Source organism: Gobio gobio, assembly GCF_949357685.1.
Source record: "Gobio gobio genome assembly, chromosome: 1".
Taxonomy (NCBI): Eukaryota; Metazoa; Chordata; class Actinopteri; order Cypriniformes; family Gobionidae; genus Gobio; species Gobio gobio.
The window spans coordinates 68,525,231-68,597,319 of record NC_137097.1 but is presented as its reverse complement, the minus strand read 5'-3'; the positions used below and the strand labels follow the sequence as shown (position 1 = coordinate 68,597,319).

The window sequence follows — 72,089 nt, the reverse complement described above, 5'->3', positions numbered from 1 at the left end:
TCTGAGGATCAACAAGCTAATCTAGACGACACGACACACAACAAAGAAGCATCTGTGCTAAATGTGAACGTGTGAGTGTAAACACAACAGTCAGCAAGATGGTAACACTCTACAATAAGCTCCCATTATTAACTAACAAGAAGCAACTCAGTATTTGTTTATCTTTGTTAACATTAATTATTAAAATACTACTATTAGTTCATGTTGGCTCATGTTAGCTGAATAATATCAACAGATACTACTTTTGACTTTAAAGGTGTTAGCAATAAGAAATGTAGAAATCATCATTAAGATTAATAAAAGCTTTAGAAGTACTTAATTCCCATTATTAGTTCATTTTAACTAACGGAGAGTTCACACAGCACGATTTAAAGGGTTAGTTCACCCAAAAATGAAAATTCTGTCATTAATTCCTCACCCTCATGTCGTTCGACACCCGTCAGACCTCCGTTCATCTTCAGAACACAAATGAAGATATTTTAGTTGAAATCTGATGGCTCTGAAAGGCCTCCATTGGCACAATGGCACAGTTCACTCTCAAGACCCTTAAAAGGTACTAAAGACGTCGTTACAAAGTCCATCTCACTACAGTGGTTCTAAAATAACTTTATGAATCGGCGAGAATAGCTTTTGTGCGCAAAAAAACCCTAAATAACGACTTATATAGTGATGACGATTTCAAAACACAGCATCATGAAGCTTCGAAGCGTTATGAATCAGCGAGTCGAATCATGATTCGGATCGCGTGTCAAACTGCTGAAATTTGGCGATTCAAACCGCTGAATCAACTCACTGATTCATAACGCTTCGAAGCTTCATGAGGCCGTGTTTTGAAATCGTCATCACTATATAAGTCGTTATTTAGGGTTTTTTTGCGCACAAAAACTATTCTCGTCGCTTCATTAAGTTATTGTAGAACCACTGTAGTGAGATGGACTTTGTAACGACGTCTTTAGTGCCTTTTAAGGGTCTTGAGAGTGAACCGTGCATTGAGCCAATGGAGGCCTTTCAGAGACATCAGATTTCAACTAAAATATCTTCATTTGTGTTCTGAAGATGAACGGAGGTCTGACGGGTGTCGAACGACATGAGGGTAAGTCATTAATGACAGAATTTTCATTTTTGGGTGAACTAACCCTTTAAGGCCAGATTTTCACTCGCCCACAGGTTTCGCGAAATCGAAAAGTATCGATACTCAAATAATCTTTTTAAACAAAAAAACCCCTTAATATCGATATTTTTATTTATTGCATACAATACGAATAACCTATGTTTCCGATTAGTTGTGTAGTATAGAACTATTTTCCTGCTCATCTGAACCATGATATGAATGGACGCAAATGCTGCAAGACAGAACCAGTCAATCACAGAGTATACAAACAGAGCTGTGTTTCCCAAAACTATCATAAGAAACCATTGATGCTTTTGGAAACGCAGCCATGAACAATGCTCATCAGAAGACAAAACACAGTTATTTCACAATAAACAAATAGAAATTGTAGCCTACATAGTGCATTAGACTCTTTAAATGTAATGTTAAAAGCTGATATTGATCATGTTCGATTATAAAAAAATAATAAAAAAGGTTGTATTTTATGGGTGCAACGTCCTGTCACTGGCAGTCCCTTATGAAAATGAACCATGGTTTATTTTTTACTACAGTCACCGTAGTTCAACTATTTGTACATTTCCACGGTTAACACTGCGAGTAAACATATTTTAACCATGTGTAAACAAAAATGAGATCTAATAAGTTGCAATTAAGGCATATTGAATGTTAAAATACATTTAATGTTACATTTTACTCTTAGTAATTTCAATAATTTAATAATTAAAAAGTTCCGTTTAGAAGTATCGTTTCGGTATCGATATCGGTGATACTGGCCTTGAAAGTATCGGTATCGTATCGAAAACAAAATAAGTGATATCGCCCATCCCTACCGCAAACTACGTTTCTCAACCAAACACACGCGAGAAGTGAGAAGGAAACAACGCGAGATCACGTGTGCGTCAGACTGGAATTGTTATTAAAAATATAGATTGCAGTGCAGAAACTTGCGATCCAAATTGTCTGTGCGCTGATTTGCCGCGAAAAGGAAAAAAATAAAAAAGATTATGGCGGAGGAAATGTTTGGGGAGACACAGGGAGCAAGGGTTGTGTTCTGCAAAAAGAGTTTGAGGTAAATAAATAATTTTGCAATGAGCTACTTCTGCGGCTGGTCAAGCAAATGTTTGTTCTTTATTTACGTTTGTTATAATTGTAAATAAATCTATTAAAATACTGATATTCTGGTCTTTAACTCCTCCCCAAACCTTCCGCTGTCCTCTATCTTGCTCTCTCATTTGCTGTCGGTCATCGCTGATGTCATTTTCAGGCAGAACACATTTCACACAGCAGGATTTTGAATCGCAGACAGGTCCAGATATTTAGCACGCCAAATATCTCACGGGCGTCGGCGACTCATCTGTGATTCTCTCTGATCGCGTCTTTGATCATTCACACTGCGTGATTGTCACTCACGTGCACAAGCACCAATTTGCCTATGATTTCGGACATTTGTCTGCGATTTCGCAAAACCTGTTGGCGAGTCAACATCGGGGCTAAAATCGGGCAGTCTGAACTCGGCATTAGCTGGATAACAGAGTGGATTTCTGTTTCCCGCTAAATATTTAAATGAGGTCTGTAAAAGGCCTTTATCACAGAGTTTAAAACAACTTTCGCTCTATTAATAGGCAGTGCCCATATAGCACGGGATTTGTGTGATTTATTCATACATGTACATCTCAAATAGGGCACTTAATCTACCAGTTTAAGTCAAGACGACGTGAAAGGGATCTCCTTTCATTACTCGTGCGCTGAGAGGAAAGTTTTGTGAAAGTTGTGTCTCAGATATCGCGCAAATACTAAACAGAACTCTTTTTCACGTCTTGCACTTGAGCGGACAAATTCACACAATTATGTAAAAAATAGCGAGTATCCTAGTAAACGTAGTCGGTTAAGTGAACGTACAGTAAATGTTTGAGAAAATAAACGTGTGTGTATTAGTATATTGGATCTGTGCATTCTCTCTTAAAGTGACAGCAGCCTAATATTGCTGCTGCCATCTGTGTTTTTAATGTTAATCAGCAAAGGACAAAAAAAAACACCCACTGCTCTTGACTGAATAACTTTTGTAACTTTAATAAGGATTAATCACGGTTTAATTTATACTATGTTTTTTTTACATTTGCTTGCTTAAATAAATGTCTCTACCTGAAAACTACAATTAGACACCTGAAAAACTGTTCATTTGTACATTTACATGCTTCTGCTTGTAATTTGATTATTTGTTCTTATTTTTATTACTGACTGTTTACATTTATATTAGTTAGGCCATAGGAGTTTTAGCAATGGAAATTGGAATAGAAAACTGTGAATTTTCACGGGTAACTAAAATGTTGATGTCATGGCCGGTAAAAAATATTTATAGCCGGTAAATTCTCTTAAAGGTGCACTATGTAACTCTTTCGTCCGCTAGAGGTCACCTATTCAAAACAAAGGCGTATGGATGTGTTCATGGATGTGATTATTAACGTTACTGTAGTGAAGCAGAGCAGGACCTAGTGTTGTGGAGCTGAGGAACCGCTGGAGCGATTGATAATGAGATTTATTAATGAGACAGGACTTTTATTATGCCACAGTTGTCGGCGCCATTTCCGCTTCTCCGGTCATGAGTATGAGGTAACGCAGCTCTGTTTATCATATTAGACACATCTGAGTGTGTTGATGATGTTATGACGTTACTCTGTGTGTTCTCTCGGCCGCTGCTATGACACTTGTTCACACTGCAGTGAGAGTAAAGCGTTTCTGCAAAATACAACCAGAAACCGAGGATAACGCAGATATGACGCCATGGACAGGCGACTCCCTCACACGTCCCGGTTCATTGGGTAAAAGAGCAATTTCTCACGATTTACAAATAGTTGGAAACATTTGGGATATTGTAAGTACTCAACTGAACAAAATATATAAAACTGGCCTAGTGGTGTTTGGATATTTTACTGAAAAAATGTTACATACTGCAGCTTTAAGTCACTGGCCATTGGCAGGCGTGGCAATAGGTTAGTTTCAGGCGCTGGTTGTAGTAGTAGTAGTAATTAAGTCTATTGCCATATCAGCATCAGTGGCTATTACATGGCAGATACATATTAAACATTCAACAACATACTTTCATAAATACAACAAAAATAACAATACAATTTTATAAAATTTTAAAAAACAAACAAACTAAAATTAGTACATGTACAAAATTAGTACAATTTTATAAAAGATTCTTTAAATGTAAATTTTTTTAAAAGATTTTCTGGATCCATAAATAAATCATTAAAAGTTTGTCCTGATAAAAAGCGCCGTTTCATTACATTAAAAATTGGGCAGTCCAAAAGTATAACTTTTACAGTCAAGTTAGTCCTCCAGTATTGACATTTTTAGGCCCTGATTGCACACGACAGCAAACACACAGTCAGTGTGACCAATGTTGCTCAAGAACAAATAACTTAAGAACTGTTATTTTAAATGAAACGCTCACAAATCAGGTCAAAATGATCGGGTCAACTGACTCACTGAATCAGAGCCTCTAGTGCATTAACCTGTGACTCACTCGTTTATCATCCACATAAACCTCTACTTATAGCTCTGCGATTTCAGATAAATTATGCATTTGCCTGAAACTTCCTCTTCTCAGCCATCCCACAAAATGTCAAAATGTTAAAATCAAAGATTTTGAATCAAAGACATTACGTGAGCGCTGCTGCAGACTCTTTTAAACCAGTATGTTCAGTCAGTTGTGAATATTACACAGCACTTTCACAGCATTAAAGCTGTTCATTTTACAGTCAGAGGTAGTTGAGGCATCAGATTATGGACCTCCTCCATGACTCACGTTATCAGGACACAGACCAGAGAAACGTATATATTAAGTGACTCACCAACTGCAGGACTTTATGATAGCTCATAAACACAAGCCCCAAGAGAATTCAAGGGTCGGACAGAAGCTATTTATGCCAGAAAACCTGTCATTAAGGGTTTTGGTGTGGTCACAGTGCTATTCATTCACAAAACTCCAGAGATGCTTTGCATTTCAACTGTAAACTCATTATAGAGACGAAAGAGCAGTGATTCTCAAACGCTTTTGGATCAATGAACTTCCATGAATTTTCTAGTCATGCATGATTTCCAGATAGATGAGATGCAATTTCTAGGCGACAACAGGGAATTCACTTTTTTTTTTTTTTTTTTTTTTTTTTTTTTTTAAGTGTATATTAGTTTTGACTGTTAAAGCTTTCATGACAGAAAATTAATCGAAAAATATTTGAACTCAAAAGGAGCAATATCTATTGGATACTTTTTTTTAAAAATTAGCATTGAAAAACAGGTAGACTATAGATATTTGTATATATTTCAAGTTGCCCAGGCCTTGAAATCACAACTTTACACAAAATTATCACAAAATTAAAGCCATTTCCAGTTTTTGCATGACTGTGTAAAACACCCTAAAAGTGGAGACAATTTATTTCATAATCTTGCTGTATATATATTTTTTGTAATTTTTTAACAGTATTAATAAAATTAAAAAATATTAATAAAAATCTCTGTTGTTTCCAGGTTTGTGTTTGTGTGAGAGAAAAAATAAATAAATAATTAAAAATAATAAATAAATAAAATATATATATATATATATTAGGGCTGTCAAAAGTTTAATCGCGATTAATCTCATCCAAAATAAAAGTTTGTGTTTACATAATATATGTGTGTGTACTCTGTTAATTATTATTTATATATAAATACACACACATTCAAGTATATATTTAAGAAATATTTGCATGTATATACATTTATATAATCTATAATATATATAAATATAAATGTTTTATATATAAAAATAATATTTTTTTCTTAAATATATACATGCTTGTGTGTCTATTTATATATAAATAAAAATTAACAGAGTACACACACACATATATTATGTAAACACAAACTTTTATTTTGGATGCGATTAATCGCGATTAATCTTTTGACAGCCCTAATTTATATATAATATAAATGTATATACAGTATATACATGCAAATATTTCTTAAATATATACATGAATGTGTTTGTATTTATATATACATAATAATTATACAGAGTACACACAAATATATTATGTAAACACAAACTTTTATTTTGGATGTGATTAATCGCGATTAATCTTTTGACAGCCCTATATATATATATATAAAAAGAAAAAGAAAAGAAAATATTTAAAAAATGTAAAATAAAACAAAATAAATTACATTTCCATATAGGTTTTCCAATTTATTTCATAACCTTGCTGTATATATCTTTTCCTTTTGTCCTTTTTTAACAGCAAAAAAATATTACTAATAAAAATCTGTTATTTCCAGGTTTTCCATGTTGTCAATTTGTTGCATATATATGGCTGTAAAACAAAACAAAAAATAATAAAAGAAAAAGAAAAGAAAATAATAATTAAAAAAAAAATTAAGAAAATAATAATAAATTATATTTTCATATAGGTTTTCCAATTTATTGCATAAGTTTGATGCATATATTGGGAAGGAGATTAGACAATAACACCAGCCAAACTTGTATCTGAGCAGATCCTCTTGGCCACAGCTCTGATGAGTTTTGATGAATACACTTCCATACTTTTGAGCTGAAGCTGAAGCTCTTACCGGTTCCGATGCAGCTTCCCAGGCTCCGCCGGACGTCCTCTGTGATTTGCCGCACCACACTGGCGTTGGCGGGCACGTAGGCCAGCTGCAGTTTCTGGTAGCACAGTATGGGTGGCAGGTCGCTCAACGGGAAGTTGGGGTAGCGTGTTGCATTAGGGTAGTTAGTGACTGACACGTTCTGCCTCAGGATGATCAGGGTGGCTGAGAAGAGCAGCGGCAGTGCGATCTCCAGCAGCATGACCAGGATCTGCCGCTTCTGGAGATGGAGAGAAAGAGGAAGTCAATGAGCAGAACAGAAGATGGGTGGATGGATGGTTAGTCAGTTACATAGGCAGATTGCTGATTGCTTTTAGAGTGAAGAGCTGCCCATAACTGCAGGTCTAGGATCAGTTTTTCCCATAATAATAGCATTTTGGTGACACAAATTTGGAGTATAATGCTCAAAAGAGCGTCAAAGGTTTCTGTTTACAACATGTTTTTGCAGCGTTGAGCAATGCAGCCAATCACAAACACATCTGTTGATTTCTTGACCGCAACGGCCAATCAGAGGGGTTTACGTTAGCGATCAACAAAAACTGACGTTTTGAGCATTACGTAAATAAGAGATGCATTGTGCGGCGAGCTTCATTTAGTATAACAGAACTTTGTGAGATTGCGATGAAGATAACAGCTTTTTAGTGATTATAGATGGAGCGCTCTCTGCACACTTTCTGCCAAGATAAATCCCGTATACACTAGCCTATGCTTGCTTTAATAGTGATTTGTGAACGTAGATGCTTTAATAACAAATGATTTATCAGGAGCATTTATGCTGGGCTGTGTAGGTTGTGCAACGACACGTAAATGTAAACTATTACAAGGAAATGTGTTTTTTAAGGGGAAGCATATCTCCTAATGCTGCGTTCACACCGAACGCGAATAGAGCGTCTGGCGTGAGTGATTTCCATGTTAAGTCAATGGAAAGGCGCGTTGATGCGCGTCTGGAGGTCCTGCGGCACGATATACATGTTTCGCACGGCGCGATGGACACAAATTGGTGCGAATTGAGCGTCTTGCGCGATACGCACGTAATGCGCGAGTGGTGCTTTTTGTGCATTCAAGCGTTTGAAGCGAATTCGCGTCTGACGCCAGAGTTGAAAAATCTGAACTTTGGCGTCAATTTGCGCCGCGTTAACCAATCAGGAGCCTGCTTGCTGCTGTCACGTGGTAAAGTGACGTGATGAGAAACCCTGCATAATTAAAAAATACTACTATTGGGTCACAAAATGTAGTTTTAAGACTTTTTCAGGTGGGAATGTAGTTGTTTAAAGCTCAAATCTGTGGTTTATTTATAAATAGAGCACCTACTTAAAAAAATTATCTTGTGTTTTTGGAGTTGTGAGATCCAGGTGATCACCGGGCACTCAGCGCTCATTAACCCCGGTGAGAGCAGCCTTTCCTCGGCCAGTCCTTCTGGCGTTTTCCGCTGGCTCTGATGTCCTGTAGTGGTTCATCTTGTGTGGATCTAACGGGCGATCTTTGTTGTCATGAATCTATAATTTGTTGTCTGCCAAATCGTTTTGACTGAGGGCAAAGAGAAGTTTCATAACTTTATTTTTTAAGGATATTTATACATGCAGTGAAGATAATGTAGGAGTTGCCTGGACCACATTTGTGTGGCTATTAATGTTTAATATATATTTTTAATGAAAATGAAAAGAGGCAGAGTGGTGTTTTATGACATATTTCTCCTGGAGCGCCTTGAACGTGCGTCTATTTCGCTTCAAACACTCGATTTCTACGCACGTCCAATTCGCCGTGGACGCGCGAATGGATTCAAAATATTCACGCGTCAAACTAGACGTGATTTTGACGCTCTATTCGCGTTCGGTGTGAATGCAGCATTAGCCTTTCCTTGGAGTTAGTTCACTCTCCGCCTATGGTTAGTTAAAGGTGCAGTGTGTAGTATTTATGAGGATCTATTGACAGAAATGCAATATAATATACATAACTATGTTTTCAGTGGAGTATAAAGACCTTAAATAATGAACCGGTATGTTTTTATTACCTTAGAATGAGCAATTTCTATCTCCATACACCACGGGTCCCCTTACAATGAAGTCGCCATTTTGCACCGCCATGTTTCTACAGTGGCCCTAAACGGACAAACTTCTCTACAGAGCGCTAGTCTCTCTCTGATCTCTCAGACAACGACATTTTTGCATTTTTGTCCTGTGTCAGCCACTGTAGCTTCTCTATATGCTTTGAAAGGGCACTAGATGCTGCTACAATTCACACACTGCACCTTTAATTAGTTAGATATGCATGTATATGGATCATGGAAGAATGCAATAATAGTTATGTAGATATGGGCGGATGGATGGGTGAATGGAAATAAAATAAGAAGTCATTTTATAGCCAGTATGGACAGAGGTTGGAAAGAAAAGGCCACTAGGACACAGATGGGTTTGTTTGATTATTATGAATACCCTTCTATACTTTAGACTGATTTAAAAAATAAAAACAAAGCAGAATTGATGCTTTTACGGTCGTGATACTTAGATAAAAATGTTTAAAACTGTAACAAATATTATATATCAGCTGCAAGCTTCCCGTTTGTGTTAACTTACAGATGAATTGGTCATGTTCGTGTTGTGGATCTAGTGTTTAGAGTATGTCAATGCGTCATGTGCAAGTAAGCAGGAGCCCACACAGCACCTGAGGCTTGATCTAGATCGATAAAGGACTTTAGACCCGTGATGTGGGGCAGGAAGGCAGCGCGGCTCACTGCCATAATGAGGCATGAAGGGGCCAGTGTTTACTGCCTCGGCTGGCTTGGGTTTCCTAGCAACAGCTGGAGCCCAATCGTGTGCAAAAAGCCCTCTATCAGGAGGGAATTGGGACACTTCGTGCAGCACTTTGATCAAGCTCAATTGATTGCTCAGAAAGTTCATTTCTGATAGACTTCACACCTGCACATGATCTTACACAAGGCAGCAAATCAGCACAAGTGTGCAGAGCAAAGGAGAGCGAAAAATACATACACCAACACTCACGCAACCCTCCAAGCCATGCGTCCACGGCAAACAGAGCTGTTAAGAAACTCTCAAATCTAATCTATAAGGCCAAATATGGAAAGGAACAGTAAAGTTATTCAATAGAGCAAAAGAGTTAAATCATTATAGCAAATGCAGTGAACAGGGGTAATGATTACGCCTGAACACCAAGTCTTTGTTGTGCTTTTTACACGCCGCAAACTAGTTGAAACATGTCCTTGTTCCTTCAAAAATAGATCTTGCTGTAACATCTCGACTAAAATATCTGGTTTCTGATTTATTCTGACCATTTTCAGACCAAATTCACACTTTAAACAATTAACCTAGGGTCATTTTTAACCCTTGGTTAACATAATCAGGGGTTATCTTGTTGCATGTTTCACACTAGCCAAGTTTCCGTGAATATGCGTTAAAAAAGATTGCAAAATTTGCTGTCTCCAGCCTGTTTCCATTCAATTGGCATTGTACCGATAAAATGGTGTGTAATGACGTCATTCCTAAAAAAACGCATTGTTGCATAAGTCTGCCCTTGAGTCGTTACATACATAATTTCGTGTATATCGCAAATGATATCTTCCGCATACCAAATGTTTGTAAAATGCAGAGTGATGAGACAACTGAAATACACCAGTTTACTGCTGACTATTTTCACAAATAATATTTTTAAATGTAAAATATACAAATGAATATTTTTCCGATTAACTTTTATTAGATTAAAACATACAAAATTACAAAAATAAGGATGATGTTTGAGAGGTAACATCTTATTTTTACCAATAGTAATAAAACAATTTAATATACAATTTAATAATATGAATATAATAGATACAGAGAAAAGGTGCTTTAATGGGAGCAATGCCACAAACGTGGACGCTGCATAGGCTTATTTTGTCATGTGACACCACATTTATTTGCGTTAAAGGCCTTTTTCTCGACAAGTATCGACATAATCTTTTTCTGTTTAACTTTAGCATATAAATTCTGTGTCATCGACATTTGCAAAAAATTATCGATAATTGCCATTTCCATCAGCTATATCGCTAAACAAATCCTTGGATGGAAACCTGGCTACTGTCATACTTCACCCTGAAGGATTCATTTCATGTAGTTGGGCGATTTCACAATGCAAATTTGTACAGCACATTTGTTACATTCTTATTTGCATATTTACAAGATTAATTCAAATCAATTGGATGACCAGAACGGTCAAGTCAAGTCAACTTTATTTATATAGCGCTTTTTACAATGTAGATTGTTTCAAAGCAGCTTTACAGTGTTAAACAGGAAAATAATGCAGCATAATATTATTCAGTCGTACAGCCGTTCCGGAGAAAACGCTGATGTTATCAGCTCATTTCTATTATCATACAGTGACAATGTGGGCCTTAGATTAGTAATTAGATCAGTAATTTAGTTTATATGGTTAATATAGTTTAGTAATTAGATTTATTTGGATATTTAGTTGAAAAATGTATTGCAACCTATTTAACTAGCGGTCCATCCGTCAAAATGCTCTGGGGCCTCATTTATAAACGTTGCGTACGCACAAAAGAAGGCGTACGCCGCTCTCTACGCAATAATTAGTATTTATAAAAAGCAAACTTGACGGGAAAATGTGCGGTCCTTCACGCAAGCTCTGACCCAGAAAAACGCACAAAAACGGGTGAAATGAGAAATGGCGACACCGTCGGCAGACGGAAGAAACACGTGAAAGTGTGTGAAACTGTAGACCGTTGTGTAAAAGAAATGGCTTTACTGCCTCTCATAAATAACATGAAGACTTCACAAAGCAAGTCTTACAATTAACAGCCTACACAAACACCCGTTTGATCGATCTGCAGTGTAAAACAAACGAAAATTACAACAGAAATGCAAATTAACACATATTTGCAAAAAGAAAAGTGAAATATGTTCTGCAATAATATTGCCATGTTATGCAATTCATCCTCATAAATAATATGGTAAACAGAACGAAATAGCTAATGTACAAAACTGATATTCTCGTCAATGTGTCCGTCTGGCTGGCGGACGGACGGACGGACGGACGGACGGACGGACGGACGGACGGACGGACGGACGGACGGACGGACGGACGGACGGACGGACGGACGGACGGACGGACGGACGGACGGACGGACGGACGGACGGACGGACGGACGGACGGACGGACGGACGGACGGACGGACGGACGGACGGACGGACGGACGGACGGACGGACGGACGGACGGACGGACAGACAGACAGACAGACAGACAGACAGACAGATAGATAGATAGATAGATAGATAGATAGATAGATAGATAGATAGATAGATAGATAGATAGATAGATGTATTAATTGTCCACTGGGGAAAGTTGTTTTCATAGCAAAAATTTCTTCATCAGCTACGGAATCATGGTATTCATGTGCCTTTAGTTTGTTTTATTTTTGATGAAATAACGTATGGCGTATGTCTCAACCATTCAGAAAACTGCAAGACATTACATTTGCACTGAACTATTTCCCATTTCCACGTAGATTATAACAGACATCTATAGCTTGTCAGATTCAATTAAATGGATGGAAATAAAATGCCCAATCACAATGCGTAATGACGCACAATGGCTGATCTTGCGCTCTAGAAGATGTGGCAAATGGAAGGATTCGGAGTGAACGCATCTTCAGACAGCAAGAGGACACACTCTGGCGATGGAGCGCTAGACGCTTTTTTGCCTCGACTTTGATGTCCGACCATTTCTTTTTTATTTCGGCCACGACCCGAGGTTGTGAGGCTACAGCATTTACTTCGTCTGCAACCTTTTGCCACTCAAGTGCCTTTTTGGCATTAGTAATGCCCACACTGTGCCCTCCAAACAAAATTTTTCTCCTCTTTTCCACCTCACCAATGATAACTTCTACTTCACATTGAGTGAAGCTAAAAAAAATTTATTTCCTCTCTGTATTTGCCATGATTTCGCAATCGATGAATATTAACTTGTGGGCGTTTCACGGACTATTTATGGGCAACTATGGGCGTGACATGAAGCCGCAAAAGCTGCGCTACATTTAGAATGGATTGTGATTTATTAAGGGAAAACTGCGTAGGATGTGCGTGCGCACGGTTTTATAAATCCGAATATTTCTGTGCATACGCACGTCCTATGTTTCATACGTACGCCACTTCTGACGCAAATCCTACGCAAAGTTTTATAAATGAGGCCCCAGGTTGTTTGAACTCTTCTAAAACATGCTAGGAATGCTGAATCATAACACTGTGAACGTTTGAGATGGTGTCAAACACGTGAGTATTTAAAGGAACAATATGTGCGAATTGGCCGTGTCTGTCATTTGTAAAGTAACAATTCCCCCGCAAATGACCAACCATATTTCGCCGAACACAGACGTCCTGTGATAATATTAGTCCCGTGCGAATCGGCATCTCTGTGATTTGGAGGGTCGTATACAATTTTTGCAAGGTTTTTGTTTCTTGCGCGCATGTTTATCCATATTTCGCAAAGAATGGAGGCTGCATTCATTATAAATGCCTGTGCACATTACACTTTCACTTTAGAATTAGAGCCAATTTGGGAGCGAATTGCTTGAAAGGTGTGTTCAATATTACTCTTAATGAAAAACACAAAAACAGAACAGTACAACGACAAGTTCGCTAAAATGGACGCTTTTACATTTAGCTTTGAAACCAAATCTTCCGCCGTCATATTGTCAGCTCCTCACTCTCGTGATGAATGAAATCTGATTCCTGCTGCTGGTCTGTGCTCAGTTCAGTTTTTAATTGTAACGTCTGTTCTCTAATTAAAAAATCAAAACGACGGTGGGAAAGTGATGTAACTGGTGTAACACCGACTATCGCAACAAGCCTAGAGAACATAGCAGCACTAACCCATAGCAACCCTAAACCCTAAACCCTAACCCCACCCTAACCCTAAACCCTAACCCCACCCTAACCCTAACCCCACCCTAACCCTAAACCCACCTAACCCTAACCCCACCCTAACCCTAACCCTAAACCCACCTAACCCCACCCTAACCCTAAACCCACCTAACCCTAACCCCACCCTAACCCTAACCCTAAACCCACCTAACCCCACCCTAACCCTAAACCCTAACCCCACCCTAACCCTAACCCCACCCTAACCCTAAACCCACCTAACCCTAACCCCACCCTAACCCCACCCTAACCCCTAACCCTAACCCCACCCCACCCTAAACCCACCTAACCCTAAACCCTAACCCCACCTTTACCCTAAACCCACCCTAACCCTAAACCCTAAACCCTAACCTCACCCTAAACCCTAACCCTAAACCCTAACCCCACCCTAACCCCTAACCCCACCCTAACCCTAAACCCACCTAACCCTAAACCCTAACCCCACCTTAACCCTAAACCCACCCTAACCCTAAACCCTAACCTCACCCTAAACCCTAACCCTAAACCCTAACCCCACCCTAACCCTAAACCCACCTAACCCTAACCCCACCCTAACCCTAAACCCACCTAACCCTAACCCCACCCTAACCCTAAACCCTAACCCTAAACCCTAAACCCTAACCCCACCCTAACCCTAACCCTAAACCCTAACCCCACCTTAACCCTAAACCCTAACCTCACCCTAACCCTAAACCCTAACCCCACCCTAACCCTAAACCCTAACCCCACCCTAACCCTAAACCCTAACCCCACCCTAACCCTAAACCCTAACCCCACCCTAACCCTAAACCCTAACCCCACCCTAACCCTAAACCCTAACCCCACCCTAACCCTAAACCCTAACCTCACCCTAACCCTAAACCCTAACCCCACCCTAACCCTAAACCCTAAACCCTAACCCCACCCTAACCCTAAACCCTAACCCCACCCTAACCCTAACCCCACCCTAACCCCACCCTAAACCCTAACCCCAGCCTAACCCTAAACCCTAACCCCACCCTAACCCTAACCCCACCCTAACCCCTAACCCCACCCTAACCCTAACCCCACCCTAACCCTAAACCCTAACCCCACCTAACCCTAACCCCACCCTAACCCTAAACCCTAACCCCACCTAACCCTAACCCCACCCTAACCCTAAACCCTAACCCCACCCTAACCCTAACCCTGGCCAGTCGATGAATTGCAGTTGAAGTCACTTCCGTATTGGCTTCCAGAGAAACTGCGGGAGTTTGCCGCTTGGGCCAAACCAGACGTTTAATAAACAAGACAGGCTATTTGCACTTAATGTAAATGGCATTACTCCATTAAAAAAATTCTAGGGGAGGACCCACCCACATTTTGTTTGCTCCATGTGCTAACGTTCAAAAGTTTGGGTTGGTAAGATTTTTTTAAAAGTTTTTGGAAAAAAGTGCCCACCAAGGCTGCATTTATGCTTATATATCAGAAATTGTTTTTGTAACATTACAAATCTCTAACTTTTGGTCAATTTAATGCATCCTTGCTGAATAAAACTATTAATTTCTTTTAAAAAAAAAATATGTCTAACTGATGCCAAACCTTTGAAAGCCAGTGTGTGTCACTGCCATAAAACTAGCAATAAAAGCAATAAAAACCAGACAAAGACAAATACTCACTTGCTGAATATAGTTCTTCCATAGCAGCAATCCAAACTGTTGCAGCACAGCCATTGTCGATTTTCAGAACTTCACAACCTGGACGAAGAGAAAGTGAGCATCAGGTCACAGCACAAGACTTTTCGAGAGTTGTGAGGAAAACCGTAACAGAGCCATTGCATGAATTCCACATCACTTCTGAGCTTGTAAACAAGGGTGTTTCGCAACTACGAAACTATTCTGAGATAACAGAACAACTATATGAATATATTCATGTTTTAGATAAGTTCAAACAATTAACTGCTATTTCAGCTCTGATTGCACAATGTGGTGTGATCAAACAAGGACTACTGAAAGTGTGCATAACACACACAGTTCATCTTGAGCACCTATAGAGTAGTGTTGCATGATCCTTCAAATCTCTGAAGAGTCTTTAGTTTTATCAGATTTATAAAAGACAGATACGCTGTACCGACTCTTTCTGAAAACAGCCGAGCTTGTGGAGGAGTTAGGGCGGAGCTAAAGAGTCACCAACGCGCACACACACACACACACAATAAATCATCGCATTATCCCTGGATAACTTTCAATTTACTATGCGTTCGTGTTGTTCACATTATAAGCACTTACACGCCGAGTGCCAACAAAACACACACGTTTGATGCAGTTTCACTCACCGCCCGCGGTTTCCACTCATGACCGGCAACAAACACACACACTTGCAGAACTCCAGAAAAACAAACGTTTCCTTAAAGGGATAGTTCACCCAAAAATGAAAATTAGCCCATGATTTACTCACCCTCAAGTCATCCTAGGTGTGTATGACATACTTCTTTCAGACAAATGTAATCAGAGTTATATTTAAGGGATAGTTGACCCAAAAATGAAAATTCTGTCATCATTTACTCGCCCTCAAGTTGTTCCAAACCTGTATGAGTTTCTTTGTTCTGCTGAACACAAAAGAAGATATTTAGAAGAATGTTTGTAACAAAGCTGATAGAGCAACCATTGACTACCATAGTAGGAAAAAAAATACTATGGTAGTCAATGGTTGCTCTATCAGCTTTGTTACAAACATTCTTCTAAATATCTTCTTTTGTGTTCAGCAGAACAGAAACTCATACAGGTTTGGAACAACTTGAGGGCGAGTAAATGATGACAGAATTTTCATTTTTGGGTCAACTATCCCTTTAAAAAAGTCCAGGCTAATCCAAGCAGTATTATAGCAGTAATAGTTGCTCTGTTTTGAAGTCCATAAAAAGTGCATCTGTCCGTCATATAACTGCTCCACGCGGCTCTGGGGTGTTAATAAAGGCCTTCTGAAGCGAATCGACGCGTTTGTGTAAGAAAAATATCCAAATTTAAAACTTTATCAAGTAAAGTTTCAGCCGATTGCCTTCCGTGGAAAAGTGATGAATGTTGAAAGTGAAACTCAAGATGTGTACGTGACGTCATGACGAGCGGACCTGGTCACGTTAGTCTTTCCATCGGCAGGGGAACTTTCAACACTTTTCCCATAAATTGAACAGGGAAGGCGGTCGGCCAAAACTTTACTTGATAAAGTTTTAAATATGGATATTTTTCTTACACAAACGCGTCGATTCGCTTCAGAAGGCCTTTATTAACACTCCAGAGCCGTGTGGAGCAGTTATATGATGGATAGATGCACTTTTTATGGACTTCAAAAACAGAGCAACTATTAATGCTATAATACTGCTTGGATTAGCCTGGATTTTTTTAATATAACTCCGATTGTATTCGTCTGAAAGAAGAATGTCATATACACCTAGGATGACTTGAGGGCGAGTAAATCATGGGCTAATTTTCATTTTTGGGTGAACTATCCCTTTAACGCTGGGTTATTTGTGAAGCTGAACATGGTTATCTCACCTTCACAAACAGAAACACACTTCTTTAGTGGCATTGTTGATTCCGTGCTCTAAAAACAAAATGGCATCCCGTAACCCGAACGAAGCTCGTTGATGCCCACATGAAAAACCTACTATAGTAAATTATAGTAAAATTACTCTAGTAAATACTATACTGTTTTTGAACCGTACTATAGTAAATATACTACAGTAAATTAACAAAGTGTAGTTAATACTATAATATACTACAATTTACTGTAGTATCTATCTTTACTATAGTATGGTTCAAAAACACTATAGTATTTACTAGAGTCATTTTACTGTAGTTTTACTATAATATACTATAGTATTGTTTCATGTGGGTGGACGTGCTCTTGCTCTCGCTCGATGTGCACGCGGTCATCCGGGAGAAGTGCCCATATAAGCAATACGGCCTCAGGGGTTTTCAAACCTGTCCTGGAGGACCCTCAGCACTGCATGTTTTGCATGCCTCCCTCATCTAAACACACCGGATTCAACTCATGAGCTCATTATTAGAGACTGAAAGACCTGAAGCGGGTGTGTCAAATATGTGAGACACACAAAATGTGCTGGGGGTCCTCCAGGACAGGTTTGAAAGGTCACATGATGGGGTTTTGGTTTCCTTGCCACTGTCGCCTTTGGCTTGGCTTGCTCAGTTGGGGACACTACATTTTTCAACTAAATATCCAAATAAATCTAATTATTAAACTAAATTAACCATATAAACTAAATTACTGATCTAATGCCCACACTGTCACTGTATGATAATAGAAATTAACTGGATAACATCATAATTTTCTTCGGAATGGCTATACAGCCGAATCAAATTCTGTTGTATTATTTTCCTGTTTAACACTGTGAAGCTGCTTTGAAACAATCTGCATTGTTAAAAGTGCTATATAAAATAAAAGTGACTTGACTTGAAAACCCGTCACACAGGGCCATACTTGGAAAAAACGTTCCGAAACTTAAGCGAATCCTGAAGGAGTGTATCTGGCACAGAAATAACACACATCCATCATTTTTTTTTAAACGTTGGCCATGTTTAGTATGACAACCCGACTCTTTAATAGTGTGAATAAGTCTTGACTGGATGAGCAGCAACACAATGTCATGTTCAGCTAGTTTAAGGCCAGTTTTAGCACCATATTGACACTGAGGGGAACACCATTTCCCATCCCAATATTCAGATTAAAATATCAGCGGTTAAATGAAATACTTCTTTGTATTTAAAGGTGTCAGGTCAGGTATTTGATTAATATGCAGGTGACTTTTAGCATCTGTCATCTTTGTAACATGCCAGTAAATGCATGTCTTCTGTGTAAAGAAAACAAGAAAAGCGTAACAAATTATTATTATTATTATTAAACATAAACAGGTTTAATATTACTGACGCGGCAGTGACATCATATTGTTCCTGTTTGTCTGTCTCGTGCGTTTAGACACATATTGTCTGCTTGTTTTTGTATGCATTCTTTCTTTGAAACGACTGTCTGTTTTAAATATCAAACATGCATTATGTCCAATGCATTTGTTCCTTTAGTCTGATCATTGCGAAGATCCTGTGATTGACTCAAGAACTTGTTTATCAGACCAATTCCCAGTTTCCCACAGCAAAACACAATAGAAACCAGGCACGCGGGCGCGCGCACGGCTCACCTTACCCTCGTCTATCTGTCCTGCACAGGGGCTCCGATGGCGTCTCTTTCAGTCGGAGAGCATTGGGTAAATGTTCGGCTCAGTCACGGATAAAATCAGTCATAATATCACTCATAAGGACGATCATAATGATGAAGATGATGATGACATTGCAACGCAGCGGCCGTGCCGAGCGGACACAACAAATACGGTCACGTGACCTCCGCCAGCTGGGCGGCTGCTTGCGGTCATGTGACCGTCTTGACGTTTATGTTTATACATTAAGTAAGTTATTATATTTATATGTTAAGTGGTCTCTTAATTTTTTCCAGAGCTGTATGTATATATCAGTGTATATATTATATACACACACACATCAGACATCAAATTATCAAATGAACTTACCGTTGTAACATTTTTTGTATTGAGTTTTCAAACGGCAAACAAATGTAACGTTATACCTCTTAATTTGCATATTCTAACATTATTTTTTATCAGTTTTAAAAACATGTAAATCAGGTAATCATTTTATCAAGTTTGTTTTTTGTATCTTTACTTTAACACAGTGTGAAAGTATAAAAACGAATCCCTTCGTTATGCAAGTAATGACATTTAAAGGTGAAATAGACATTAAAATATATTATTGACAACATTTATATTTGTATATTATTACATTTGTTATTTTACATGTATTATTAAATTTTTAACAAAAAAAATAACAAGGTCAAAAATCCAAAATAAAGGTTTGTGTTTACATAATATATGTGTGTACTGTGTGTAATTCTTATGTATATATAAATACACACATGCATGTACATATTTAAGATTTTTTTAACATTTAAATTAAAAAGTCTATTTATATACAAATTATATAAATATATATATACACGGTATATTCATGCAAATATTTCTATATACATGTATGTGTGTGTATTCAAATATACATAATTATACACACTACACACACATATTTTATGTAAACAAAATTTTATTTTGGATGCGATTAATCGATTTGACAGCACTAACATTTATTTATTATTACATTTATAAATGTCATTTATGGGTCAATGACAAATAAGAAAAATACTTCTTTTTTTTTTAAGATAAAAAATAATAATTTTAAGTTTTAAAATGCATTTTTATGTCCCAAAAAATTTATGGTGTTGATTCATATTGGTTTAAGACAGCATTAATTCATTATTAAACAAGATTTCTGATTTTACCACCCAGAAAATGTCAGGTGGTGCGACCTTTAATAGTAATTAAAAATAATATACATATACAATATACATATGAATCATTGTAAAATGCATATCACGTGGTAAATTCCCTTTCCCTTTTCTATGTGTTGCCCTTTAAGTCCAATTCATACAAACTGACACTTTTCAGAACACAATTTTTATAAGGAGTTTATGTTTTTTTATTATTATTATTTGTATACATTATATAACGGTTTAGTGTTATATTTCTTACTTCATTTTGCAATTGCAGTGGGAATTGATACTTTTAAATGTAAATTTGCTGGTCGCGCCACCTGACATTTTAGGTCTTTGAAACACCACAACTCAAAAAGTCAAATAAATAAAATAAAAATTAAAGAGTATCTTATAAAATAAAAATTGTAGATCAATTTGATATGTGACATGTATTCATAAAAAAAATGTTTAGGAATTATATAGATAGATCACTGTGACAGATGACAAAACGTCACCACGTGTAACATTTGAAAATAAAAAATAACACTAATGTATTTATATTTACATATACAACCATTATATATGTAAAGATTTGAGAACCAAAAATAATATATATATATATATATATATATATATATATATATATATACACACACACACAATCAAATTATCAAACGAACTTACCAATGCAACAGTTTTTTGTATTGTTTGTGATTTTACCAGTTGAAGTTTTAAAACTGCAATATATACACCTCATTAATATCTCAAAGTAATTTGCATATTCTAACATTATTTTTTTAATCAGTTTCAAAAACAAATGGAAAACTGGTAATCATTTTATCAAGTTTGTTGTTTTGTGTCTTTAACACAGTGTAATAATAACAAGTGGTGCAAAGTGAAATGGACATTACAAATATATATTCTTTTTTGAGTTTAATGCGATCCACAACTCAGTGTTTGTTGTTAAAAGATTAAAGTTGTTATTTAACAGTTTGACCAGCAATTGACCCTCATCAAACCACAGCGTTAAAAAATCTTGAAGTCTGCGCCGAGGCGTGATATTCAGCGAGAGCGAAACAAAAATGGTGTTAAACAGTGCAATGACTGCTTGCAAACCGCAAGCTCCCATCTGAACGAAAAAGAAAAACTGCAGACGTGCAAATGTAACTACTGCATTGTTTTATTGTGGTTTTCAGGATATACCAAACATGTCTGTTTTCAAGTTCACATGGCCTTTCACAGCTTCATACATTTATGTATTTACAGTTATAAACAGGGAATCATTATTTACAGTCGCAATCCTTAGGTGACGTTCGACATACAGTACCAACAAGACCTGCACAAAAAGAATAACTTAATGCTTTTAGTGTCATAACCTCAAACAGACGAACACTCACAAATATATACGTATGGTTGATTGTTCAAGCATATTAAAAGATAAAACAACGTCGCTTTCGCTGTCCAGCATTGGTCATAAAAAAAGTGCTCGGTGTCTCTCGAGGTCATCACGAAAAAAGCATGTCAAACGATCACATTCATCGGATCTGTGGCAAAAAAAAAAAAAAAACACGTGCAGAATTCATACAGACGTACTGTACGCTTACAGGTTTCACAGGTCAAAACATCAGTGGCATCACAAGCGGAAAAGCATCGGCGGAAAACAGCACGGAAGAACTTTGGCAGAAGATGTGGCGAATGCGCAAATACAAAAAAAAACACTGGAGTTCAAGACAAGTAATCAGGACATACGTGGCGAGAAACATCCGCGTAAACAAACCAGTTTAGTTCGGACAGTGCATTCATCGGCATGAAACTTCGTCGCTCTCCTCCTCAGCTGCGTGTAACTTCGTAAAAAACACATTTGATAAACTATAATAGTCCTTTTCTGTAAACAGTCCGGTTTTAAATACTCGCAAAGATGCAACAAGACTTCAAAAAACAGGGACGTTCCAGTGATTTCAACACATTTGAGGCATTAATCCCGTCGCTTGTCAACAGCAACAGTGGGGCGAAGGCGCTCCTGCCATCAGGAGCTCAAGTGAAATGCATTATGGGAAGAAAAAAACCCATGACCTTTGTTTGTACGTAAAAGCTCAGAAATGGACGCGAGCTGGCGCGAACTCACGCCCCCTCTGAGACGAAGACCACCCGTGAACGAAAGTGCTCCTGGCGGGTGGCCAGGAAGTGATGCGTCACAGCAGCTTCCCGTCCAATCACAGGCTGAGGAAGGCCACGTGGGCAGTGTCCTCGTCGCGCTCCGCCTCTCCTCCGCTGTGCGCGGCCGTGTTTTTCCTCTTCACCTGCCGGCGGGTCCTCTGCGCCGGGAGCAGGAGGCGGAAACCGGGGACAGTTTGGGGAGAGACCAGAGTTGAAGAGACACACGGACTGGGAACGCTTTGGATGGAGGAGTAGCCGGAGCTGCAGAGATCTGTGCAGAAGGTGCTGGAGGAGGAGGAGGAGATGTGGCGTGTCCAGGGTCTGCTTCTACTGCTGCTCCCGCAGGCCTCCGCCTCCGCCTCGCTGGGCTCCTCCTCACAGAGGCTGTCCTCATCGCTGGAGAGAGCGCAGCAGTGCCCGTCACCACGCTCCACCTGCACCTCCATCTGCACCTCCATCGCAGATACTGTGGCACAAAGAGATCCAGTTACTCATCTTTTCACACTTTAATGAGTGGGACTGAAGAGGTGGTTGTACAAAACTCAAACATGCATGCGATTTAAAAAGGAATAGCCATTAAAATTGACATTTATTTATTTTCTCCCATTTTATTATATTCTCTTTTTTTTACATGATGCACAAAATGAGATTTTAGGCAGAAAGTCCGAGCTCCTATTTTCAACACAACCAGAGTGTGTGCGGTGATTTATACAGTCAAGCTCCAAAACCACACCATAAATGTCATCCATACAACCCGTGTGCTTCAAGTCATTTCACATCATCTGAATGAATATGAATATGAGATATATATATATATAGGCTGTCAAAAGATTAATCGCATCCAAAATAAAAGTTTGTGTTTACATAATATATGTGTGTGTACTCTGTTAATTATTATTTATATATAAATACACACACAAGCATGTATATATTTAAGAAATATTTGCATGTATAAACATTTATATAATCTATATAAATATAAATGTTTTATATATAAAAATAATATTTTTTTCTTAAATATATACATGCTTGTGTGTGTATTTATATATAAATAATAATTAACAGAGTACACACACATATATTATGTAAACACAAACTTTTATTTTGGATGAGATTAATCGCGATTAATCTTTTGACAGCCCTAATATATATACACACACACACATACATACGACAAATATTTTCATTAGTTCAATTAATTAAACAGTAAAAGAATAATTTAAATAATTTTTTTATAATATTGTTAACAATTAATTGAGATAATTAAATGTTATGACTGAATTAAAAACTTATTTACTGTAATTTATTATGATTTTTTTTGTATGTAAAACTACAAACAATTACAGAAATAATACCATTTAAATCAGGAAATTAAAATGAATACAAATAAATGTAATCAATTAAATTTGTTACAATTTTTTTTGTGTGCGTGGGGGGGGGGGGGGGGGGCGCATGTTTCATAAAGATACATTATCAGTGTTGGACTGGGCGATATCTAAAAAAAATATAGATATAGATCTCGATATGTTTGCAATTGCTTTTAAATAATAATAAAAAAATATATATTTTGCCCCCATAAAAAACAACACAGACTATTTAGATTAAATACAAAATGTTTATGTTTAGTCCAAATTTAAGCAATTAAAAAAAAAACTTTACCAAGTGATGACTTTTTATTAAATGAACACGTGTAAATGTAACTGTAGTGCAAAACAAGGGCATTCCGTCGACTAGTGCATGCAATTCACACTTTACATTGTGCAACTGGGGAAAATGAAACTGGGATAAGTATTTTTGACAAGTTTTTAGCTAAGATCACAAGTCTGTCAACCGTCTCTGGTTTAAGAGAAGCTCTGTGGCATGAAACTAAAACCTCACTTGGCCAGCATGTTCCTGCCCTGGTTTTTGACCATTCCCTCCTCTTATTGCAATAATAATCACATGCCAGTGTGAACATCCTTACAGAGATGTTTGCAACAGTCACATTATTATCAATCATGTTAACATTCACTAACCTGTCACTATTCTGAACAGGTTGGGATGACCAACATCTTATTTCATGATACGAGTAATTTAATATTTTTTTAAATGTACTTTTATAATTACAATATAGATTTTTTATTTGATCTTAATAGTTTTTAAAAATAAGCAAAAAATGCAAATTACAAACAATATGACAAAAACAGTGCTTTATTTTTCAGCTATAGATCTATTTAACAGTAGCAAGTCAAGAAAGAAATTAAATCATTATATATATATATATATATATATATAAATATATATATATATATATATATATATATATATATATATATATATATATATATATATATATATATATATATATATATATATATATATATATATATATATATATATATATATATATATATATATATATATATATATATATATATATATATATATATATATATATATATATATATATATATATATATATATATATTAGTGTAAGACCGATATATCGGCAGATACAAGGCTGCTGCGTTCACCGATATTTTTTTCCCTGCATTATTTACAGACAGGCGTCCACAGGGCAGCTCTCATCGTCTTCAAACTCTCTTGCTCTCCCTCGCGCATATTAATCAAAATCAATTGAGAATTGACACAATGGAAAAAGGTCGAAATACTGAAGTTTCACGTGGAGCATTGGGAGATTTTTTTCCTGAATTACCGCTGGTGTTGCTCTACAAGAGATTAAGGAAAGTGCACCTACACTCTAAAAAATGCTGGGTTAAAAAAACCCAAGTTGGGTTGAAAATGGACTAATCCAGCGATTGGGTTGTTTTAACCCAGCGATTGGGTTGTTTTAAGCAAACATTTAACCCAACCGCTGGGTCAAAACAACCCAATTGCTGGGTTAGTCCATATTCAACCCAACTTCGGTTTTTTTAACCCAGCATTTTTTAGAGTGTAACCATTAAATGACTAGGTTGTAAATAGTTTTAAAATTAAGTGTAGTACAGTCAGTGTGCACTTTATTGTGCTGCTTGCTTGTTGATAATGTGCGCAATAGTGTAATTTTATTTATGCTTAAATATTTATTTTCAGAATTTATTTTCACCACTGAACTCTTTTTTCTTGTTCTACCTCACCTGTTTTTACTATTTGTTAAATATTTTTTTTTTAGTTCAATAAATGTTCCTTTTTTAAATTGTAAATTTTAAATTGTTATCATCATGATATGCGTGTCATTTTTATGATATAAATTGAGGGAGCAAAAGCAGTATCGGCTTCAAATATCGGCTATATATATATATAAATAAAAACTGCTTAGGTCTTCACTCTATAAATTAATTATACACTGATTCTTAATAAATATATTTAATTTGTTTAGCCAAGCATAGGGTGGTTTTCTATTTTTCATTGTTGTTTGATTAACATTAATTACATAAATTAGGTCCAGATTAAGACCTGCACGGATTCAATTACCTCAACTGTATACGTTCACTAAAGACATCACCGACTGTTTTTACCTGAATACTCACCAGGACGTGCACTTTAACATATTTCTGACCATTCAAACCCAAACCCATGGGGAAAAACAGCCATACAGATATTTTTAACATGATCTCATAATTTGGCAGTGGGTATATTAGGCTGCTGTCACTTTAAGACCTGACGCACGGATACATTATACTGTTACACATGCGTTTTCTTTCTCAACTGTTTACGTGAATATTCATTTTTGACATTATATTGTGTGTATTTGTCTGTTTAAGCAGCGAAAGATAACTTAATTTAGAACTGAGAGGCGGCTTTATGTGTGCGCACAAAATCAGAGTAAAATTATGGCTAAAATTTGTCTGACATCAACAATATATAAATTAGATACTCAGATTAAAATAGAACTAAAACTGAAGCGGATGTTCAGTATTCATACGCCGTGAATCTCAAGTTGATGAACACGAGATGTTGTGACACTAATGTGACTCACGCATCAATGACAAATGGTTTAGTCTTGATGTTTTTCTGTAAGATGATTCAGAATATGATGTGTAGTTGATATATGAGCCGTCTCCCCACACTCACTTTCTCCGTCCTTCTCGCCCTCACTCTCCCGGTCGCCTTCATAGCCCGAACAGGAAGTGTCCAGGCTCCAGTCCAGCATGTTTCCCAGTAGCATCTCCTCTTGGCTGGACAGCTCGGCTGTGGGCGTGGCCAGGAAGCTGCCTCTGTGCGCCTGCATGGTGTCCTCGCGTCTCCTGCTCAGAGTCAAAATAATGCATTTAAAGAGATGCCATCTTTTCTCCAAACGCATTTATCTACAACCCCAAATCAGAAAAAGTTGGCACAGTATGGAAAACGCAAAAAAAAAAATTAAGTGATTTCTAAATTTACTTTGACTTGTATTTCATTGCAGACAATATGAACACAAAATATTTCATGTTTTGTCTGGTCAACTTCATGTCATTTGTAAATATGCATCCTTTCCTGTCATTCAGACCTGCAACACATTTCAAAAAAAGTTGGGACAGGAGCAATTTAGGGCTACTAATGAGGTAAAATGGTTAAATGATGTGATTTGAAACATTTGAAATTATGATTTGGTACAAAAGCAGCATCCAAGAAAGGTCTAATCCTTTAGGAGCAAAGATGGGCCGAGGATCGCCAGTTTGCCAACAAATACATGAGAAAATTATTGAAATGTTTAAAAACAATGTTCCTCAAAGAAAGATAGGAAGAGATTTGGATATTTCACATTCAACAGTGCATAACATAATTAAAAGATTCAAGGAATCTGGAGGAATTTCAGTGCGTAAAGGACAAGCTGAACAACCGTGATCTCCGATCCCTCAGGCGGCACTGCATCAAGAATCGTCATTCATCTATAAGCGATATCACCACATGGGCTCAGGACTACTTTGGCAAACCTTTGTCAAGTACCACAATACGTAGTTACATCCACAAATGCCAGTTAAAACTGTACTGTGCCAAAAGGAAGCCCTATGTTAACAGTGTCCAGAAGCGCCGTCGACTTCTCTGGGCTCGGAGGCATCTGGGATGGACCATCACACAGTGGAAACGTGTACTGTGGTCAGATGAATCAGTATTTCAGGTATTTTTTGGGAGGAATGGACGCCGTGTGCTCCGGACCAAAGAAGAAAAGGATCATCCAGACTGTTACCAGCAACAAGTCCAAAAGCCAGGGTCTGTCATGGGATGGGGTTGTGTCAGTGCCCTTGGCAAAGGTAACTTGCACTTCTGTGAAGGCACCATTAATGCTGAAAAGTACGGAGCAGAATATGCTGCCTTCAAGAAGACATCTTTTCCAGGGACGTCCATGCATATTTCAACAAGACAATGCAAAACCACATTCTGCACACATTACAAAGTCCTGGCTGCGGAGGAAGAGGGTACGGGTACTTGACTGGCCGGCCTGCAGTCCCGACCTGTCTCCAATAGAGAATGTGTGGCGCATTTTGAAGCGCAAAATGCGACAACGAATACCCCGTACTGTTGCCCACCTTAAGACTTGTTTGCAGGAATAATGGGACAAAATTACACCTAAAACACTTCATCACTTGGTGTCTTCAGTCCCTAAACGTCTTTTAAGTGTTGTGAAAAGGAATGGCAACATTACAAAGTGGTAAATGCTTTACTGTCCCAACTTTTGTTTTAAATGTGTTGCAGGTCTGAATGACAGGAAAGGATGCATATTTACAAATGACATGAAGTTGACCAGACAAAACATGAAATATTTTGTGTTCATAGTGTCTGCAATGAAATACAAGTCAAAGTAAATTTAGAAATCGCTTCTTTTTTTTAATTTGCGTTTTCCATACGGTCCCAACTTTTTCTGATTTGGGGTTGTATACAGTATGTAACCATCTGCATGTAACGCTTGGTTCACACCTCTTGCTGTTGCTGGTGGGAGAGGACAGGAAGGTGTGCATCTCTGTTAGCTGGCTGCTAGCACTGGGCGCCTCCACCTGCGGCTCCACCTCTGGGACCTCCAACACCTGACACAGCTCCTTAAAGCTCATCACCTGAGACACAAACACACCTCAGATGACAAACTCCACACAATGAGCTGAACGAGAGCTGACTCGGAGAGGGGGCGACACTCACCATGTCTTTGCTTATCTGCTGGTACGCGTCATCCTCAAACCTCTGTTTGACCCCTGTCAGAGACACGTGTCTGTAGTCTTTGGGCACATCTTGACCGAAACTGTGAATGGAGTGAGAGACTGGTGAGTGTCACAACAACACATTGTCACAAAGACAATCAGCATGCATCAGGCTTTAAAAACACCATGAAATCTCTACTTTGTATATTGTAATATTGTAAAATAACACCAGATTAATGATGAAGATTAAAAAAAACAGTAATTAAATGTTGTATTAATTTATAATTATATAATTTAATAATTAACTTATATACTGATTCAAATACTATACCAATTATATAAAAACAAACAACAAAACACATTCATACATTACAACTAATAGCAATTAATAATAAAATACATTATAACTAGATTAATGATAAAATATAACTGGTAATCAAAGGGTTAAATACTATACATTATTAGCAACAGTAATAAATAACTAATTAACACAAAAATACTATATTATACTAAATGCAATAATTATATTATAACTAATATAAAAGCAAACAAAACACATTTATAACATAACTCAAAACGATTATTCATAATGTTATAAAAACAATCATCATCGCATACACGATATATTAGAAAATAATTCATAACTGAATAATAATTAGGAATTATTATAACGAACATAAACAACAATGCAACTTATAATTATAACATGAACTAAAAGATCAATAATTCTTATAAAACAAATAATAATAAAACATAACCAACATAGAAACAAAATAAAATGTACACATTTTGTAACCAAGTTAATAATGATAAAAAGAGATTTAAAAAAAATTACATTAAATGAATAGTAATTATTACAAATATTCCTTAAAGGGGTTGTTTCCCCAAATTTGAAAATCTGACATAAAACATCATCTTTTGTGTTCAACAGAAGAAAGAAACTCATACGGGTTTGGAACGACATGAGGGTGAGTAAATAAAAATTGTCATTTATGGGCGAAATATCCCTTAAATATAAAAACAAATAACAATTATTGTTTATTCATTATGATTCTTATTTAACATTGACATTTACAAAAAATGATTGCTTTTCACATGAATTGTGAATGAACAAACAAACTTAAAACAGAAGTAAATGTGAAGCGTTTTATTAAGACTGCAGAGGGCAGTTGAAAACAGGTCAGTGTGGACTGTGGAGTGATGAAGGTGAACTCGCTCGACCGCTCGCGATTCATTTCCACCGAGAGACAGCGGCGCGAGACCAGAGAGCTTTAATCTCAACTACATGACCCCAACCCCATCAAGCACAATATAAACGGGTTATCATCCCAGGTTTTTCAGAGAAATCGCTATTGCTAAGAAAACGCTGTAACTCGACTCATCCTGTGCTATCTGAAGAGAATGAAAGAGCTATAAAAGTCACCGCCTGAAGAATAACACCACGAGACACTGGAGCAGCAAAGCTTTAGTTTTCTCAGGCCCACTACAAGATGAGACACCGGATTTAGCCCAAAATCTAGTAAGCATTTTAAAGGATTAGTTAAACTTTTGCTGATAATTTCCTCACCCCCATGTCATCCAAGATGTCCATGTCTTTCTTTCTGCAGTCGAAAAGAAATTAAGGTTTTGGATGAAAACAGTCCAGGGTTTTTCTCCATATAATGGACTTCAATGGGACCCAAACGGTTCAAGGTCCAAATGACAGTTTCAGTGCAGCTTCAAAGGGCTTTAAACAATACCAGACGATGAATAAGGGTCTTATCTAGCGAAACCATCAGTTTCTGCGAGAAACCCAGCAGTATTTATGCTATTATTTTACCTCTTTTCAGACAAGCGTGATCATCTCTGAGCTCCGCCATAACTTCCGGCAAGTGATGTCAAATTTGATCGTGGTCATAGATGTATACATAGATGCCTCATTAGCGACTGCACGGATCAGTAGAATGAGGCATCTACTATTGATATATCTATAACCATGATCTAATTTGACCTCACTCTCCGGAAGTTATGGCTGAGCTCAGAGATGATCACGCTAGTCTGAAAAGAGGTAAAATAATAGCATAAATACTGCTCGGTTTCTCGCAGAAACTGATCGTTTCTCTAGATAAGGCCCTTATTCATCATCTGGTATCGTTTAAAGCTGCACTGAAACTGTCATTTGGACCTTGAACCGTTTGGGTCCCACTGAAGTCCATTATATGGAGAAAACCCTGGACTGTTTTCATCCAAAACCTTAATTTCTTTTTGACTGTAGAAAGAAAGACATGGACATCTTGGATGACATGGGGGTGAGGAAATTATCAGCAAAAGTTTATTTAAAAGTGAACTAATCCTTTAAGCCATCAACATCTATTCCAACCTGTAGGCAGGAAAGTTACGCCTTATCTAGGAAAAGTCAAAGTCCTTTAATGTGTGCTTCATGTAGAAGGCAAACCCAGAATGCATTGTGACAAGCTCAATGAAAACATTTGTTGAAGACACCAGGAGGAAATAGGAAATGTCAAAAGGAATATATTCAATTAGGAACAGAAAAGAGCTTCGTTTTCACAAAATAAACTATTTCCCCCAAAGTCTTTATTTGCCAAGTAGAGAATAATATATTCAGCTTAGCAACATGCTAACACCAGACGCTATCAAGAGCTCGACTTCTCAAACCCAGAGGAGCTGATTGTGCACCTCATTACGGGCAAAAGTGACAAGCATAGATTACACGCTAACACGACATCCGTCTGGCTCCATGGAAACATTGAGGAGGAAGCGACTGCAGAGCAAAGCTGTGAAAGCACACCACCACTTCTCTCGGGGTCAGAATAACCGTAAACTTCATTTGTGCCAATCAATTTGATGGAATGCATGCAGCCCAGACAACGGTGTGGATAATTGACATGGAAACTCACCACTTGACGTAGAGCGATAACGCACAGGAGACCAGATCCTGCTTGGAGAAACCCGTGTTTTCCTCCAGCTGGATGGGCCACACAGGAACTGTGGAGAAACACACAGAGAAAACTTCAATAAGACTTGTATAAAGTTAGTCGAATAGTTCAGCCCAGTTCTACACTGTAATTTTTTTAAGAAAAGGTGCAACGCTCTAGCCTGGATGCCAGCCGAACTTAGCCCCGCCCACAACATTTGAGGTCGGGAAGTTCGGTCTGGACCTGATCCGTTGTGGAGCAACTATGCTCGAACCAGAGCTGTTCAGACCAATCAGATTGTTAGGGCGGGCTTTATACGATGATGGACAGATGATCAACAGTGACGTAATCATCCACGTCACCAAAGAGCGCTTGGGTTGAATTCGTTCTAATCCTAAACGGAGAACTTGTTTGTATATGCTTCACCTTTACTATTTCTCTCAGAAATGATGATCGTGTTGGTAAGTACTCCGTGTATCATTCAATTCTTTTTACAACACCAGAAAATATCGTTTACACTTATCTTATTCTACAGTTGAGTTCTGTTGACAACTATGCGTCGCTCGACACGTCACTTCCTCCGTTGCTCTGATTGGTTGTTGGTCTAACCAATTGAGTGCAGAGCCATTTTCTTTCCTGATTTGGTTGAAACACGCCCCATAATCACAGCCCAATGGACTCATATTCTGACTAAAATCTGAGTATGACGACGTCAGGCTAGCAAAACTCACTCTAGAGAAATAAACTTGAGCTTTATTAGCTAAATCTGGCGAATGCCTTGAGAATGAGCTAAAAAATGGGTAACGTTTCAGCCAAAGTTCAAGTTTACTCCTCTAGAGTGAGTGTAGCACCTTTTCTCCAAGCAAATGTCATTTTAAATTTGAACTTGTAAAAAAAAACGTAATTTTAATCAAATACTGTCAAATTCATGTGATGATTGTGTTGCAGCTCTTCTTCAGTTTGCATTTGTACTGTATTTTTCTGTAAAAAGTACTAAAACCTGTTAATTGGTGATGCATAAAAAAATAAAATAAAAAATAAAATGTAAATGGTTTAACATCACATTATATGCAACATTACTGTAAAATACTGTCAAATTCATGGTTATGTAAGAAAAAATTGCTATGTAATATATGGTCAAATAAAAAAAACGGAAGTCCCTGCGTGACATCACATATGATTATTTTGTATAAATAATTTAGGGTGCGTTCACACTTGTTGTTTGGTTGGCTTGGTTCGTTTAGTCTGGACCAAAAGTCTGGAGCCATTCTAGCGTGCTATAGAAAGCCTGCAGGAAGACTTTGCGCCAGTTCTCATTAATATTCAACACGCTAAGCTGCTTGACGCTGATTGTTAACAGCTAGCCAATGAGAGCCTGGCTATCAGCATCCTTTACCCAGTGCAACAAGTAGATTAACTTTGTTTACTATCGTCTGGAATGGCTGCAGAAATGACTTCTTCAGGTATATTGCCATTTAGATGACGTTCGGCCATCCTTGCTGTATACGAAGCTAGACAAATTATGTGGGCGTGGTCAACTGGGTGAGCTCATGAATAGTAATGAGCTCAGGCAACAGCTTTTGTAAATGGCCTGATTTCTCCACCTATTTCTTTTCAGTGGCTAGAGCTGACAGAGGAGGTATGCGTGTTCATTTTCACATTCATGACAAACACATATGGACCTAACATATTAAAAAAAATACAAGTAAAAACGGTTGTGTGTGGCAGGGCACCTTTAAAGAAAAAAGGCAGATTTTGATATCACAGTAAAATATATAGGCTTCTTGTAAAACTGTAGGGTTGTGCATTGACACACAGTTCCTGATTTGATTCCATTTTGATTCACCAGCTCGTACCGTAGTTGTGCAGCGCTCTGGTGAGCAGCAGGATGGCGCTGGCGAGTCGGGCCGGCCCAGGTATGGTGAGAGGCGAGCAGAGCAGAGAGAGTTCACAGATGTATTTGAAGAGGTGAGAACTGCGCCTCTCCGCAGGGAGCAGCGACAGCAGCACTTCTCCATAATCGAGCACCGTGGTGGTCTGAAAGACAACATTAACATGTTAATCAATCACTGAGCACAAGAGCCAGAGCTCGACGATAGATAAGGGCTGCCTGAACGGCCAGTACACACACAATTATGCTGAGTATCCTTGCAAACGCAGTCAGTCATTTTTAAAGTAGAGCTGTCAAGTGATTAAAAACTTAAATCTAATTAAATCGCAAATTGCCCCCCAAAAGATCATTTCAAGTCATTATTGTGTTAAATGAGAAAAGCATCAAAACGACACTACATAAAGTAGCTTTAGAAACCTTTTGGCTAACAAGGTAGGCCTTTTTTTTCAGAAGTTGCATCTGAATTGGTATTTAGATGCATTTACAGACGGTTTATTACAGGTGGCATGAATGCATTTACAATTGTGCAAATAATGCCATGGGATTAATGGTTTTAAATGGGTATTAAAGGGTTAGTTCAGCCAAAAATAGTTAGTTCAGCTCTCCCTCATGTCGTTTCAAACCTGTATAAAAAAAAAAGATATTTTGTGGAACATAAAAGAAGATCATTTGAGACATTAACTGTGAAATTTCACTGATAAAATGAAAAATTGGAGGTCATAACCTAATGTGTTAGAATACAAGGTTAAATGGGTCAAAACTCACTAAAACAACTAAACATTTTATTAAATTAAATTCAAGTAAAAAAAATAAATAAAAATATGTCCTTGCCCTGCAAAATTGTCACTGCTAAGGAAAGAAAAATGCTAAAATAAAACTCCTTAACAGAGTTGAGAGCACATAAGTAACATAAGGGGGGGGGGGGGGGGGTGACCCTTTTAAGGTTAAAAAATACTGGCTTTAAATCTAATCACTGTCAGATATCATTAGATACAGATGATAATCATTTGACTGAAAATGTTACTGATAAAATGGCGTTTTTCATCATTTGGTACATCTTTGCCATTACACTACGCATTCAATAGGAAGCCACATTGTTCAAAAGGTAAAGCAACTTAATATTTAATGTATTGCTTGCATAAATTGGCATTTTATTATTACTCAAAGCAATATCTCAAATCTCAAAGCATTCGTTCTGCATTTCAGTTATCGGAAACTTAAATATAAGTATTATCTGTAAAGAGTTTTTTTTTTTTTAAATATCAGTCGATCTCCATCTTTATCAATTCACAATTGATTCCAATAGATTCTCATTAATATGCTAAGAAAGCTGCATGGTACTCAAAGCATAAAAAAACTATTTCTACATACACAAGTATATAATATCTTGACATTTCTATGATATTTGTAAAATACCTGTATATACGAACGATTGATCATTGAATTTAACTTAAATATTTTAGATCGTGGCAAAATATTCAATGGACAATTATTATAAATACTGGCTTAATACAATTCAAATAAATACTAAAATAAAATAATAATGCACTTTTAATTAGATTGCTGGTCAGTGATGAATGAAATGCATTTATTAGTCATTCTTTTTAAAGATTTTTGGCTTATTAAGAGCATTGCACTGCCTTCTGGGATAACCTTTGCATTGGCAGGCGAGGTCTTAAAATGCAATGCATGTAGGTAGCTCACTCCGTTTTGGCATCGAGCTGTAAACCTCAGACACAAGGTTGCATTAATCAGAGCTGGAGGTCTATAATGAGGTTTTTGTGAGTTGGGGTGAAAGCAAACAAGAGAGCGTTTATGTCCTTCAGCAACTGACCCGTATCTTCCCGTCCAGCACAGAGATGACCTCCCCCATCATGCGCACCAGGTCTTCATACTGATAGGTGTTGTCAGTGAGCCACACCGCCTCACGGATGGTCAGGATCTCTTTACTGATGTACCTGAGTCAGAAGATTTCAAACGTGTTCAGTGCGTGATTCTGGAGAAACTGAGGATCATTCATCTGTGTGTTTAAAATGACGAGAGATGACGATTCTCCCATTCTGAATAGACAAACAAAATAACACGTAGTTTTCTAGCTTTTAGTTTGACTCTCTTAAGGGGAAATTACATCAACACGTTGAATAATGCTGCACGCTTCAAAGCACTTCAGTGGGCCTTTTAATTAATTGCTGCAGTCCATATTAAAAAAAGATTTAATTAATTGATTTTAAGCAATTAATTTTACTCAAAGACATCACTCGTTTCATTACTGGATTAAAGGGTTAGTTCACCCAAAAATGAAAATTCTGTCATTAATTACTCACCCTCATGTCGTTCGACACCCGTCAGACCTCCGTTCATATTCGGAACACAAATGAAGATATTTTAGTTGAAAGCTGATGGCTGAGAAAGGCTTCAGACAGGCCTCCATTGGCATTCAGTACATTTACACTTCCAAGATCCATAAAAGGCACTTAAAACGTCGTTACAAAGTCCATCTCACAACAGTGGCTCTACAATAATTTTACGATGCGACGACAATAGTTTTTGTGCGCAAAAAAAAAATCAAAAAAACGCCTTTATCCAACTTGTTCTTGTCTTCCGTGTGTGCCTCCACGACGCATGCGCGAGAATATGACGCAGATCCGGCGTTCGGACACATGACCCAGAAGCGATTTGTTTACGAGCAGAGGAAGACGTGCGTGTCTAAGCTGTTGGATTCTACATTGATCGTGCTTTAGGTCTCGGCGTAGTGCTCAAAATCGGGCTTAAGTGTGTATTTCATGGATTCCCGAACGCCGGCGCTACGTCATATTCTCGCGCATGCGTCGTGGAGGCACACACGGAAGTCGAGAACAAGTTGGATAAAGGTGTTATTTTGATTTTTTTTTCCGCACAAAAACTATTGTCGTCGCATCGTAAAATTATTGTAGAGTCACTGTGGTGAGATGGACTTTGTAACGACGTTTTTAGTGCCTTTTATGGATCTTGGGAGTGTAAATGTACTGAATGCCAATGGAGGCCTGTCTGAAGCCTTTCTCAGCCATCAGCTTTCAACTAAAATATCTTCATTTGTGTTCCGAATATGAACGGAGGTCTGACGGGTGTCGAACGACATGAGGGTGAGTAATTAATGACAGAATTTTCATTTTTGGGTGAACTATCCCTTTAATCTCTTTAATGAATGATTCAATGGCTGTGTCTGAAATCGCCCCGTATACTCTTAAATAGCAGTGTTTCCCCTACAATGCCGCTGGATTTTCAGCGCCGCTGCAAAATCTTCACATGATCATTAATATCACGACATTCACTTACACACTGTAAAAGAGAGAGAGAGAGAGAGAGAGAGAGAGGGAGAGAGAGAGAGAGATTGACGATTGCCAGAGAACTAAACAAAAATGTAGTCTGCTTACACTTTAGGGCTGTGATAATCTTATTTTCGCGTTATTTTTATTTTCCCCAAGGATTATGAAAAGATGATATGAGGTAAAACTATTATAAACTATACCCGCGTTCCGTCTAGCGCAACTTCCTTCCCTTCACAGCGCGTCTAATAAACCTGCTGACGATTGAGCCATTAATGTGAATCAAACAACAAAAGGCAAAGAGAAAATTACTTGCAGCTCTTGTATGTTATGTGATGCTCTTTTCTTTTGTTTTATTCTTTGATTAATAAAAAGTTACAAAGAACATTGTGTAATAATATTTCACAATATTTTAGGTTACTGTTTTTTTCTGTATTTTTGATTAAATAAATGCAGGCTTGATAAGCATAAGAGACTTTTAGCAAAAACATAAAATAGTATCCAAACTTTACACACACACACAACTTTTTTTTATTTTTTATATTTGAGCCCCTGCCCCTTAGGAACTTCTGCACATCCCTGGAGGTTAGTGAAGTAAAATATGCTATGTAAGCTAGTCACCTTTTAAACTAATGAAACGTTTCATTTGGATTTTAATGTTCAAAATGTCCATTTCTATCCACAAAACTTGCCAGAAGTCATGGTTTAAGTTATTTTAAAAAAAAATTATTCCGGAGGTGCATGCCCCCAGACCCCCCCACGCACGACTTGGTAACAACCTCCGGCGCGTAACAGCACCGCTGCTGGAAAAATGTATAGGGGAAACACTGAATAGGGCACTATTTGAGGCGACAGCCATTTGTTGTGGTGTCTGAAACCATAGTGGACGTTACAGAGTGCACTCATTCATTCCCACAATGCACTGTAATAATGAGTGTACAGCTGATGTACAATCAACAGTTAAAGAATACCCATAATGCACTGTAAGGGTCGTGCCGAATGAATTCCCGCGTCTCACCAGAAGGCGGCGCCCACATGTGAATCATCCATCCATCCATTTTCCAAACCACTGGTCCAATGTGGGTACAGTGTAATATCATACAGGTATAAATTCCTTTTTAACTGATCATTAAATTATTGAATGAAGGTTTATACGTGCTAGTTTCCATGATGTAGTTCAAGATAAAGCTTTCCTTTACTACTGGAGCCGCCAGTTTGCTAAGTTTCAAATGATTATTAAACAGCAAGCCCTTCCAGCACACTCACTCCTTCAAGTGGACAATATTAGTGAAGGAAAACTTTAAAAGACAGAGACAGAGCGTATTTAGTAGGGGTGTGCCAAAAAAAAAAAAATCGATTCACAGAAGAATCTAGATTCTCATTTGCAACGATTCAGAATCGATCTGAAATGTCCAAGAATCGATTTAATAAATTAATTAGGGCTGGGCAAATTAACGCGTTAACGCGGGCGATTAATTTTTTCAGCTTAACGCATTAAAAATATTTAACGCAAATAACGCAGCGTCCGTTTTTATATCCATTTTTGCTTAGCGTTACAGGTTCATCACGCTCTTATTCATGTAAATGCTTCCAAGCGTGACAAGCCACAAGAGAACGCGCTGTATGTCAATGTCCTGTGTGTGTGTGTGTGTCTTATGTCAGCTAATCAAGGGACACACACACACACACACTCCACGCACAGACAGACTCGCGTCAGTTTCCTGCTCACATCGAGTTCTCTTTTGCTCTTGAACAAACAATAACACAGAGGATTTTTGAGTATTCTCATATTAGAGTCTTAAATTAGTTAAATAACGTCTTAAATGAACTTAAAGAGTTGTGAGGAAATGAGATGCGCGGGACAGCGCGTGAGATCCGCGGCTGTTCTTAAAGTGACAGGAGCACTGATGATGCCTGTCATTAATGTTCATCAAAGAACAACGGGAACAGAGAAAATTGTAGCTTTAATGATGATTCATCTATATTTAATTACTAATAATACTAATCATTCCTACTAATGAGTAGCAATTGAGAACCAGACAATGTTTTTGATAAAAGGCACTTTCCTGAGAATTGAACTTAATAAATGTGAAAAAGACACTTTAATGTCTTCGTTTGTCATTCTGTATAGCAAAGCAGATGAGAGTAGATAGATCATGATCAGAAACCCGATTAGAAATCATTTAGGATAAAATCGAATCGTTTTGAATCGAAAATCTTTTTGAATCGAAAATCGATTATGAATCGAATTGTGGCCTCAAGAATCGGAATCGAATTGAATCGTGAGATGGTAAAAGATTCCCACCCTTAGTATTTAGGCCACGCCCACACTGGGGGGGGGGACAATCGAACGCTCTCCATTGACTTTGCATTGCGTGAGGCTGCATCCTTGTCATTTCAGACTTATAAAAAAAAAACACAACGTCTAAAAGCGGATATGTGACAAAGTGTACAGCAAACAAGCTAAAAAACACAGAAATACGTTTTTATAAGCTGTCGACCCAAAAAAACGAGAGTTTAAGTAGACAAAAGTGGATAAAGACAGTAAAACGTGAAGCTTCAGCAGGAAGAATGGGTACATTTTGGGATCCTGACACTCAGTATGTCTTAGTATGCCTATGTGTGCAGTAAACATGTTGTCAATGTTAAATCAAATATCCAAATGTCGGTTTTATATATGATATGATATTTCCTGTCGTTGATTACGTTCCCCTCTAGTGGGTGTAGTTCTCAGTGTAATATAACGTGTCTCAATGGCCTGTATCCACTTTTTTGTCCTTAAACGCTCGTTTTTTGGGTCAACAGCTTATAAAAACGTCTGGGTTTTTGGTTGTGGGTTTTGTTTAGCTTGTTTGCTGTACACTTTGTCACATATCCGCTTTTAGACATTGTTCTGTTTTTTGTTACAAGTCCGAAATGACAAGGATGCCGCTTCACGCAATACAAAGTCAATGTAGGGCATTCTATTGTTTCCCCCCCGGGTGGGCGTGGTCTTCAGATTATGACGCGTGTCGCTCTGTCTCTATAGACGAATCATTGTCGTTTAGGAATAAGATTGCGTTGGGGTGGTTGAATTAACATGAATCGTGCAGCTCTAGTCTCGCACAAATGCATGATTAGCGGAGCGTCTCTTTCGTGTGTGGTAGCTCACCGAGTGCAGATCACCATGCAGGCGATGCCCAGGAGCTGCAGCTGGGCCTTGGGCACTGAACGCAGGCTCAGATAGCGGTCCACGCATCCGATGGTCACATGGAGCACTAGGCTGGAGAAGTCCTTCATGGTGGTCACCTCCACTAGCCAGTCCACCAGAATATACCTGACAAAAACACAGGGGTGATGAGAGTAATACATGAAGCCCAAAAGCAAAGGAGACAGGATTTGTTCAATAAATCAGTGATTCAATGAAAAAAAAAGTTAATATATTGAGAACTAAACACACTGGTGCCAATCTGACCATTTTAAATCACCAAGAATGCTGTAATAGTGCTTGAAGTAATTCCGGGGACAGCCTGAATTTTTTTTTAGCCGCTAGGTCTAGGAGATAAGTATTGAATATTTATAATATATTCACAAGGATTTAGCTGGAAATATAAAAAGCATGCAACACTCAATCAGTGTTATTTTAATTTAATTTGCTTTTACATTTTTAATAATCATTTTAGTTTTAATAATTAAACTAGCAAAAAAACAACAATGACAAAGCACATTTCTATATAGCTATAATTTAATAATTGCATTTTTTTATTTATATTTCAAATTAAATGTATATAAAGTTAGTTACCAAAGAAACACTTCTAAAATAAATAAATATAATTTACGTCTAATGTGTGTGTGTGTGTGTGTGTGTGTATATATATATATATATATATATATATATATATATATATATATATATATATATATATATATGTTTTTAGTTAAGCTTTATTTATATTACTGAAAATTGTTTTGGTAAAACTTTAAAGTAAGGTTCAATTAGGTAACATCAACTAACAATGAAAAATACTAAAGCATTTATTAATCAATTATTACTGTTAAATTTCAACATTTACTAATACATTATTCAAATCAAAAGTTGTATGTGATAATATATTTAATGGACTTTAACTAACAATCAACAGTTAACTAACATTAACAACGATGAATAAATACTGCAATAAATGTATTGCTCATTATGTTAGTCAATGCATTAAAGGATTAGTTCACTTCAAAATGAACATTGTGTGATAATTTCCAGGATTTTTCTCCATATAATGGACTTCAATGGCAACCAAAATGTTCAAGGCCCAAATCAATGCAGATTCAAAGGAAGCGCAAGATGAGCAATTTAGGTTAAAAAGCACTTTTGTTAATTATTTTTTTTATGACCGATGGTTTGTCTAGATCAGACCCTATTCCTCGTCTGGGATCGCTCAGAGCCTCTGAAGCCCTTCCTTTGAAACTGCATTGATTTGGACCTTCAACATTTTGGTTGCCATTGAAGTCCATTATGTGGAGAAAAATCCTGGAATGTTTTCCTCAAAAAACTACAATTTATTTTCAACTGAATAAAGAAAGACATGATCATCTTGGATGAGATGGGGTGAGGAAAATATCAGGAAATGTTCATTTTGAAGTGAACTAATCCTTGAATGAGACCTCATTGTAAAATGTTACCATTATTAACAGTTTTGGGGTCTAAAACTGTTTGCAACCCATGTTAAATAATAATAATAATAATAATAATAATAATAATAATAATAATAATAATAATAATAATAAAAAGTAAAAATTTATTTAAAAAAAATGTAATATGTGTATCTATATTATTCAAGTTAGGCAATACAAACAATTTATAAAAAATTATGTGACGGTGACTTTCAAGCCAAGAAACGTCAACTTTAAAATCCCCTGATTTTCCATGACTGTGTCCCCTGTAGGACTGTTTTCTATCCAACCCGCTGATGTTGTACCTCTTAGTGGTGATGTCCTGTCCCTGCAGATTTTGCGGGTATTGCAGGGGTGGCGGTCCGGAGTGGAAGAACTGGGCCACAAATTCAGCGCAGGCCCGCGGCTCCAGACCCAGAGGGTTAGCGGTGCCAGATGACTTCGCAAACGCCAGCTGCGAAAGCAGAACAGACGAGTTAGACAAACATGAAACCCAGAATGTGTGTGTGTGTTTAATATTTTAGATTTTAACAGAGCATCACTCTCCATTTGAAGCCCCCATCTAAGCCCATTTACACGCGTCAGAGTGGCTTTCAATCTCGCACAGCTGCTGGTTATTACAAATCAATGTCAACAATGGCAGAGAAAACCTCCAGAGGAGATAACGGGAATTATGACGCAGCTTTCCCAGGGTGTGCACTTCCATTAGGAGCACGCTCACAGCAGTGGCATTGTGAGGATGAAAGAATAATGGCTTCGATGGAAGTCGATGACTTCACCAAGCATCCCATCACAGACGCCATTTTCGCACAACAAAGGTCAAAATAAACTGAAGGGGAAACAGTCAAAGAAAAAAAAACCTGACAAAAATAAATGATTCTTTTTTTAGATATATATTTCATGAAAATGTATTTTATGTGCAGCTTTAATTTTCCCCCCAAGTAAAGCAATTGTTTTCGTTCTCAAAGAGAGTTAAGAAAATGACAGCGGTTTAAGGGAAGAAAAAAAAAAACTGCAAAAAAAACCCACTGCATAAAACATTTTACAACATAAAACAGCAAAATTTCCAAGAGGAACAGGAGATTCAAAAAAGAAAAATATTTAAATAAAACATATATAATGCACAATAAGACCAGGAATTAAACTGTCAATTTGGAATTTAAAGAGGTCTTATTATGCCCTTTTTTAACTGTCCTGTCCTTCTAAAAAAAAGCTCAATGTGCTTGGATTGGTCAAGTGCTTGGAGCGTTTTTTTTGGGAAATGTCACGCCTCTTGGGTTTGTTTCCAGAAGGAAATAAAGCATTCCAGGGATTTCAGAAACTGATATAATAATAATAATAATAATAATAAGTTTTATTTGTACTGCACTTTACATTTGGAACAAATCTCAAATAGAGAGTAACTCCCTCTGTTTTGTAACTTCAGACCTTTTTCATGCTCAAACAGTAACACTACACACTAAAGAAAGGTGACAATGCAAAAAGAAGCCTAATCGGATCTCATTCATTTTCTATACACGCCATTTCTCCGGTCACCTGAGCTTCCCAGCATCCTTTGGCAGCGTAGTCCTTGAGCGTGCGCATGCACTGCAGATACCTCCCGGGGTCAGCGGTCTGTAGACAGAAAATAAAACCAGCGATCAGCAAACACTCAGCAGAGATAGAGGACTACCGTCATCATGAGCCCTAGAGAAGCTCTTACCGCCGTGCCACGGTTCATTTCCCACAGCAGATACGAGCTCTGCACACTCCCACAACGAGCAGACTCCTCCAGCATGGACGTCGCCTCGCCACGCTTCTCCTCATCCTGATACACACACACACAAATTGAGAACTTCTCAAGAACCTCAATTGATTTCCAGTGCAGAGCTGCACTGGGACAGTTTGACTCTGAGAAGCACAAATGATCAAATCCCTACACAGGAAACATAACATAAGCAACCCAACTTGACCAGGTCACTCTGAACATCTTGTGGATATCGGAAATCAGTAACACATCTTACGCTCTAGTCTTTGAGAACAACAATTCAGTGATGCTCCAAATGAGACTCCATCTGTGAAGCCTGTAAGACTTGTACATCTTCCCACAAATAAATCAATCTCAGATTAGAAGGCCATCATTTCATAAAGCAAGTTTCAAGAACAAAACCAACTCACATCAAACAGCTGAAGGACTCTAGCCAAGCAGTAAAGTAACGTCCCTCTCCGTCCCTGTAAAGACAAGAGGAAAGAAAGAGACATCAGGATGAGTTTACAACTAGATGGCATCCGCGTTATGATGAACATATATACATTTGATAAATATAATTACATAGATTCTAGTCAATTTTCTTCTCAACATGGAGAGAGAGGAAAAAAAACCCCATATGGACAATATTTTGAGGAAGATTTTTTTTAAAGCTGCACTATGAAACTTTTCCATCCGCTAGAGGTCGCCTGTTCAAAACAAAGGTGTAGTTTGTTGACGCCACGTTTGAGCACAGAATCTTGGGACATGTGGTCTTCACCTCACAGCCGGTGGGAAAGAATCGGGACAGGACTCGGGCAGAAATCATGTTCATGGATGTGATTATTAACGTTACTGTAGTGAAGCAGAAGCAGGAGCGAGTGTTGTGGAGCTGAGGAACCGCTGGAGCGATTGATAATAAGATGAACGCAACACATGCCTCGCGAGCAGCGGGACTTTTATTATGACAGTCGCCAGCGCCATTTCCGCTTCTCCGGTCATGAGTATGAGGTAACGCAGCTCTGTTTATCATATTAGACACATCTGAGTGTGTTGTTGATGATGTTATGACATTACTCTGTGCGTTCTCTCAGCGGCTGCTATGACACTTGTTCACACTGCAGTGAGAGTAAAGCGTTTCTGCAAAATAAAACCAGAAACCGAGGATAACGCAGATATGACGCAATTGACAGGCGACTCCCTCACACGTCCCGGTTCATTGGGTAAAAGAGCAATTTTCTCACGATTTTCAAATATTTGGAAACATTTGGGATATTGTAAGTACTCAACTGAACAAAATATATAACACTGGCCTAGTGGTGTACATAGTACACCTTTAAAACAAATAAAATGATCAATAATAAATATTTGGAAGAAAAATATATATTTATCAACTATTGTGTATTATATATACACACACACAACCATTAGATTTTTTTTTTTTTTTTACATTTCTGAAAGTCTCTCATGCTCACCAAGACTTTGATCAAAATTACATTGTGAAAATTGTATTACCGATTAAAAGAACTTTCTACTTTAAATATTTTTAATTTATTCCTGTAATCAAAGCTGTATTCTCAGCATCATTACTCCAGTCTTCAGTGTCACATGATCCTTCAGAAATCATTCTATATGATGATTTGCTGCTCAAAAAACATTTATGATTATTATCAATGTGCTGCTTCATATTTATAAAAAGTTCAAAAGAGCAGCATTTTTTTGGAATAGAAATAATCTTTAATGATGTCCTTTTATAAGTGTGTGCGTGTACAATATATGTAATTCTCATTTTTAAAAAAATATTATTTTATTTTATTAGTGAACTATATTAAAGGGATAGTTCACCCAAAAATGAAAATTAGCCCATAATTTACTCACCCTCAAGTCATCCTAGGTGTATATGACATTCTTCTTTCAGACGAATAAAATCAGAGTTATAATACAAAAAAGTCCATAAAAAGTGCATCTGTCCGTCATATAACTGCTCCACGCGGCTCTGGGGTGTTAATAAAGGCCTTCTGAAGCGAATCGACGCGTTTGTGTAAGAAAAATATCCATATTCAAAACTTTACCAAATAAACATTCGGCCGACCGCCTTCTGTGGAAAAGTGTTGAATGTTGAAACTCAAGATGTGTTCGAGCCGTCATGACGAGCGGACCTGGTCGCGTTAGTCTTTCCATCGGCAGGGGCACTTTCAACAATTTTTCCATAAATTGAACAGGGAAGGCGGTCGGTCAAAAGTTTACTTGATAAAGTTTTAAATATGGATATTTTTCTTACACAAACGCATCGATTCGCTTCAGAAGGCCTTTATTAACACCCCAGAGCTGCGTGGAGCAGTTATATGATGGGCAGTTGCAGTTTTTATGGACTTCAAAATCAGAGCAACTATTAATCAAATTCTAATGCTTGGATTAGCCTGGACTTTTTTGATATAACTCAGATTTTATTCGTCTGAAAGAAGAATGTCATATACACCTCAGATGACTTGAGGGTAAATTATGTAAATTATGGGCTAATTTTCATTTTTGGGTGAACGATCCCTTTAATAACAAAGAAACTATTCAAAATATGATAAATAATTCTTGCAGATGGCTCATAAAATAAAAAAAAAAACCTAAATATTTCAAACTCTTTTTCAGTTCCCAATCTGAATGTGGTCTCTTTAAATCTATTATCACTCTGTAACATATGATTATGATCCTGCTTAGAAGAAAAGCTTAACACTTGCATTAAGAGCTGTAACGTATAAAAAAGAAACCGTGTATTGGGCCAGGAGTTGAGCAGTAGAGGAAATGAATGCTGTGATATCTAGGAATCACTCACCGGGTTTGTCTCACACTCCGCTTGCAGTCGGTCGTACACCACAGCCTTACAGCAGCCCCCAGACATGGACCACGGCGGGCGGATGAACAGCCAGATGAAGGGCTCGGCCAGCGGGGACCTGAGGCTCTCCGCCAGGCTGAAGTAGCGGGACGCCATGCGGCCGCACAGGTCGGCGCGTCCCTCCTCGCTGAGCGAGGCTGAAGAACATTCACACATCAATCATTCGAACATTAACACCTTGATCAGTCAGTCACACAATCCAATCAATCAATCAAACTAGACCTTAAAGCAATCAATCAAACAAAGACACAGGGAATGAGTGTAGAAACTTACGTCCTTCATTGTACAAATACGCAATTCCTAGTTTCACAGCAGCTTCAAAGTTCCCTTTCTCTGCAGCCCTACATACGGAAGAGGATGAGAAGGAATTTAATGAGAAATTAATTAAAAAAGAAAAACTTGCACTAATCCGTTTAGAAAGTGAATAGTGTGGAATTAGGGACATTAAACAGGAAATAGCATGCTTTGACAAGCACAATGACCATGAAAACAACCTAGAAATGTGGAATTTTAAAAATGCTTTTTTCCCCAGGCATGAAAATGATTCATATTCAAATAATCTCTAGAGGGAATGCATCTATATATAGCTGCGTCTCATTTCGGAGGCTGCGTCCTCCGGTGGTCACATTTGAAGGCTGCATAAGTCTATGAGGTCTTATTTAAGAAAAGTAACCGTATTAAAATTGACGGTTATTCCTCTTCATGAACGCTTTGAAGTGTCAAACTTTCAAAGGAGGGACAGAAACCTCTCAGATTTAATTTAAAACATCGGTAATACATTCACTATTAACTATGACTTTTGCCTCAATAAGCTCCAAAATTACTGCTTATTAATAGTTAGTAAGGTAGTTTGTAATGTTTAAGTTTTGGTATTGGGTAGGATTACGGGATGTAGAATAAGGTAATAAAGCATTAATATGCATAGATATGTATATGTAGATGCCCTATTCGACCTCTCCAGGCACGTCGACGCGCCGCCATTTTAGAACGGTCAGCACTTCGGATGCTGTCAATCATCACTCGCATAAACAAACAACAGCCTCTGTAAAGCCCAGCGCGATTTAAATTCCCGAGGAAATTGTATCACCTTTCACAGGTGACAATGAGTTGGTTTGTGTTTTCATATTTTAAATAAATGTATAATAATGAATTATTAATATAATTTTCCCTGTTCTTAAAAATGGTTTAAATTCAGGTATGTGATGTTGATAATTTTATGACTTTTTTTAGGATGGTTTTTGAGAATTTAAGCTTTCAGATAATACCTATGATGATTAATTAAAACATGGGTTGAATAAATAGGCTATATTGATGTTTAATAAACACATTACTAGCTAATTTATTACTATTTTTACAATTTATTTACTTTGATGGCTGATTGGTTGATGGTTTATGATTTCTTTCCAATGAACTTGATTAAAAGCTGAGCAATGTGTCTGTAGGGTTCTCTGATGGTCAATATTAATGAGATTAAGAAAATGAAAAGATCTTCAACCAATATTTTTTAGAATATGCAGAATCATCTACCATTAATGATAAACTAAATCCTAACTCATCTGCTTCAGTCTATTGATGTATAGATATTAATTTCATACATGCTTGTGTATAACTACGGTTGCAGACGCACAGGCAACATTTGAATATTCACAAAGCGCGTTCACGACCAGCTTTGACCGTTCGAAAATGGCGGACGGCTAACATATAGCGGCCCATAGAAACGGTCGTTAATGGGGTTTATAAGGGCTAACAAACAGCCAATATCCTAGTAATATGCATGCTAATAGAGTGGTCACTTTGTAGGCCAAAACGCGGAAGTTCCCTCATCCCGAATGGCTTCATTCAATGGGGTTTCAGTTAAATGGCTGAAATAAGGTCTGTGGTGAACACAAGCTCAAGACGCTTTCACGTTTTAATCTAAGACATAAAATACATCAGTATTGCCTCACTCGTGAGTTTTTGGAACCTTTTACGCGTCTTGAAAAAGGCGGTTGCTAACAAGTGGCTAAATGGGACTACACAGAGGCTGAAGAGGAGATTAAACACCATCAGCTGAGAAGGTAAACTCAGTCCACTTTTACAGCCTCATTATGCTCATAATTGTGCTCTTATAAACTAGTCTAACTCAAACGTTCTGGGAAAATGTTTTGAGATAAAAACTCAGAGTTTAGTGTTGAAGTCGAGCGACCGTGGTGTAGTTGATTTATAGCTTACCTTTAGCTTTTTACTTCTGGTGTCTGCATTTAGGCTTCAAAATTCATAAAAGTTGTGTTCATCTGTGATAATTGTCTTGATGGACAAAATGTGGAAGTAGCATAAACTTGTGTTGATCACAGAGCTTGTTTTTTTGGCGATAATCCAAAAGCCAATGGGAAAATCCTATTGTTTTTTTATCGAGGGAACCAGTGTGATGCTAACGGCTGATTGGCCTACAAAGTGATGTCTTATGTGGCGTTCACACCGGACGCGATTCGCGCGAAGGTGGACGCGTGTACATTTTGAGTTTACTCGCGCGAGTCGCGCGTGACATTCACTGCACAACAGATGCGAATTCGCGTCATGGGCGGGGCTTCCGCCAGCAGCTCGTCTCGTTGAGAAATGGCTGACATGGGCTGTGTTTACATGTCTTTTTTTTGTTAATATCTACTGTTAATGTGTGACAAAACGTAGTTTTAAGACTTTTTCAGTCGATAATGTAGTTGTTTAAAGCTCAAATCTGTGGTTTATTTATATAAACAGTGCCTATTTGAACATTTTATCTGCCGTTGTCGGAGCTGTGAGCTCCAGCGGACAGCGCGCTCAGCGCACGTGAAAGCCGGCGAGGGCAACCTTTCCTCGGCCAGTCCTTCTGCCGTCTACCGCTGGCTCTGATGTCTCTGTGGTGTCTCGAGCTATAATTCGTCTTGTAACGGCCGATCTTTGGTCTCATGGATCTATAATTTGTTCCCTGGCAAATCGTTTAGGCTGAGGGCAAAGATAAGTTTCATTACTTTATATTTTTAGGCTATAACTGTACGTTGCAGTTGTAACGTTAGCCTACTAGCACTGACTTTTAATGTTTGACTGCATTGTTTGCTTTATTTCATGTATAGCTTGTTATACATTACTTATACTTTTGTATTATTGATCATACATAAACTTGCATTTAACAAAAAGAGACTGGGTTGTGTTTCATGTCATTTAATGTTATCATAGTGATAATCATATTGTCTGAACCAGATATTAATATACAGATTTTCTCTTCATTGTTGACACTACTAGAGCAAGCTCCTGATTGGTTAACGCGGCGCGAAATATCCGCCAAAGTTCAGATTTTTCAACTTGAGCGTTTCGCGCGATTCACGCGATCAAAACGCTCAAGTCGCGTCCTTCTCGCCGCCTCAATCGCGCGAATCTCGCCGCCTCATTCGCGCGAATCGCGCCGCAGAATGCCATTTCGCGTCTCTGCATTGACTTAACATGTAAATCACTCGCGCGAATCGCGTCCGGTGTGAACGCACCATTACTGTCCTGCGCCACTCTATCCGCAACTAGTTAGGAGCGAGAATTGAACCCTAAAATAAAATGTTACCAAAATACATTTATTTGCACTCCGATGAACGAACGTCTTATTGGTTTGGAATGACATGAGGGTGAGTAAATGACAGAATTGTCAAAGCTTAAGTAGGTCACAAACAACTGGAAATTTGGTGAAAAAGTTCAATATCATACCTCTCAAAGAGCCAAACGGTATCAGGGGCCGGCCAGCGCTCTTTGAAGCTCACTCGTGCCCAGACACTTGAGTTACTATCAATAATGTCACGAAGATGAGAATGAACCTGCGGGATCACATGACATGATTCAACATCACTTCACCAGTGTTTGTTAATGGAGAGTTTCTGAGGTTGTGAGTAAGGGACGAACCGCTCTGACGGCGAGGAGATCCTCAGCGGAGAGGCATTGGAGGACATACAGGAGCAGCTCTTCGGGAAGAGACAGCAGCGTGACGGCAGACGCACGCTTTCGGACCCGCTTGCGGACAGGGAGAGAGAAACATTTGGCACATCGACAGTGGAGCACTAGAAACAAAGAAAGTCACAGTTAAACACTTTATCACGGTTTCTTCATTGCATTTTGAATATAATTGCAGGCAATCAGTGTCGAAACATTTGCGAAATTGAACCACTTTGCTGTTATTCTGGCCTATAGTCGATTAAAGGAGTAGTTACCCCTAGGATTAACTCAAATGTATGTACATTTATAACACTAATACTTTGTATTTTATTACTTTTGCATCAGATTACAAAAAACTAGTTACAGCTGCTGTGAGGGTGTTTCTAATACAGCGTCTATGGGAGTGATTGTAAAAATTAACATCTTTCTCTCTTTTCACTGCCGTTATCAATCTCACTATATTTTCCCTCTTTTTGAAAGTTGTGAAATCACTATTGTGCCGTTTTTCTTTTGCTATTTGAGCAAATGGGCACAAAAAAAATATATTTAATGTATTCTCTCATTCACACCTATAAAAGTTAACCCAACTATGACGACTTCCGCTCTGAGAAACCCGGACATGTGAAAAGGGTCTATTGAGTTTGAAGCTCAAAAAAGTGCATCCATCCATCATAAACATACTCCACATGGCTCCGGGGGGGTTAATAAAGGCCTTCTGAAATTAACCGAAGGATTTTCGAGGAAATTCTGACAGTTTTGTAAGAAAAATATCCATAAAACTTTATTAAGAAAAAATATCTGGCTTCCGCCGGACCGCCTTCCATATTCAACTTACAAAAAAGCGTAACTGGCGTTTTTAATGGCGTAAAGTTGAATATGGAAGGCGGTCCGTCAGAAGCTATATATTTTACTTTAAAAAGTTTTAAATATGGATATTTTTCTTTCAAAACCCCACTGATTCGCTTCAGAAGGCCTTTATTAACCCCCCGGAGCCGTGTGGAGTATGTTTAAGTTGGATGGAAGCACTTTATTGAGTTTCAAACTCAATGAACCCCGTCACTGCCATTATAAAGCTTGGAAGATCCAGGATATTTATTAATATAACTCCGATTGTGTTCATCAGAAAGAAGAGAGTGGACTTAAGCGAAATACACAATTATCAATATCAATAACCATGTCTGAATGAACCATTAACAGCATTATTCATTACACCGATAGTCCAAAATAGACCAACAGTTTTGTTTGGGTTCTTAAATGTTTTAGTTAATTGACAGTAAATTATGTATAATACACTTCATATATATTGTATGCCATTAAACTGTATTTAATAAAGCATATCTGCATTATATTGCATTGACCAGTAAACATAAACAAAACCCTTGTAAAATCTACTTCAGTGGTACTATGGTATGAAGACTGTGGTACTTTAATATACACCATGGTGCCAATATATTACTATATTCAAATGGTATTTATGTTATGAGAATATCACGGTAAATTACTATCATAGTAAAACACGGTATTACCATGGTATTATGTTAGTATACTATGCATTGCGAAATATAAGGCACCAGGAGAGCTTATTCAGGTCGGTTTTGAGTTTAAACTCCTTTAGAAGTGTACAAGTATATTAACACAAGTATAAAACACAACTTTCAAAATAATAACGATTAGTTTTGCTACTTTGCAAAGGCAAATGTGACATGCTCACAACCAGTAGCCAGTTTTCCCTCCTTATTCACAAACCAGTTATGGGACAGAGGATAACTAACCTCTCTTTTAGGAGATAAGTTATTACCTTGATGTGTTTGAAGGGGGAGAAATCATTAACACGGTTATTGATAATGGAAGAATATTTATATTTAACGTTAAGTAATGAAAGTTTACTTCTAACTGTTATGCAGCTTAACGTCTCGATTTTGTGAGCATTTGAAAAAACTTCAGCTCTGTTTATGATATAATCGAAAGATAAAGGTGTATAAATGTTGATGAAATATGAATATACGCATTTACAACTGAAATTTACTCAATATATGAGATTAAAGAGGTTACTTACCGCCCGCTTTCATCTCAAGGAGGGATTAGCAAAGTCAGCTTACAGCGATAATGCTTCACAGTGAACCGAATACTTATATCTGTGCGTATTAGAGCTTGATATTAATATAATCAGTTTTACTGATTAACCTACTAAAATTCCCGTTAGCTAATAGTGTTGTTGGACTGTTTAAAACACAACTCTCCTCTGCCCCAACCATGCAACTTCCATTAAGCCCCTCCCCCGAGCGCTAAGCCACGCCTGCGCGGACAGTTTAAACATCAACTCTGGGAGCTCACTGGCCAGAAAACGGATACGCCCACCACGGCCGCTGCTACGCTCTGATTGGCATTCGCGTAAAACTCGAAGCGCTATTGGTCCGTTTTTCAGACCGGATAAAAGCCGTCGATGTATTGGCTGAAAAAAATGCTATTTCGAATTACGTGCTTACCGTGCCGTGGGGCAGGAGTGGGGGTTGCCCTCGGTGAATTCTGGGAGATGTAGTATCTCGTTATATATGTAGTATATAACATTCGCGAAATCATTTAGATGAAATGTGTATTTTTACATATATATTATATCTAATTCATTGTTAAGTCGTACGCGCAAAGCAACAACCCTCAAAACAAGCCTGTAAAGCAATAAACTAAACACACTTACCTATGCTGATAAAAAATATTCTCACGATCATTAAATAATAATATATTAGGCTACGTGTATTAAATAATACATCAATACACATTAAAATAATTTTAATTTAAAAAAAAAAGATTTATTACAGGTGACAAAAAGAGTAACAATTTAATTTTCAAATTCATTCCTATAGTGAATATACCTACCAAAATGTATTTAAAATACAGTTTTCATACTAAGTACAAATCCATTAACATGTTTACTGACATATCACTTGAGACTCACTAATATAAATATTAGAATTAAGCTTTATTTGGAGTAGGCTACTTCTTTAAAGGTGCAGTATGTAACTTTTTTTTTTTCAGTAAAATATCCAAACACCACTAGGCCAGTGTTATATATTTCGTTCAGTTGAGCACTTACAATATCCCAAATGTTCCCAACTATTTGTAAATCGTGAGAAACTAGTAGTAATCTAATATAAATGTATAATCTACCATAGAGTTACAAATATAACAAAATTATGGTTTATTTCTGCATTTCCGGCAAAATCCAGCAAAACGCTCTACTCATGAACTGCCCACGCTCACGGGAAAAACGACATTCGCTCAAATCCCACTCCGACATGAAATTAGGCCACTATACTTGTTGTAACCATTAAGAAAAGGTATTTAGTTGTATATTTATGTTTAAATATTATAATGGTTTTTTTTAATGTCTATCCATGTTGTCAATAAGTCAATCCCCGTTTATTATGAAAAGTGAACAGCATGAGTGAGAAAGGACACATCATAAGATGCGCAATGCCAGGAGACATGGAGTGGGTCAGACAGGATTTTGACCACTTCATTAAGTTTTGTTTTGTAGAAAGCCTTTCTTTAAAGTACATTTCGTTTTGTATAAATTGTATCTTAATTTTAATCAATGTTTCATCAGCCAATTGGGGCATTCTGGGTTGACCGAGCGGAGCTTAATTGGTCAGTATTATTAAATTGCAGACAAAGATTTTGGATAGCTAGGTTGGTGCAGTATTCCCTATTGGAATTGCTCTGTCTATTATTCTTCCTCTCCGAAATGCATAATTTTTTTGAGGGCCTAAACACGCTCGAAAACTCATGAAACTTTGCACACGCGTCAGAAGTGGTGAAAATGTACGTCTGACATGGGTTTCAGAGTTAGGCGTGGCAAAATGGCTCGATTGCGCCACCTACAAAATTTCAATTAAACGCCATTCGCGCTACATTTCGCGTCCAAGTATGAAATTTGGTACACACATGTAACAGCAAAATCTGAAAACCCAACAGGAAGTCAGATATTTTGATTTTTCTCTGGAATTTTTGCCATTTCCAGACGTTGTACTTTAACAAACTCCTCCTAGAGATTCAATCAGATCAACATCATATTTGGTCAGTCTAATCCGAAGGCCTTTGTGGCGTTAAAATTGTGAAGATCTTGAGTTTTCGCTGAAGGGCGTGTCCGTGGCGGCCTGACAAAGTTCGATGTTTCGCCATGAAACAGGAAGTTGTTGTAACTCGGGCATACAATGTCCAATCTGCCCCAAACTTCACATGTTTGATAAGAGTCCTGGCCTGAACACATCTATATGCCAATATTCAGTTACAGTCATAGCGCCACAACAGTAGGGTGACCATATTTCGATAACCGAAAACCAGTGCTGCATTCCAGTTAATTTTTATTATGCCCTTCACTCGTTAACTTCCCTCCGTCTCGTTCACTCGGATGTGCGTCATTGCTTGCGTTGCATGAGCGCCACTACTGGAGGAACATTTGCAATGGACTGAACTGGAACGTCCTAAGCCCTTGATCACTTCGAATCCACTATGGAGTTGATTTATTATTTATTTTTTTCCTTTACGAAATTGTTTAATGCAGCATTCTATATGTACCGGTATAAAGGTGTGTTTGGGTTGTTTTAAATGTTTTTAAAAAATAATAAAAATATCATAGAGTTGTTTGTGGTGGGGTAAATTAAACGCGATATGCGGTGACGTCACAATCGTGTTGCATTGTGGGATATGAAGCTGCCTGAAGTGTACACATGAAGAAGACTCGCTCACTCGGTCAAATCGAGGGTAAAATCGATCTGTCCATATAAACTTCCCTTGTCCACTTCACAAAGTGGAACGCACTTCAAAATGGTGGCGGGGATTCCCCCGAGGGGAAGTGCTTAGGGAAGTTCTCAAGTGCGTGTCTAAAACTGGAGTGGAACACAGCACCAGACACTCGGCCCGGCAATGAGATACTCAAATTATAGGCCTACTCGAAGTTTACTCAAAGATTCCTTATTAATTTCAAATCATTTAAAGTATGCCCCCTCTGTATGGATAGAAAATTGTTATATCAGGGCCAGGACAGGACTGGAAAGTACATAGTACATATCCACCTGTAAATTCTGTTTATAGCAATAGCCATCTTTATATTTATTCACTGTACATATTCACCTGTAAATTCTGTTTAAAGTAATAACCATCTCATATTTATATATATTCAGTACATATCCATGTCCTGCACTTATGCAAACGTTGTATATCCTGCACTTGCTGCTATTGCACTTCTGGTTAGACCTAAACTGCTTTTCGTTGCCTTGTACTTGTACTAGTGTAATGACAATAAAGTTGAATATAATCTAAAAACAGGACATGTCCTGGTAAAACAGGACGTTTGGTCACCCTAGGCAACAGGAAGTGATGTGTTTAGCACTTTGATGCGCTTCTAGCAACATACGTAAATATGCAATTGAGTACTAAACATGCTAGCAACACTTAGCTAAAGCGTGATATTATCATAATGAAACAGGAAGTTGTTGTAACTCAAGCATACAATCTGCCTCAAACTTCACGTTTGATAAGAGTCCTGACCTGAAGACATCTACACACCAACATTTAGTTAGTCTAGCGCCACCTGCTGGTAGCAGGAAGTGTGGAAAATACAAATGACTGACGTAGTCCTCCTATTTTTATATACTTAAATGCATATTGCCCACCGTGCTGTGTTTTCCGAGCCCTTTCATCGCTGCTTGCAGCTTTAATTTGTCATTTAAGTGTTTATATAAAGCACATCTGTAAATGTATTTGCAATTTACTTAGCATAAAATAAATGCATTTGATGCAATCTGGGGTCTTTTTATGAAAACAAACTAAATAAAATAAATGGAGATGAGATATTGATTACAGATGAAAAGATTGTTTTATGTGAAAAGAACGAGACAGCAGACAAGAGACATAAAACTAACAGCTATCGATTGCTAGGGTCAGTGATCAATCCAGTCTAGCAGTCATTTTATAAAAATATTGACAGCAAGGCTGCAACATAATAATCACAATCAAGTATTGAGGAAAGAGTGCAATAAATTATGCAAGACTTTTTACGCCACTTATTATTAAAGCTTGAGGATTTCACAAAAAACGAGACCTTTGACACAATGCTCGAATCAGAAAAGTTCAATCTTTCTCGTGTTTATCAGTGTCAGCGCTCTGAACACAGGATTCAACCATACACTCTTGCTCTTGAAAATAATGGTTCTTTATTGATTGGCATTAATGGTTCCATAAAGTATATTTAACAGCCCTTTCCATTGCACAAAAGGTTCTTTATAATGGAAAAAGGTTCTTAATTTTAGGGAACTTAAAATGGTGCATGTCAGGTCACAATGAGACTTTGCCATAAATGAGGGGTGTGTGTTCATGGTAACCATCTCAAAGTGCTGACGGTTAGCTTTCATCAAGCCTGTCACATCTGACAGAGTGATTATTAATGGCTTTCAGCATAGACAAAGAGAAGAGTGGGAAATCTCCACACATATTATAGAATGATTATTCATTTGAGTCACAATTCATGGCATTTTTGTTTGGTTATATATGACGCGTTACTCAATAGGCTTGTGCATATTGTAATCAAAATCATTCAACTCCCTTGACCTGCAAGACATTTTCCTGCCGAGAACAAAGTTTTATGAAAACAATTCAACAAAGGCATCAGTAAACTATTAAAGGAAGTTTATTAATACACATTTGAGCGAATCTGAGAACATGAAGTTGATGAGAAATGAAAAAAAAAAATCGAATTGGCTCTTAACATTCGTGTTGAAATGTATTCTTCAATCCCCAAAGGTTAAACTGTGTGCAGAATCTTTTATTCTTTATAACCCCCCATAAACGCAGGAAGCGTCTGTAACCTCTCTACTGCAACCTTGGCCCATTCCTCGCTTGAAAAATCCAGATCTTTGGTTTTCACGTTACCGCTGCTTCCTTCAATTTCCATTAAATATTTTCAATGAGATTTAGATCTGAAGACCAGGGATCGTGCAGAGCCTCTGAAGCCCTTCCTTTGAAACTGCATTGATTTGGACCTTCAACATGTTTGTTGCCATTGAAGTCCGTTATGTGGAGAAAAATCCTGTAATGTTTTCCTCAAAAATCGTAATTTCTTGGCGACTGAAGAAAGAAAGACATGAACATCTCGGATTGCATTGGGGTGGGAAAATTATCAGGAAATTTTCATTTTGAAGTGAACTAATCCTTTAAGTAGATTTGGATACTTTGGGATGGCTGTCCTTCAGGAAAGTCCATTAATCATAAAGCTCCAGTCTCCATCTTGGACAAAATGGCTTGATACTTCAAAGAATTCATGATGTTCTTCATACAATCAAGATTTCCACTTCCAGCAACAGCAAAGCACCCCCATAACAAGACTAGACCGCCTCCGTGTTTGACCATGGAGATGGCGTTCTTCTGTAGACCGGGTAAACCCAGCCCGATCTGCCGGCGATTTGATTTCGCCCTGCAGCTCAGGCTGGAAACCTGTACATATTTCTATCCTGCTTCTGTTACAAATTTGCGGGGACCAATCACAAACCGGCTTATCCACCTGGCGCGCTATTGGTGGGTTTAACACGATGACGGATAGAGAAGCGATGGACTGTTGGTCTAATTGGTTGAAGTCATTTGAACTATGCCCGTTGATCACGCCTCTTGTGCAGTAGAAAATACAGAGCAGACAATGTTCAATCTTAAAAGATTAAGCTTGGCTTTGTGATAGCCAGGCAAGTTCTTCTGCTCATAAGCTTTGCCTTTTTTGCAACATAGCATGACATACCGCTGATCCATTTGTCCAAAAAGTTCCAGTTTGGTCACTCCATTCTTCCAGAACTCCACAGGTATATCCAAATGAATTTGAGCATATTCAAGTCTGCTTTTTATGTTCTTCTTGGTCAAGAGTGGCATTTGGCAAGATGTCCCAACATGAAGGTCATGCTTGTGTCCTTCTTATACTCAACATTGCCTTCCATCAGGTCGTATTGCAAGTCTTTGGCAGTAAATTGAGGGCTTTTCTCAGTTGCTCTGATCAAACATTTTAATCCCCTGAATGATATTGTGCTTTTTCTTCAAAACCATCACTAGTATTATGGTACAACACAATGTAAACTTATGAAGGCTGCCAGCTGAGCCTCTACACACAGAGAAAATGGGTGTCAAAATTGTACCTTTTGGGGTACAACAGCTTGTCGCTGGGGCAGTACCCTTAAAATGACGTCTTTATAGGGTGACCATATTTTGATGACCAAAAACCAGGACACTCGGCCCGGCAATGAGATACTCAAAGTTTACATTTACATTTATGCATTTAGCAGATGCTTTTATCCAAAGCGACTTACAGTGCACTTATTACAGGGACAGTCCCCCTGGAGCAACATGGAGTAAAGTGCCTTGCTTAAGGACACACTGGTGGTGACTGCTGGGATCGAACCAGCAACCTTCTACGTATCAGTTCCATGGTTTAACCCACTGGACCACCGTCTCACACACAAGTTTACTCAAAGATTCCTTATTCATTTCAATACATTCAAAGTACTCCCCCTCTGTATGGATAGAAAATTGTTATATTAGGGCCAGGACAGGACTTGAAAACAGGGCATGTCCTGGGAAAACAGGGCGTTTGGTCACCCTAACGTCTTTGTACCTTTTTGTGGTAAAAAAGGTACAATGATGTCCTTTTAAATGGTACTGCTCCAGCGACAAGATGTTGTACCCCAAAATGTACAATTTTAACACCCCTTTTCTCTGTGTGTAGAAACTTTCAGGGACTTTTGGAAATCCTGTAGCCATAGACTTTTTAAAGTAATAAAATAATTTGTTCTCTACAGCTTTTGTGAGAGCTCTTTTGATTCGTCCGTATTTGCTACTCACCTTTAGCATGTGCAGCTATAAGGCCATGTCCACACTAATCTGTTTTCAATTGAAAACAAATCTTTCTTTCTCCGTTTTGGCCTTCCATCCACACTGAGATGGTGTTTTAAGTCAACGAAAACGTAGCTTTTTGAAAATGCTCTCCAAAGCGGATAAATTTGAAAACGCCATCTTCGCGTCGTAGTGTGGACTGTGAAGACGGAAGTATTTGAAAATGATGACGCATGTTTAGTCATGTGACGCATTTTGTACCAATAGATATGTATGTTTATATCGCTATTGTGCCAGTTATGTGCTATTCACTTACACACAGTTGCTAAAATATGTTACTTTGCACACTTCATAACACATTCCTGCAAGGATGACAGAAAATGTACTTGCATTTGCTGGGCAAAACATGAGTGAAGTTGTGTTTTAGACCAAACATAATAATGGTTGACCGGGTGCAACCTGGACACATTAGTGAATGGTGAGATATTTTGCTAAATAAAATGATCCTGCCATAAGAATTGTGATGTCTGTATCATCTCAGTGAGCTTGTATGAGGTTTTACGCATGTGCAGTAAGTTGAATTTGGCGTTTACTGACATTTCAGTGTGGATTTAGAAACGTTTGGAAAACGTTATTGTGGACGGAGAGCGTTTTGAAGCTTTGAAGTTTTAAAATCTCTCCGGATTAATGTAGACGTAGCCTAAATTAATGTATGTTTAACAGCACAAGCTAATTCAGTTTTCTTATAGAGTTTCCAAAGGTTTAATTGTGTTTCAACATAATTTTGTATCATACCATACAAGTGACTTTGAAAACAGCAGAGTTGAAAAGGGGTTGAATATGACACAGCTGGAAAAAATCCTGTAACTCAAAAGCATTACATTATATATTGACATTATCACTTTTAATTTGCCACGAAACTGTTATAGATTGAATTTTTTTTTAAAAACTCTGTATCTTTAGAAAAGCCTACATTTGTAAATTATTACAGTCTCCGGGTGGATTGAATAATTTTGATTGCAACTGTGTGTATTGCATCATTTAAAATGGCAGCAAAAAGTGTAATGAAGTGATAAAAAGCTTTGCATCTTGTTAAAGAAAGCAACTCGTATGCATTTGAGCCGGCTCATGTAAAGTAATAAGATGACTATGAGAAGAGGTGCTTTAGTTGCTCATTGAGAATTCGATTATTGGCAGCAACGAGTAAATGAATATAAACAACAGCATTTGTATATAAAGCTTGCTTAGATACTAGTGCGTAGCTGATATTCATCTGTTTATTGCTTTTCTCTCTTTGCAAGATGTTTTTTTTTTGTATTTGACTTAAACCTGAATGAAGGTCTGAAGGTTTTTGAACTGGCACAGAGATAACAGCCTTAGCTGACAGCGTAAATTACGCTTATAATACAAAGGAACAGAATGCTTTCCAAATGACCAGCATTAAATGGGAGTGGATGCACCTGTTGAAGAATGAAAGGGTCCAAATGATTGCTGAATTGACCCTGAATACGTTTCCATGGCAATCTGAAACAATATTATAGTTGGAAATTCAGGTGTAGCGAATCGTGGCTCCCAGCGGTCTGAAAGATTCCAGTTGATTTTCAATGTTTATTGGCTCTCGTCTTGTGAGCTCAGTGGAAGAAATGTAAAATATAGCAGCGCGCTTAAAATTCTTCATAAGGTTCATTCACACAAGCCTACTGAACTCTGTAACCCTTAGAAAAAGAAGTATAATTGAGGTATTTGAAGTATTTCTGTGTTAAACAGACTTTCAGAAATATGCTCTGGTCAAGATCAGGCACTTAAACTTTAGTAAATATAACTTCGATAATGTACACAATTTTGAGAAAATGAACTGAAAGGAAATAAATCAGTGATAGCTTACATGAGGACGTCAACTTGAAAATAATTGATAATCAGATTTAAAAAGGATTGAATGTTTTAAAGTCGCAGTGAAATGGACGTTGCGATAGTCTTTTCTTCCCTTTTGTGATGAACTGTGTCTGAGTGAAACGGCTTCTCAAACAAGAACAAATGTAGGGGCGGGGCTTGATTCAGTCCATGTGGATTTGATTGGATGGCTGTGGTTTGCTATTGGTGGATCTCATGTGAGTGACAGATTGCCCCGCCCTCACGCCAGTAAACGCATCATCAGAGAACAGACGAGCTGCAAGAGGGAGGGGAAGATATTTTTATTAAAGATTACGAGGACAGATAAATAAATAAAAAATTATAAACCTTAATAATCAATTAAAATGGAATGTATACCTGTATTAAATGGATGTATGGTTGATTCAGCTGTGGGCGCCATCTTGCGTGATGCGGGAATTTGTTGAGCACGCAACACAGTGCATTATGGGTATCCTCATCAGTTATACACTCGTTATTGTGGTGCATTGTGGGATTGAATGAGTACACCCAATAACATCCACTATGGTTTTGGACAGGACTAAAAATGTCTTTCCTCTCAAATAATGCCCTATTTAAGGGTATAGGTCGGTTTTGATGGGCGTGCCGCACTGAAGACTTGGAAGTAAACGCCCACAGGATTGGATAAGATTTGCATATTTAATGAGTTTACGCTCCCCTGTCAGTACACGTGAGGAATTGTTTTGAAAGCGTCTGGAGAAACGTTCACGGGGCTCGAAAAATATCCTTATCAAACAAACACAATGATTCATCTCTCATCCACCCGCGATTGACTGGAATGTTATTTCTGTATAATTTCGCCCGATAATCAGTGAATATTACCGCAAACTGTACACACACACACACACATACACACATACACACACAGCCCCGGGACTTTGTGCTTTGCGAGCTGGCGTTACAAGTAGGGATGCACCGAATCCAGATTTTTGGGGTTCGGCCGAATACCGAATCCACTGGTTAAGATTCGGCCGAATCCGAAACCGAATACCGAATCCTACTCCCGTCCGCAGTCCATTATCACAGTAAACACATTAATGAAGTTAACAACGTCCACAGCAGTGTAGGGATGCTATTGACCAGTTTTGGTCAAGTTTACTACTAAAGGAAACTTTGTCGTGTATGTTCTTCTCGCCGCTATTTCATGATGGTTTATAGAAAAATTACCCCGAGTCGTCCTCTGTCGTTTCAAAGAACAACCCAACGGAGAGCAGGAGGCGCGCGCTAGGGTTGTGCCGACATCAAGATGGAGCGCCACCATCGTGATGCCACGCCCCCGTTGCGAGTCTGCGACACACACTAATCCACTTCTATAGTAGGCTATTAGTTAAACTAAAAACTTAGCAGGAATTGCTCTGTAAATTAAATTGAGAATGTAACTAATGCATATGCGATTTTAAATACTGTAGTCTATGCCAGATAGCCTATATAGCCTACATTTTGAAATCATTTGAGGCTGAAACATCCATAAGCATGCGTGTTTATTTTAGCACTTCCGTCAGTGAAACAACACAGCCTATAAAACAAAAACGATTTTCAGTAAATAATGGTAACCTCAAGAATATATGAAAATTAAATATCAGTTAGAAAAATATTTGATTCATACTATTTCCCCGCAAAGATGCGTCATAGCTATAGCCTACCGCTCTGCGCTTTGAGAGGAATGGGACACTGAATATAGCCTACACCTTCACGAATATCTTCGTCTTCATATGTTCTACTGATGTTGCAAAGCAACACTTGCTGTAAAAGGTCTGAAGAGCGGATTTTATCTTCCACAGGGTCAAGACATTTAGGCAATGTGATTATTCACTGCCAGAGAAAACGAAACTAAAATCACCGGCGTGTGTGTGAAATGCGCTATTCAAATAAACCAAACTTGACGCGCCTTAACAAGTTTAATAACAAGAACAAACTGTGTTAAATAAAATTTGAAGTAAAAAGGTATTCGTCCTACAGTGTTTTTTATACTTTCCCACAGTAAAGGATGTGAATAGTTATAATAGACTTAATTATAAGCAAACGAAAGGAAGAAACGTTTATAATCCCCTGCGAATGGGTGCGACGCGAGTGAAGAGTTGGGAAAAGAAACGAGATGTCCATGTCCATTGGGATAAAATGGACTAGGCCTATTGTTAAAATTCACGGAAAATCGAGTGACCAGATACAGATCGCAAAACAGAATGAAAAAGTGCTCTCTGACCATTATTTCCTTTCTAGGCTAAACAAAGCTTTGTGCTTCACTCCTGTGGTTATATTCACGTGAAACAGCATTCACATACAAAACACTGGGTTAGTAAAATAACGAAGTTATTTTTTTTTTTAAAGTAGAAAATAGTAGGCTATTTATGTAAAGAGATATAGCCTATTAAAATAAAAAGAGCTCAACTCTTAAGTGGAAGGAACCTATTTTTTCCCCCTCACGTGCAACCTAGCGGATGAATCATTATTTGGGTTAATAAAAATAACGAAATTATGGTTTTAAGAGAATAGTATGCTATATATGTAAAGATATATAGTATATTATCAACCTAATTCCGGTTCTTCAAAGCTAACGGATTCAGTGTATTTTCGTTTTGTCATCTTAATTTGGTAATTATTTAAGTAGCCTATATATATTTTATTAGGCCTAATTTTATTTATATTTTATCTGATCTATAGATCTATAGGCTGTTTGCACGGTAAAATAAAATACTTTTTGGCTGCTGTCTGTAGATTCCTTCATGCACAACTCGTATTCTCTCAGATGTTTCATATGCAAATGTTTTAACAGCGGCTGTTGTTTAGGGTCCTTGTCATCACGAGACAAATCGGCATTGCAAATTGAACGCGTAGCTCAACTTGAATCGCCTTCTTTTGACTTAAAGCAGGCTATAGGCTACTGCCACGTTTTCTGTTCATGAGTTCCATTTTCACTTTCAACAGCGGCGTCATTAAATTCGACCAGCGGGGCGCGCATAGTGCAAGCCTAGGGTTCGGGTTCGGTGGAAATAAATTCTGAGGTTCGGCAGAAACCGAACCCAGTCAAAAAGCCCAATATTCGGCCGAATCCGAACCCGAACCCTGGATTCGGTGCATCCCTAGTTACAAGTCAGAGTCTGATCACGAATGAACCAATAACAACTTCTCCAGCCTGTGACCGCGTGCTAAGGTATGTAATCAATAGATATCAAACAATCTGTAACAATGCAATACTAACACATATAAAAACGTGTTTTACTCACATAAGTGTGTTGCACCATTCCTGTCGGATCCAATATAGAAGGCACAGCATTGTGTTTTAATCTCAATATGTCTGCAAATCCAGTCTCGACCTCCATCTTGTTTACAATCGGTTCCGCGGTGAAATGAAGCGAACAAAGGCACAATGTCTTACGAACAATGTCTGGAACCGACATGTTTATTGCTCGGTAGCGACTTGTTTAGCTCCACGAGTCGGTGGGCGGGCTTGAGGCGGTGCTTCTGCGTCCTATTACGTCAATGGTCGACATATTGTGAGATCTCTCGTTTTCTGGGCCTGGTGTTTATAAAAGCTTTTCTTTGACTAACAAGGATGTTTTCAGCTCTGAAACAACAGGATATTCTTATATCACGATGAATTTATATATCAAAGGCTCAAAGGAAAGTTGATTTCTCAGTTCATCACCCATTTAATTTAAAGCTTATAAAACGGCTTTGTCAAGCCAACATCAAAGTTTGTCCCAACAAACTTTACTATTTCAGAATAATCATCTTCAGTATTGCCCAATAATACTGTTTACCTGCAACTTCCTTCAAAAACATAAAAAAAATTATCCCAAACTCACAGGGTGTGTGTGTGTGTGTGTGTGTGTGTGTGTGTGTGTCTGTGTGTGTGTGTCTGTGTATAGTTTATTTATTTATTTTTAAATTGCCAGGCCAAAAAAAGTGTATGTTTGGATTTAAATAGGCAAATGCTTAAGAGTCAATGATTGGGTCATTATTACAGTGAGTATTATGTTTCTATATGTTTGGCAACAGTTTTTCTAACCCTAATTGATGGAGTCTGCAGGTTTTCATTTCTTAATCAACCATGTAGGAAGACACATCACGGCCATATTCCAGGATGACAATGTCAAGATTCATCAACCTCAGACTGTGAAAGAATGAAGATTCATTTTCACACACGAACTGGCTCCTCTGAGTCCAGACCTTAAATTCATTGAAAGTCTTTTGGATGTGCTGGAGGAGACTTTACAGAGTGCTGGACTCTTGCATTGTCAATACAAACAACATTTACTTCCATCAAAAGGTGCATACATTTTTGGTCAAGATCTTCATTTGAATAAACTGCTGCAATTAAAGGATTAGTTCACAATGAAAATTTCCTGATAATTTACTCACCCCCATCTCATCTAAGGTGTTCGTGTCTTTCTTTCTTTAGTGGAAAGGAACGTTTTTGGAGGAAAACATTCTAGGATTTTTCTCCACATAATGGACTTCAATGGCAACCAAAATGTTGAAGGTCCAAATCAATGCGGCAGCACAAGATGAGCGTTTTAGGTTAAAAAGTACATACATAATTTTTTTTCTTCTTGAAAATGGCTGACGGTTTGTCTAGATCAGACCCTATTCCTCGTCTGGGATCGGTCAGAGCCTCTGAAGCCCTTCCTTTGAAACTGCATTGATTTGGACCTTCAACATTTTGGTTGCCATTGAAGTCCATTATGTGGAGAAAAATCCTGGAATGTTTTCCTCAAAACACACAATTTCTTTTCTACTGAAGAAAGAAAGACATGAACACCTTAGATGAGATGGGGGTGAGGAAAATATCAGGAAACGTTCATTTTGAAGCAAACTAATCCTTTAAATCTTCGCCTCTTCTCCTCCCTGCTCTGTTGAAGACAGTTTACATTAAAGTCCCGTTGAAATCTCTCACATGATATCGCAGCAATAGCAAACCACAACGATCCAAAGATTTCCAATGGACAAAATCAAGTCTACAGTTTTTTCTTGTTTAAGAAGCTGTTATACATCACAAAAAGGAGGAAAAGACTATCGCTAAGTTCTAACCCTTGCTGTATTTCCATCAGCATGTTCATGAGCGACTTAGTGTTTATTTAATGATCATCTCTCTCGATTAATGGTGCAGAATTCTCTTTCTAATTTCATATCTTCGTAATAATGGATTGATCCAGCTGGTTATTTTAAGCTCACTGAACCGTATTAGTCCAAATATTTGTCTTGGTGAAACAGGAAACGGATCATCCTTATTTATTTTGACATTCCTGTCGTGCAATTCTCCCTGTGTGAGCTGAATCTGAGGATAATTGAAGAACCCCAAGCAGGCGGTTTTCCAGGAAACTCTCACTGCTTAATTGGTGGATAAATGCTGTGGAACATCTGGTAGAGTTCACCCTGCCATTTGATGCAACAGTCAATTTAGCACCTCCACTTACCCTGCTCAAGTTTTCCTCACAGGGATAATTCACCCTCCCTCTCGGAAAAAGGCTGTTTGATGGCACAAAATTGGGACGTCTAAAGGCCATGCACGGATTTCTAAGATGCTGTAATTTCATTTGCTTTGAAAGATTATATCAAAATGCAGTTTGCCTCTGGGACAGAGATGTTAAGTGTGAGACATGGCTGTCAAAACTTGCATTCTGCATGTGTTCATTGTCCTCTCAAACATTTTAGTGTAAACATTAACCCATTAACCTCTTCAGCTTTTGGGAAGAGAATTATGGACTGTTTTCTATATTAAGTAGGATACAATGTATTTTTAGTGCTTATGAAAAAAATCCCACAGACTAACACTGAAGAAGGGAACAGAGCTAGAGAGTACTTTTTCTCCTTTTTTACAGTTTTTATGCATATAAGGGTTAGGTATATAAAATATAAAATATAAAAACAGCGTAGAAACAATAAAACCACATAGCGATGCCTTGCTACCACCCAAAATATAGAAACAGCATAGACACAACCTGGAAACCACATATCAATGCCCTGGAAACAACCCAGAAAACCCTAGCAACCAAAAAAAACCTCCTTACAGCATAGCAACCATTTAGAAACACCCTAGCAACGCCTTGGCAAGAAGCCAAACACCCTAGGAACCAGCAAAAATATAAAAACAGCATAAAAACAGCACAGAAACTACAAAACCACATAGCAATGCCTTGGCTACCACCCAGAAACAAACCCTAACAACAACAAAAAATCCTAACAGCATAGCAACCATCTAGAAACACCCTAGCTACGCCCTGGCAAACAGCCAAACACGCTAGGAACTAGCTAAAATATTTTAAAAAAAACAGCATAACAACAACAAAACCACGTAGCGATGCCTTGGCTACCACACAGAAAACTCTAGCAACAACAACAACATATATCCTAACAACATAGCAACCATGTAAGCAGCCAAACACCCTAGAGATGCCCTAGCCTACACCCAAAATTTAGACAGCATAGACACAGCAACAATATAGCAATGCCCTGGCAACCACCCAGAAAACCCTAGCAACCAAACAAAACATCATAACAACATATCAACCATCTAGAAACACCCCAGCAACTCCCTGGCAAACAGCCAAACACCCTATTGATGCCCTAGCAACCACCCAGAATATAACATGCATAGAAACAACAAAGGCCACATAGCAATGCCCTGGCTACCACCCAGAAACCCTAGCAGCAACAACAACAACAACAACAACAACAACAAAAATCCTAACAGCATAGCAACCATGTTTCTGTAGACACAGAAACAACATATCAATACCCTGGCAACCAAACAAAACATCCTAACAGCATATCAACCATTTAGAAACACCCTAGCAAGCAGCCAAACACCCTAGTGATGCCCTAGCAACCACCCAGAATATAGAAACAGGATAGAAACAACCCAGAGACCACATAATGCCCTGGCAACCACCCAGAAACCCTAGCAACCAAACAAAACATCCTACCAGCATATCAACAATCTAAAAACAGCCTAGCAACGCCTTGGCAAGCAGTCAAACACCCTATTGATGCCATAGCAACTACCCAGAATATATAAATAACATATAAACAACAAAACCACATAGCAATGCCTTGGCTACCCCCCAGAAACCCTAGCAACAACAACAACAACAAAAATCCTAACAGCATAGCAACAATGCAAACAGCCAAACACCCTATTGATGCCCTAGCAACCACCCAAAATATATAAACAGCATAGAAACAATAAAACCACATAGCAATGCCTTGGCAACCAACCAAAAAACCATAAAAAAATCCTAACAGCATAGCAACCATCTAGCAACATCCTAGCAAGCAGCCAAACACCCTTGTGATGCCATAGCAACCACTCAGAATATAGAAACAGAATAGAAACAACCTAGAAACCACATAGCAATGCCCTGGCAACCACCCAGAAAACCCAAGCAACCAAAAAAAAAAATATCATAACAGCATAACAACAACCTAGCAACACCCTATATACTGCATCCCACAACACACTATGGATGCGGCACATATTTTCATTTACAGAAAACCATCTAGAAACACCCCAGCAACACCCTGGCAAACAGCCAAACACCCTATTGATGCCCTAGCAACCACCCAGAATATAACAGCATAGAAACAACAAAACCACAAAGCAATGCCCTGGCTACCACCCAGAAACCCTAGCAACAACAACAACAACAACAAAAATCCTAACAGCATTGCAACCATGTAGAAACATCCTAGCAAGCAGCCAAACACCCTATTGATGCCCTAGCAACCACCCAGAATATATAAACAGCATAGAAACAACAAAACCACATAGCAATGCCTTGGCAACCACCCAGAAAACTCTAGCAACCAAACAAAATATCCTACACTCTAAAAAAAAAAAAAGGTGCTATATAGCACTTAAAAAGGTTCCCCTATGATTACGAGCCAAGAACCATTTTTGGTGCCATATAGAACCTTTTTTTTTTTTTAGAGTGTAACAGCATAACCATCTAGCAACACCCAAGATACTGCATCCCACAACACACTAATGCTGCACAGATTTTCATTTACAGAAAAAAAAAAATGAAGTCATTTACATTGTTTGGCCAATAAAAACAGTGGCCAATAAAATAAAACACCAGTTTTTTCATCATTGTATTTTACTGCCACTTGGAGAAAAAGAAGCTTGAGGGAATACTCTAAAAAAGAAAAGAAAAAAGAAACGGAAAGCACAAAGCTTTGCCTTTTATCACTACTCAATTAACAACTTAAAGTTCAACGGAACGTGACCTATTTTTAAAGCCGCCCACTTTTCTCAGCACTCCGAGAGGAAGCAGGCGTGCTGAAGTTGCGCTGAATCCGTGTGCATGTGAGAAGGCAGGAAAGGGAGATGGTGTAATTGATCAGAGGGTTCAGTCGAGGTCAGCGCCGGCCGGCCGGCTCTAGCGTCAAGACTGGGTGGAACGGGGAGGAAAAGCTTCACTGCCAGGATTCCTGTAATCTACCCTGACCATCACACGCCCAGAGTCGCCTCCTGTGGCCTTTTCCCCTTTTCCCTAAATCAACCTGTTTCCTGCTCAAACATTCACACGCTAACTAGAGTTTAGAGTCTCTGGTGGAAGGGCACGGACGTTTCACACGGCACGCTCGGTTTGTGGGCTATTACCTGTGGGTAGGTGGGGCCTGAACCCAATTGAGAAGTGGAAAGCGAGGACATGGAACGAAAGTGCTCTGGTTTTTAATGGATTTCTCACATAGAAGAGGTGCAGACTAAGAATAGCACTATATTGATCCTGAAGAAAAGCTGTTTGTAGTTGCCGTCTAATACACCCAGGTCTTTTACTGTAGAGGATGAAGTAACAGTACATCCATCAAGATGCAGGTTTTTGGTCCACCTCAGTCTTATCCGAATTTAAAGGGGTGATGAATTGAGAAATCAACTTTCCCTTGAGCTTTTGATATATAAAAGGTCATGGTAATATAAGAATGTCCTGTAAGTTTCAGAGCTGAAAACTTCCTTGCTAGTCAAAGAAAAGCTTTTATTGACACCAGGGGCCCGTTCTTCGTACCTCGCTTATTACATCTGAGATGATTTGACAGATCCCAGATCTTTTAATCGTGATAACTGATCTCTGGCTAATTTGGTTCTTCAGACGAATTTGCGGATTGGATTAAAATATCTGGATTAAATGATCACAGATCACAGCGCGTTCTTGTGTTCCCTGAAGAGGGCAGATGCATCGATACTCGAAACCACGATCAGCAATGCAGCGATAGGTTGGCGTCAAGACAGCAACGTAATGACATCATATAATTAAAAAAGCCACCTGGCAAAAAAACTTGACAAATTATACAATAAAAACCCCACGAATTTCTGGACCTTTATAAGGAAACAGCCAAACCACCAAACCAATATAAAAGTTATGATAGATAAATGATAAATGTTTTTTGTTTTTTTAACATGATTACCAATTATTTATATTCACGATTTTATACAGTATTTGTACACCCTTTACATTTTTATTTAAATGTTGTAATTTAATTTTTAATTCAATTTGGAGCAGATTTGTAACGTGACAGTATTAAAGTTTCTTAACTAAGGGTCAAATTCTCTGCATCTCTTGCGCTGCATCAAGCCATCCCATAATATCTGTCATCACTTAAATTAATGCACGGCTCAGATTAACTGTACAACATGTGTGTAAACCTCCAATAAAATTATAAAGTAATTATTCCATCACAAATAAATCGCTCAATCAAGTGGCTGTGTCTATATTATTATAAACAACATTATAATATTATATACATTCTCATATACATATAGCCTACAATATAACATTTTTATATTATTATTATTATTTAAAATTATTATTATTGCCCCTGGTTCAGTAATGCACTCTTGTAATAAAGTAGCAGTGGCTGGGACAGATTTTAAGTATCACCTCAAGATGCAATCTAATCCTGTTTACATGAAATAAGCCTGCTCATGAGCAGGTTTAAGCTTACGGACCTGTTACTATGACAGCAAGTCCAGGATGAGCTTCGAAGAACCAAACAATCCGAGATCATGTCAAATCGTCAACAATCAAATCCAGCTAACTGAGTTAGCGACGTACGAAGAACGGGCCCCAGGCCCAGCAAACGCTCGATCTCTGATTCTGTAACCCCGCCCACCGACTCGTGCAACTAACATAACACAGGCCTACATGGAGTTAAAAACGGGATAGAATTTCTAAACAAACCGCATAAGCTTAATTCGGATTCCATTATTATGACTGCATGAATGAACTTTATTTTTAATGAATATCCAGCTCACTTGGGGAAGACGTTGCGCGTCTGTTCCTTCATTTAACCACAGATTCGTTTGTAAACAAGAGACTGGATTTGCAGACAGGATGAGATTACATGAATGAATGAAGCAAAACAAAACAAAAATTATATGTGATAGTATTGCATTGTTACAGATCATATTGATTATGTGTACATGTCTAACTGAACATTAGCACGGTGTCACAGGCTGGAGAAATCCTTTATTTGTGGTGTTAGGTTCATTCATTGCGAATCGGGATCAGAATCGGACATGTATGGGCTAGGGCTCGCAAAGCCCAACGTCCCGGGGTTATGTGTTTTCCGGACGGGCTACCAAAACGCAAGCCCGGCCTGGCAACGGGCTATCTTAAATAGTGAAATAACAATCCTCTCTTGATGCGCGTTCACTCTCTTGACTTGATATTTAAAGGAAAAATACAATCGCGAAAGTTTTGATCATGCAGTACATAACACAGGCCTACAAGGAGTTAAAAACGGGATAGAATTTCTAAACAAACCGCATAAGCTTCATTCGGATTCCATTATTATGAATGCATGGATGAACTTTATTTTTAATGAATATCCAGCTCACTTGGGGAAGATGTTGCCCGTCTGTTCCTTCATTTAACCACGGATTCGTTTGTAAACAAGAGACTGGATTTGCAGACAGGATGAGATTACATGAACTAATGAAGCAACACACTAATGTGAGTAAAACATGTTTTTATATGTGATAGTACTGCATTGTTACAGATCATTTTGATTATGTGTACGTGTCTAACTGAACATTAGCACGGTGTCACAGGCTGGAGAAATCCTTTATTTGTGGTGTTAGGTTCATTCATTGCGAATCGGGATCAGACTCGAACATGTATGGGCTAGGGCTCGCAAAGCCCAACGTCCCGGGGTTATGTGTTTTCCGGACGAGCTACCAAAACGCAAGCCCGGCCTGGCAACGGGCTATCTTAAATAGTGAAATAACAATCCTCTCTTGATGCGCGTTCACTCTCTTGACTTGATATTTGAAGGAAAAATACAATCGCGAAAGTTTTGATCATGCAGTCTGCAACGTACTTGGTGTGTGTGTGTGTGTGATGCACAGTTCGTGCTTATATCCACCGATCGGGCGGGCCAAGTAATAAAAACATAACATTCCAATCAGTCGCGGGTGGATGAGAGATAAATCATTGTGTTTGTTTGATAAAGATATTTTGCGAGCCCTGTGGGACGAATCATTTCGTTTGCCGTTTCTCACACGCTTTCAAAACAATTCCTCATGTGTACTCACAGGGGAGCTGAAGCTCATTAAATATGCAAAACTGTCATCCAATCATAGCAGTGGACGTTTACTTTTAAGTCTTCAGTGCGGCACGCTCCATAAAAGCCCAGTGTTTCTTGAGAGAGGCTCAAAACCAGGGCAGAAAATAGTCTATTACTTATTCATTATGATGTTTTTGAATGTAAAAACCATGCA

At 38.1% G+C, this 72,089-nt stretch overlaps 2 protein-coding genes across 2 annotated transcripts in view; both read right to left on the bottom strand.

The window, feature by feature from the left end:
- abca3b (ATP-binding cassette, sub-family A (ABC1), member 3b) overlaps positions 1–19,052 on the bottom strand; it is a 99,644-nt gene extending 80,592 nt beyond the window's left edge. Inside the window, exons 1-3 of the mRNA XM_079827426.1 lie at positions 18,854–19,052; positions 15,322–15,399; positions 6,722–6,977 (exon numbers count right to left, since the gene is read on the bottom strand). Of these exons, the coding sequence (XP_079683552.1) occupies positions 6,722–6,977; positions 15,322–15,375 (310 nt within the window). The 5' untranslated portion in view covers positions 15,376–15,399; positions 18,854–19,052. The remainder of the gene's footprint in view (positions 1–6,721; positions 6,978–15,321; positions 15,400–18,853) is intronic.
- Positions 19,053–21,179: 2,127 nt separating this feature from the next.
- On the bottom strand, positions 21,180–51,857 carry ccnf (cyclin F). The gene is made up of 17 exons (XM_079827435.1): positions 51,630–51,857; positions 49,544–49,698; positions 49,352–49,458; positions 45,917–45,984; positions 45,584–45,780; positions 43,188–43,241; positions 42,733–42,837; positions 42,567–42,644; positions 41,336–41,484; positions 39,535–39,699; positions 34,913–35,036; positions 33,044–33,224; positions 31,170–31,257; positions 28,274–28,373; positions 28,058–28,191; positions 26,234–26,406; positions 21,180–22,646 (listed from the first exon to the last, which is right to left on the bottom strand). Exons 1-17 carry the CDS (start codon positions 51,640–51,642, stop codon positions 22,237–22,239), a joined length of 2,301 nt encoding a protein of 766 aa, XP_079683561.1. The 5' UTR covers positions 51,643–51,857; the 3' UTR covers positions 21,180–22,236.
- Positions 51,858–72,089: the final 20,232 nt, after the last annotated feature.

Bases quoted from the DNA above. Each gene is read 5' to 3' on its own strand.
- ccnf (XM_079827435.1), bottom strand. The intron at 42,838-43,187 runs GTGAGTTGGTTT...TGTGTGTATCAG, and splicing joins GAGTCCTTCAGCTGTTTGAT to GATGAGGAGAAGCGTGGCGA. The intron at 26,407-28,057 runs GTGTGAACCAAG...GACTCTGAGCAG, and splicing joins CCCACCAGCAACAGCAAGAG to GAGACGCGAGGACACCATGC.